Genomic DNA, 72,089 nt, shown 5'->3' with positions numbered 1-72,089 from the left:
AGAATTAGTCTATATCGGAGAAGGGGAATTTGAATACACAAAAAAATGAACATTTTTATTAATCAGAAGGTTGTCCCCAGTGACCTTCATTTTGTTCTAGCTCGTCTTGTCTTTTGTCACAGCTTAGGACATCTCCCCAATGTGCCAGGGGCTTATCGAAGAGTCACTGTAGATTATGGCTTGGGTCAAATGCCGCATGCAAATGAGGCACAACAACAACCAGGCGAACCGAACAAAAATGCAGAGGAAAGCAGGGCGCTGGGCGCAGGTTAATTCCTGGGATGAAAGAACAGCTAAATGACTTTACGGTTTGGTATTGTGTTCTCCTCCTGCTATCTGGAATAACAAAGCAATAGTTTCACTTTTTTTGGCAATGTAAATGTATTGTGTTTTTTAATTTCCTATTATGTATAAAATCACAGTGTGTGGTAGCAAAGGTATTTGTATGTTTGGGAAATATGTAGTCATACGGTAAGATGACAAAACCTACAAGTGCCATCTTTCTGTAACTAGGAGGGCCTTCAGGATAGGCTTGGACTGGGGGCTGCAGTGAATCAGAGCTCTGATGTGGCCGATGCTTTATATTCCTATCTGTCAGAGAGGCTCAGGGCCCTGCCCATTCACAATCCCCAAGTCAATGGATGGTTGAGTAGGACCAGGAAGGGCAGGCAGGGCCACAGCAGGCAGTCTCCCCAGACCAAGCCCCCTCTCCAGGGGCAGATCAGCGCCAGCCCAAGCCTCTCCTAGAGCTACGCAGGAGCCAAGACTCTAATTCAGGAGCACACTGGAAACTGCAGGATAACTGGACCCACTCCAAAGTGGGGAATGGGAAGCCAAGACAATGTTTATATTTGTATTTATTAAGGATCCCTATTATCTGTTGCCAGAGCAGCAGCTACTCTTCCTGGGGTCCAAGCTAGGCAAAAATACAATCAAATAAAACAGTACATATAACATTATTACACCACTACATATTTCAAATACAACACTTTTAATACCACCATAGATACGTGTGTGTAGAGTGTGTGTGCTGGTGCGTGTGTGTGTGTGTGTATGCATGGGTGTGTTCCTGTGTCTATGTGTTTCCTCACAGTCCACATTGTTCCATAAGGTGTAGTATCAGTTTTTTTAAATCTTTACTGCTTGCATCAGTTACTTGATGTGGAATAGAGTTCCATGTAGGCATGGCTCTGTATAGCACTGTGAGTTCATTCTGGACTTGGGGACTGTGAAGAGACCACTGGTGGCATGTCTTGTAGGGTATGCACAGGTGACTGAGCTGTGTTAGTCATTTAAACAGACAGCTCGTTACATGTCGTCAATAGCTCTCAAAAAGACTAGTTATGATACAGTCAATCTCCCCTCTACTTTGAGCCAGGAGACATTGCCATACGTGTCATTGATGTTAGATCTTTTGTTTTTTGTTTTATTTACGACTAGCTTATTACTTGCCACCCATTCTGAACTGACTGCAGCTCTTTGTTAAGTGTTGCAGTGATTTCACTTGCTGTAGTAGCTGATGTGTATAACGTTGTGTCATCAGCATACAGAGATGCATAGGCTGAACTCAATGCCAGTGGCAGGTCATTAGTAAAGATTGAAAAAAGTAACAGGCATAGACAGCTGCCCTGGGGAATGCCCGACTCTACCTGGATTATGTTGGAGAGGCTTTATGTGTGCTGGCACTAAAACACACCCTCTGGTCACACTCGATCCACGCTATAGCAGGGAATGTAAAGCCATAACACATGAGTTTTTCCAGCAGCAGATTATCATTGATAATGTCATCAGCTGTACTGAAGTCTAACAAAACAGCTCCAACTATCTTCTTATTATCAATTTATTTAAGACAATTATCAGTCATTTGTGTAACTGCCGTACATGTTGAGTGCCCTTCCCTATACGCGTGCTGAAAGCCTGTTGATCATTTGTTTACTGTGAAGTAGCATTACATCTGGTCAAACACCATTTTTCCCAAAATTTTACTCAGGGTTGGTAGCAGGCTGATTGGTCGGCTGTTTTAGACAGTAAAGAGTGCATTGTGCCCTCAACCGGCCTTCGCCGGACGTCGGTGAAGACGCTTCTGCTACCTCCGGCCTGCTATCTTTATGTATGCCGTGTCTCCCGCTTGCTAGCGTAGTAACGACTACCTAACGGCTTCCCTGTTTCATGTATTGTTGTTCAACAGACCCTATGATCACCTGGCTACATAGCTGATGCCTGCTGGACTGTTCATTTATCACGGTACTCCATTTTGTTTATTTTGTTTATCTGTCGGCCCCAGCCTCGAACTCAGGCACTGTGTGTAGTTAACTGACCCTCTCTGCACATTCATCGCTATTTTACCTGTTGATGTTGTCTTAGCTGATTAGCTGTTGTTGTCTTACCCCGTTGTTGTCTTAGCTAGCTCTCCCAATCAACATCTGTGATTGCTTTATGCATCGCTTTATGTCTCTCTCTATTGTCAATATGCCTTTTATACTGTTGTTTAGGGTAGTTATCATTGTTTTATTTTACTGCGGAGCCCCTAGCCCCACTCAACATGCCTCAGATACCTCTTTTGTCCCACCTCCCACACATGCGGTGACCTCACCTAGCATAACTAGTGCCTCCAGAGATGCAACCTCTCTCATCATCACTCAATGCCTGGGCTTACCTCCACTGTACCCGCACCCTACCATATCCCTGTCTGTACATTATGCCCTGAATCTATTCTACCACGCCCAGAAATCTGCTCCTTTTATTCTCTGTCCCCAAGCACTAGATGACCAGTTTTGATAGCCTTTAGCCGTACCCTCATCCTACTCCTCCTCTGTTCCTCGGGTGATGTGGAGGTTAACCCTGGCCTTGTGTGTCCCCAGGCACTCTCATTTGTTGACTTTACTGTAACCGTAAAAGCCTTGGTTTCATGCATGTTAACATCAGAAGCCTCCTCCCTAAGTTTGTTTTACTCACTGCATTAGCACACTCCGTCAACCCTGATGTCCTTGCCGTGTCTGAATCCTGGTTTAGGAAGGCCACCAACAATTTGGAGATTTCCATCCCCAACTGCAACATTTTCCATCACAATAGAACTGCCAAAAGAGGAGGAGTTGCAATCTACTGCAGAGATAGCCTGCAAAGTTCTGTCATACTTTCCAGGTCTATGCCCAAACAGTTCGAGCTTCTAATTTGAAAAATTAATCTCTCCAGAAATAAGTCTCTCACTGTTGCCGCCTGTTATAGACCCCTCTCAGCTCCCAGCTGTGCCCTGGACACCATATGTGAATTGATTGCCCCCCATCTATCTTCTGCTAGGTGACCTAAACTGGGATATGCTTAACACCCCAGCCGTCCTACAATCTAAGCTAGATGCCCTCAATCTCACACAAATTATCAAGGAACCAACCAGGTACAACCCTAAATCCGTAAACATGGGCACCATCATAGATATTATCCTGACCAACTTGCCCTCCAAATACACCTCTGCTGTTCAATCAGGATCTCAGAGATCACTGCCTCATTGCCTGCATCCGTTATGGGTCCGCAGTCAAACAACCACCCCTCTTCACTGTCAAACGTTCCCTAAAACACTTCTGCGAACAGGCCTTTCTAATCAACCTGGCCCGGGTATCCTGGAAGGATTTTGACCTCATCCTGTCAGTAGAGGAGGCATGGTTGTTCTTTAAAAGTGATTTCCTCACCATCTTAAATAAGCAGGCCCCTTTCAAAAAATGTAGAACTAAGAACAGATATAGCCCTTGGTTCACTCCAGACCTGACTGCCCTCCACCAGCACAAAAAGACATCCTGTGGCGGACTGCACTAGCATCGAATAGTCCCAGCGATATGCAACTTTTCAGGGAAATCAGGAACCAATACACCCAGTCAGTTAGGAAAGCAAAGGCTAGCTTTTTCAAACAGAAATTTGCATCCTGCAGCTCTAACTCCAAAACGTTCTGGGACACTGTAAAGTCCATGGAGAATAAGAGCACCTCCTCCCAGCTGCCCACTGCACTGAGGCGAGGAAACACTGTCACCACCAATAAATGTGTCACATCTGTTCCTGCCACACCTCCTAGTGGACATCCGGTGTGTCCTTGACCTGCAGCTGTTGTGTGTCCTTGACCTGCAGCTCTCTCTCTCTCTCTCTCTCTCTCTCTCTCTCTCTCTCTCTCTCTCTCTCTCTCTCTCTCTCTCTCTCTCTCTCTCTCTCTCTCTCTGTGATTGTGTGGTTGGATACAGGTGTACTGGAGTCAGAGCAGTTCCCCACCAGCTGCAACCCGTTCCATAATCAAGACGTCTACAAATACTCAGTCCTGCCACTTCCACTCTGCCAGATCGTAATCTCTGTTCAGTCAGTGATGCTTCTAGCTATTTATTATTATTTAAGATCCTGTATCCTGCTGTGCCTGTTTCCTTGCCTGACGCTGTTTCTCTTCTCACTGCAGTTTTGCCACTCTGAGTCTGGCTCCTGTCTCCTGTTCCACCAACCTGCTACCCTGTTCTGGGTTCAACTCAACACCCCTCCCTTGAATTCCCCTCCGGACCTGTTTACCCTGTCCCAACCCAGCCCACTCCAACCTCAGCCTACAACTCATCCGAGCTTCCCTGGATCTCCCCTTCATCTCTCCCTGTGTTAGAATACATATCTTGGTTCATTCATCCCTGTTTCCTGTCCCCTGTTCTGCTCCGCCTAACAAAATCCATGTTAATCGATCATTTCAATAAGCATTTCTCTATGGCCGGCCATGCTTTCCTCGTGGCTACCCCAACCCTGGCCAACATCTCCGCATCCATGCAGCTACTTGTCCAAGCCAGCCCCAGCTTCTCCTTCACCCAAATCCAGATAGCAGATGTTCTGATAGAGCTGCAAAACCTGGACCCGTACAAATCAGCTGTGCTAGACAATCTGGACCCTCTATTTCTAAAATGATCCCCCATAATTGTTGCAACCCCTGTCACTAGTCTGTTCAACCTCTCTTTCGTATCGACCGAGATTCCTAAAGATTGGAAAGCTGCCGCGGTCATCCCCCTCTTCAAAGGGGGTGACACTCTCGACCAAAACTGTTACAGCCCTATATCCATCCTGCCCTGCGTTGCCTTTCCAAAGTCTTCGAAAGCCAAGTTTCGAAGACCGTACCTTCTCCGCTGTGCAATCCAGTTTCCGAGCTGGTCACGGGTGCACCTCAGCCACGCTCAAGGTCCTAAACGATATCAAAACCGCCATCGATAAAAGACAGTACTGTGCAGCCATCTTAATCGACCTGGCCAAGGCTTTCGACTCTGTCAATCACTGTATTCTTATCAACAGACTCAACAGCCTTGGTTTCTCAAATTAGTGCCTTGCCTGGTTCACCAACTACTTCTCAGATAGTGTTCAGTGTGCCAAATCGGAGGGTCTGTTGTCCAGACCTCTGGCAGTCTCTATGGAGGTACAACAGGGTTCAATTATAAGGCAACCCTTTTCTCTGTATATATCAATGATGTCGCTCTTGTTGCAGGTGATTTCTTGATCCACTTCTACGCAAACGACACCATTCTGTATACATCTGGCCCTTCTTTGGACACTGTGTTAACAAACCTCCAAACGAGCTTCAATGCCATACAACACTCCTTCCGTGGCCAACAAATGCTCTTAATAGCTAGAAAAACTAAATGCATGCTCTTCAACCGATTGCTGCCCGTACGTTCTCGCTCGACTAGCACCACTACTCTGGACGGTTCTGACTCAGAATATGTGGACAACTACAAATACCTAGGTGTGTAGACTGTAAACTCTCCTTCCAGACTCATATTAAGCATCTCCAATCTAAAATGACATCTAGAATCGGCTTCCTATTTCGTAACAAAGCCTCCTTCACTCACGCTGCCAAACATACCCTCGTAAAAATGACTATTCTACCGATCCTCAACTTCGGGGATGTCATTGACAAAATAGCCTCCAACTCTCACTCAGCAAACTGGATGCAGTCTATCACAGTCCCATCCGTTTTGTCACCAAAGCCCCATATACCACCCACCACTGTGACCTGTATACTCTTGTCGGCTGGCCTTCGCTACATATTCGTCACCTGACCCACTGGCTCCAGGTCATCTATAAGTCTTTGCTAGGTAAAGCTCCGCCTTATCTCAGCTCACTGGTCATCATAACAACACCCACCCATAGCATGCGCTCCAGCAGGTATACAGTATCTCACTGGTCATCCCCAAAGCCAACACCTCTATGGCCGCCTTTCCTTCCAGTTCACTTTGCTACTATGGCCTATTTATTGTCTTACATCCTTACTCAACTGGCCTACCTGGTTAAATAAAGCTGCAATAAAACAAATATTTAAAAGCATGTCTGTAAACACTCCAGCCAGCTGGTATGCGCTCTGAGGAAGTTTAAATGTTTTACTCACGTTGGCCATGGAGATGGAAAGCCCACAGGCTTTAGTAGCGGGCCGTTTCAGTGGCACTGTATTGTCCTCAAAGCGAGCAAAAAAAATATTTAATTTATCTGGGAGCAAGACGTCGATGTCCGCGACGGGGCTAGTTTTCTTTTTGTAATCCGTAATTGACTGTAGGCCCTGCCACATATGTCTCATGTTTGAGCCATTGAATTGCGACTCTACTTTCTCTCTATTACTGATGCTTTGCTTGTTTGATTGCCTTGCGGAGGCAATAGCTGCACTGATTGTATTTGGTCATGTTTCCAGTCGCCTTGCCATGATTACAATCGGTGGTTCGTACTTTCAGTTTTGTGCGAATGCTGCCATCAATCCACAGTTTCTGGTTAGGGAAGGTTTTAATAGTCACAGTGGGTACGACATCTCCTACACACTTGCTAATAAACTCGCTTACCGAATCAGCGCACACATCAATGTTATTGTCTGAGGCTATCCAGAACATATCCCAGCAATCTTGAAGAGTGGAATCCGATTGGTCAGACCAGCGTTGTACAGACCTGAGCACAGGCGCTTCCTGTTTTAGTTTCTGTCTATAGGCTGGGAGCAACAAAATGGAGTCATGGTCAGATTTGTCAAAGGCAAGGCTTTGTATGCATCGCAGAAGTTAGAGTAACAATGGTCCAGAATGCTTCCAGCTATGTTGCACATTTGATTTGCTAATAGAGTTTAGGAACTCTTGTTCTCAGGTTAGCTTTGTTAAAATCCCCAGCTACAATAAATGTAGCCTCAGGATGTATGGTTTCCGGTTTACATAGAGTCCAGTGAAGTTCTTTCAGGGCCGACGAGGTATCTGCTTGGGGGGGATATACACGGCTGTGACTATAATCAAAGATAATTCTCTTCTCTAATGCGGTCGGCATTTGATTGTAAGGAATTCAAGGTCAGGTGAACAAAAGCACTTGAGTTCCTGTATGTTGTTGTGATTACACCAAAAGTCGTTAATCATAAGGCATACACCCCCGTCCTTCTTCTTACCAAAGAGATGTTTGTTTCTGTCGGCGCGATGCGTGGAGAAACCTGGTGGCTGTACTGACTCTGATAACGTATCCTGAGTGAGCCATGTTTCCGTGAAACAGAATGTTACAATCTCTGATGTCTCTCTGGAAGTCAACTCGTGCCCTAATTTTGTTCACCTTGTTATCTAGAGATTGAACATTGTCGAGTAATATGGTCGGAAGCGGTGGATGGTGTGCTCGCCTTCTGATTCTAACCAGTAGGCTGCTCCGTCTGCCTCTCCTGCGGCGACCGCGTTGTTTTGGGTCGGCCTCTGGGATAAGATCACATGTCCAGGGTTGCGGTCCAAACAAAGGATCTGCTTCAGGAAAGACGTATTCCTGGTCGTAATGTTGGTTAGTTGAAATCGCTTTTATATCCAAAAGTTCTTCCCAGCTGTATTTAATAACACTTGAGATTTTCTGGGCTATCAGTGTAAGAAACTAGTAACTGCATAGTTTTCTAAGGACCTGAAGCGAGGCGACCATCTCTGTCGTGCCATTTTAAAAAATATATATATAATAAATAAATAAAATATTTTTTGTTTTTAAGTCTCAGACACCGTTGCGGTCTGAGGGGGGAGCTAAGGAAGATCTGAACCTGAGGATCCCCCTTTGTTGGAAAGGTAGAGGACTACGGCATGGCAAAATTTGATTTTATAACACTCTTCCGTAATAGTGTAATGCCCCAAAGTATACAAAAAGTATTGCAAAATACAGACAGACGTTAATTGATTGTTTGTAAACAAGGATGGTGTTTCATAAAAATATATAAAGTGTAAACTAAAAAAAAAGTTAAAAAATATATATTAAAGCCACTCCGACAGTACGTAGAGTCAGGTCCAAAACAGACGGTATATTCTACAAATACTGAGCTGCAGTGCAATCAGAAAGTATTCACACCCGGTCACTTTTTCCACATTTAGTTGTGTTACAATCTGAATTTTAAATGGATTAAATAGAGGTGTTGTTGTCACTGGTCTACACACAGTACCCCATAATCTCAAAGTGGAATTTTGTTTGTATAAATTTTTTTTTATTAAAAGCTGAAATCTCTTGAGTCAGTAAGTATTCAACCCCTTTATTATGGCCGGACTAAATAAGTTCAGAAATAGAAATGTGCTTTAAAAAAATTGCACAATAAATTGCATGGACTCATTCCATGTTCAATAAAAATGGTTAACATTATTTTTTTTATGACTACCCCAAGGTCCCTGAAGCTAAAGTCCCTCAATCGAGTAGTGAATTTCAAGTACAGATTCAACCACAAAGCAGTAATCACCACCAAAGGTGCTTCTACAAAGTATTCACTCGGGGGGTGAAATTACTTATGGAAATGAGATATTTCTCTATTTAATTTTCAATAAATATGACATTTTTTCAAAAAACATGTTTTCACTTTGTCATTATGGGGTATTAATCCATTTTTAATTTAAGCTGTAACACAACAAAATGTGCAATAAGTCAAGGGGTGTGAATATTTCTGAATTCACTGTATATCATATACAAAAAAGGGGGAATTATATTATTTTATACTAACACAATTGTTCAGACAAAGATTATATATTTTTTATTATTCTCAAAAAGATAGGGGGGAAAATATTGGCACCCCTGTTTTCAATATCTCACCTTGCGAGGATAACTGAGCCTTTTACTAAAATGTTTTATGAAATTGGAGAAGACATTGGGAGGGTTCTTAGACCATTCCTTCCTGATCCTTGACATCCTTTGTCTGTGCTTATGGACAGGCCGAATTCAAACTACAGTCCAGAAACTAAAATGTCCATTTTAAAATATTGCTTTTGAGGTCAATTAACCATTTCTCTGTGCATTTTGATGTGTGCTTGAGTCAAGTTTCAGTCTCCTGGCAGAGACAACAAGGTTTTTGGCTAACATGTCCTGTTTTTTGGGGTAAAGTTCATGATGCCGTTAACCTTAACAAAGGGCTCAGTACAAGTGGAATATAAATAGCCCCATAACCATATTTTACAGTAGGTATTGGGTTATTTTCTTCTTATGCATCCTTATATAGATACCAAACCCACCACTGATGTGAGTGGCCAAAGTGCTCTATTTTCATGTCATTTGACCATAGCACCGGTTCTAATCCAGGTGCCAATGTCATTTAGCAAACTCCAGGTGTTTACATTTGAAGGATGACATGAAAATAGAGCTCTTTAGCCACGCACACCAGTGTTAGGTTTGGAGTCAAACTAAGGACGCATAAGCAGAAAATAACAGTGTTGTCCATAAGCACAGATGAAGGATATTAAGGATCTGGAAAGATTCTGTATGGAGGAATGGTCTCCCAATGTCTTTTCCAATCTCATAAAACATTCCGTGCCATTGTCCTCACAAGGTGAGGTATTGAAAGGTATTGAAAACAGAGGTGGCAATCATTTTGACCCCTATCTTTTTGAGAAAAAAACATATTATTTGTTAAACAAAATAATACAATTTTCACATTTTTTGGAGCATACAATACTCAGTATTTGTATTATTTATTTTATACAGTCTTTTTTGCTCATCTGTACAAATAATTTTGTACCTAAGTGTACATCTCCCTGTGCGGTGGAAGCAGGGCCGTCAAGTTCCTGTGGGCTGTCAAACACATCCCCTCTGCGGGCGTAATGCGGAGTGTGACACGTCAGACCCTATCACTCTGCCTTGCCACTGACCAGCCACTTATGTATGCTGTGTGCACCACTGGATGCCAAAACAGACACTGTGAGGTGGGATAACAGCTCCAGCTCTGAAACCCTGCCCTCCCCCATTTCCCCACAACCGGTTTGATGCTGCTGCACATCCCACGGACCACAATGCACCACTTCGAGTGCCGGGTCCTGAAAAAACTTTTCCTGGTTCACCTGTAGGTACACTGAGGAACAGCCCCCCTTGTTGAGGCCCATGCTTTACTCCATTCAACTGGACCATTTCCGCCCCATTAGAGGAGAGTCTCTACCTCCACATGGGGGTTTTAGGAGAGATTAGAACTGCTACGATACCACTGTTCTGTGGAGGGGATCAAATACCTTTCCTCTCCTTATCGCATATGCAAGGTTCACGGTTGGGGATACTGGAGCACACCAATTTTAAGATGAATGCATACTGTGCAGTATGTCATTAAAAAAACGACTACCCAAAGGTTAATCGTTGACTGTATATGCAGCTTATTTTAATATTTTTTATTTAACCTTTATTTAACTAGGCAAGTAAGAAAAACTTCTTAGGGTTGCAATCCCATTAACGTGTTTTCTATCCAATACTAATATTTATATGCATATATTAGCAACTGGGACTGAGGAGCAGGCAGTTTACTCTGGGCACCTCTGGGCACCTTTCATCCAAGCTACTCAATACTGCCCCTGCAGCCATAAGACGTTTTAAGGACAAATACTTATTTGCTATGACGGCCTAACAAAAGGTAAAAGGCCTCCTGCGGGGATGGGCGCTGGGACAGAAAAAAAAGAAAAGAGAGAGATACCACAACACTACATAAAGAGAGACCTAAGACAACAATATAGCATGACAGCAACACATGACAACACAGCATGGTAGCAACACAATAAAATAACAACATGGTAGCAACACAACATGGCAACAGCACAAAACAAAGTACAAACATTATTAGGCACAGACAACAGTACAAATGGCAAGAAGGTAGAGACAACAATACATCACGCAAAGCAACCTTCAACTGTTAGTAAGAGTGTCCATGATTGAGTCTTTCAATGAGGAGATAGAGATAAAACTGTCCAGTTCGAGTGTTTTTTTGCAGCTCGTTCCAGTCGCTAGCTGCAGCGAACTGAAAAGAGGAGCAACCCAGGGATGTGTGTGCTTTGGGGACCTTTAACAGAATGAGATGGGTATACAGAGATTCCCAGTTTACAGAGAAGTATAGAGTGCAGTGATGTGTCCTATAAGGAGCATTGGTGGCAAATCTGATGGCTGAATTGTAAAGAACATCTAGCAGCTTGAGAGCACCCTTACCTGCCGATCTATAAATTACGTCTCCGTAATCTAGCATGGGAAGCATGGTCATCTGATACAGGGGCAGTTAGGCAGCTGGGGTGAAAGAGGAGTGATTACGATAGAGGAAACCAAGTCTAGATTTAACCTTAGCCTGCAGCTTTGATATGTGCTGAGAGAAGCACAGTGTACCATCTAGCCAAGTACTTGTATGAGGTGACTGCCTCAAGCTCAAACCCTCAGAGGTAGTAATCACACCTGTGGGGAGAGGGGCATTATTTTTACCAAACAACATGACCTTTATTTTGGAGGTGTTTAGAACAATGTTAATTGGTTTAACTGAATGTAACGGTCCTGTAATGCCCTGTATGTTTCCTGTATAAGTATTCCGCTCCATTCCAGAGGACCTGCTCCCTGGAGTGGAATTATAATTTTTTGATTCTATGTCCTCTGGCGTCCTCCATGCCCCCTGGTCCCAAATATGTGCTGCCTACATTTGCCATTGGGGGTAATATTCCCTTGCACATTATCATTATTTCAATCCTCATGAGCCTGCGGACAGGCACAGCCTCCCTGGACAGGCACAGCCTCCCTGGACAGGCACAGCCTCACTGGACAGGCACAGCCTCCCTGACAGCGTTTGATGCTGTTTCTCTCTATCTCTCTCTCTTCTCTCTCTCTTCTATCTCTCCTCGCTCTCTTCTCTCTCTCCTCTCTCTCTCTCTCTCTCTCTCTCTCTCTCTCTCTCTCTCTCTCTCTCTCTCTCTCCTCTCTCTCTCCTCGCTCTCTCTCTTCTCTCTCTTCTCTCTCTCTCTCTCTCTCTCTCTCTCTATCTCTTCTCGCTCTCTTCGATATCGCTTTTCTCTCTCTTCTATCTCTCTTCTCTCTTCTCTCTCTTCTCTCTCTTCTCTCTCTCTCTCTTCTCTCTCTCTTCTCTCTCTTCTCTCTCTCCTCTCTCTTCTCTCTCCTCTCTCTCTCCTCGCTCTCTCTCTTCTATCTCTCTTCTCTCTTCTCTCTCTCTTCTCTCTCTTCTCTATCTCTTCTCGCTCTCTTCGATATCGCTTTTCTCTCTCTTCTATCTCTCATCTCTTCTTCTTTCTCCCTCTCTTTTATGTTTTTCCCCATCCCTTTCTCTCCTCTCTCTCTATTTTTCTTTATTTCTCTCTCCTTCATTCCCTCTCTTTTTCTCCCCTCCCCTCCCCTCTCCTCTGTTCTCTTGATCATAAAAACCTGTAGAAATAGCCAGGGGGGGGGGAATAGAGCAGTAGCAAAAAAGGCTTTTGTTGTGCATCAAAACTAAACTGTATGTCTCTCTTGGCTCATACACACTGTCCCCTTTTGGAGAAAATGTCAGACCTGTTTATTTAGGTAGGTAAGAGTGTTTGCACGTTGAGTCACACAAGGTATCTCCTCTACAATCTCCAGAGACCATCCCTTCATTTGAACATACAGTATAAGTACATGTAAATCAATGGGAGAAAAAGACCACATGAGGAGGTTTAAGATCTCAGCCTCCTAGGCCTCTTTATTACATCTCATCCTGTCCATCACGTCTCAACCTGGCTGGCTGTTTGCAATAGTCAACCTCTGATCGTTTCCCTTTTGTTCTGTTTGGTTTGCAACATGAAGGGGAATGATAGAGCATATACTGGAGCAGCCTACTGTATCGTCTCAGGATTCTGGAGTCTGATAAAACAATGTAGCCCTGGAAGAGGAGAGGAAAGGAAGAAATGGGGAAGAGAGCGATGTTCTGTGGCAGATTGTTCTCTTTGATCTGGAGTGCAGTGAAAGGAGGTCATTATGTAACCGTCTTCAGCACACACATGGCTGAGTGTGTGACTGCCAAACAGAGAGAGAGAGAGTGAGAGAGAGAAAGAGAAATAGAGAGAGAAATAGTGAGATAGATGGAAAGACAGAGAGACCGACAGTGAGGCAGAGGAAGATGGAAGACATGAGAGGAGCAACATTTCTGCTCATATTGGCGTTGGGTCACTTTCCTTATTAAGGTTGTTTAGTGGAGCAGCTGTAACATGGCCCCTAATGAGCCTGATAATGAGACATCAGAATGCCCCTTAGTGATGGTTCAACGTTAAGTTCCACTGTCTCAATACAGCATCCCTTTCTGTGGCAGTCTTTACCAAATAATACAAGATCGTAGAATTACAGGGGAGTGCTGATCTTGCAAGATATTACAAATATATGGTTTCTGGCTAATAACAAAAACATACTGACTGATCATGATGATTTATTCATCTTAATTTGGGACAATTCATTATCTTGGAGAGAGGGGGGCAAACGGTAAACGCCAAATCTTGCTATTGTATAGCAGATGGGTTTCGTAATCAATCATTCAATAATAATGAATCATTCTAAATCTGAAAATTGTGTGTCACTTTTATCCTTTGGAAATGGCCTTTCCCAAACACCATATTGTCCATAAACCTCTATCAATACAGGTTGCTAATTGTCTTGTCTAATGTACACCACAAAGGAGGACAGAGATGTACAGTACACAAGTGCTGAACTGAACCAAGCTGACACAGTAAGACTTTACATTAAGCTTATTCTCTCGGGTTGGAAATGACAAAGGTATTAATAGATCCTGACAAATCAATGTTACACTCTCACCATACAGAGAGGATAACAAAGGGAAGCTGTCTTCATTGATGGAGGAATGAAATGAGGGAGGGAAGGAGCGATTGGCAGAGTGTGGTGGTGGTGGTGTATGGTGATGTACAGTGGTGGTATATGGTTGGGGTGGTGTACGGTGGAGGTGGTGGTGTACGATGGGGGTGTATGGTGGTGTACGGTGGTGGTATATGGTTGGGGTGGTGTATGGTGGTGTACGGTGGTGGTATATGGTTGGGGTGGTGTATGGTGGTGTACAGTGGAGGTGGTGGTGTATGCTGTATGGTAGTGTACGGTGGGGGTGGTGGTGTACGGTGGTGGTATATGGTTGGGGTGGTGTATGCTGGTGTACAGTGGGGGTGGTGGTGTATGGAGGTGTACGGTGGTGGTATATGGTTGGGGTGGTGTATGGTGGTGTACAGTGGAGGTGGTGGTGTATGCTGTATGGTAGTGGTGTACGGTGTATGGTGGTGTGGTGGTGGTATATGGTTGAGGTGGTGGTGGTATATGGTTGGGTGGTGTATGGTGGTGTACAGTGGGCGTGGTGGTGTATGGAGGTGTACGGTGGTGGTATATGGTTGGGGTGGTGTATGGTGGTGTACAGTGGGGGTGGTGGTGTATGGAGGTGTACGGTGGTGGTATATGGTTGGGGTGGTGTATGGTGGTGTACAGTGGGGGTGGTGGTGTATGGAGGTGTACGGTGGTGGTATATGGTTGGGGTGGTGTATGGTGGTGTACAGTGGGGTCTGTGGTGGTGTATGGAGATGTACGGTGGTGGTATATGGTTGGGGTGGTGTATGGTGGTGTACAGTGGGGGTGGTGGTGTATGGAGGTGTACGGTGGTGGTATATGGTTGGGGTGGTGTATGGTGGTGTACGGTGGTGGTATATGGTTGGGGTGGTGTATGATGGTGTACAGTGGGGGTGGTGGTGCATGGAGGTGTACGGTGGTGGTGTATGCTGTATGGTGGTGTACGGTGGTGTATGGTGGTGTACGGTGGTGGTATATGGTTGGGGTGGTGTATGGTGGTGTACAGTGGGGATGGTGGTGTATGGAGGTGTACAGTGGTTGTGTATGCTGTATGGTGGTGTATGCTGTATGGTGGTGTACGGTGGGGGTGGTGGTGTACGGTGGTGTACGGTGGTGGTGTATGGTGTATGGTGTATGGTGGTGTACGGTGGTGTACGGTGGTGGTGTATGGTGTATGGTGTATGGTGTATGGTGGTGTACGGTGGGGGTGGTGGTGTACGGTGGTGTATGGTAGTGTATGGTGAGGGTGGTGGTGTATAGTGGTGTACGGTTGGGGTGGTGGTAAATGGTGGTGTACAGTGGTGGTGTATGGTGGTGTCCGGTGGTGGTGTACGTGGTGGTGTATGGTGGTGTCCGGTGGTGTATGGTGGTGTATGGTGAGGTGGTGGTGTATGGTGGTGTATGGTGGTGTATGGTGGTGTACGGTGGTGGTGGTGAATGGTGGTGTACGGTTGGGGTGACGGTGTACGGTGGTGTACGGTGGGGGTGGTTGTGTATGGTGGTGTACGGTGGTGGTGGTGAATGGTGGTGTACGGTTGGGGTGACGGTGTACGGTGGTGGTGTGGTGGTGACGTGGTGGTGTATGGTGGTGTACAGTGGTGTACGGTGGGGGTGCGGGTGTACGGTGTGTTATGGTGGTTTATGGTGGTGGTGAATGGTGATGTACGGTTGGGGTGACGGTGTACGGTGGTGTACGGTGGGGGTAGTGGTGTACAGTGGTGTTGTATGGTTGTGGTGTGCGGCGGTGTTTGGTGGTGTATGGCGGTGGTGTACGGTGGTGGTGTATGGTTGTGGTGTGAGGTGGTGTGCGGCCCACCGACACTGAGACAGCCTGACAGGTTCTGTTTCTGCTCATTGGAGGACTGTTATCCGGAGTGACCGTGTTGTCTTCCTTCCCCTCCACCGAGGTTATGCTATTGCCAGCAGTCCACATGACACAATGAATGAGTCTCCTACATGGTTGGCTGGGGACAGGCAGAGGCACAGAGAGACCCTCATCAGGTCAGCCTACTGAAGGTAATTCACAAGTCCTCTCAACCCCCCTGTACTGGACCTATACACACATCACTCATCACACATCCCAGTCACGTGGAGTTGGGATGGCGGTAAATCACAGGGTTAGATCTCCATATATTTCCCCATTGATTTGTGACCCATAGGGACCGCTTCTGTGGCCACTGCGTTTGGAAGATGACATGCCTTGTAATCGGGTGTGTTGGGCTGTCAGCTCAGGGTGCATGATCTTGCCAGCATGACTCAAGTCTGCCCGTGAGCCGCTTCCTGCGCTTGTGCATCTACTTCAGTTGCTTGTATGATCTATTTTAGATTCTCTAGCCCAAGGATGTGTGTGCATCCTAACAGCAGATAGCCAAAGAAAAAAGAGGGGTAGGGGGGGTAGATAATGTTCAAATCATCTACAGGCAATCATGCAAATTCTCCGTCTGTGGTGCACTCAGGGATGTAGATAGCAGAGCAGCCCTACTTCCTCATCAGCCACAGCAAATGTTTAATTATGCAAACGAGCGAGATCTCTATCAGCCCTTTGCACACGCCAACATGGAGGCTACACATATGCCAACGAGTCATTTTAACCTTTAGAATTTCAACTGATGTATGTCTTGACCATGTCTGAGAACGGGAGTCCATGGTGGTGCAACGATAGTAGGAGACAGGGTCAGAGGACCAGTCCTCTTTGTCTCTACTGCAGATGTCACACACTATGCAGCCTTCGCACACTGAGGCAGCCAGGCCTGGGTTTGGCTTGACCCTGAAGTGTCGTTCTGATTTAGACCCTGTTCTCTGTGTCTGCTACCAATGTGGCCTGATGGCTGTGCCACCATGCAGGGGATTCGCCATACTCTGTGTGTCTGCCATTTGGGTTTTTACATAGAGGAGAAATGTGGATCTTCCTCTTCTTCCTCTCCTCTTGTCGCAGTAATCCCTGGGGAGCGGGCTTCCTTGGAAGGCTTGGTGTAGTGGGAGCACTGCGGTGACATTGTGTTGTTTCTATGGTTGGGTCTAATCTCGTGGAGGCAGGGGTCTATTTTTTTTTATTGTTTGAGGGGCTTTAGAGCAGCTTTGAGCCTGAGGGGCGAGAGCACAGAAATCCCAGGGATCTTCTCCCAGTAAGAAGATGTGGGTTACAACGAGGGGTGTTGGGCGAATTCAAAATTGCCATAACTAGAGGGGCTTTGGTTTCTAGGCGACATAGAACTGTCTAAATCCATTGCCCCCCAAAAAACGAGGCCATCAGAAAGATGCCGCTTAAATTATAAAATCGAACAATAAATGTGTTAATCCTATACATTTTCCCACTGCACGCTTGCATCGTTGTTTGACAAAAACATCAGCTACGATAAAGAGCCAAATGAAACTATCTCTCCAGCAGCAGCAGTATCAAACACAACCCCAGAGCTGGGAGAATGACACCTTCAGTACTCTACCTACCTTTCATGCAATTATGCTTTGTCACCTGCATTTGTTTCAGTGGAAACCACACGTAAGAATAAATAATATGAGAGATGAGAGATGTTTCATTCAAATCAGCCTTCCCAGAGTGATGTACATTTTCTTTGTTTAGTCTCTGGGGAGTGGAAGGAGTTTCATGGTGACGTCCGTATCGTGGTTAATTACTGCCATCTGGTGGGGGAAGATAGAATGTGTGTTTGCTCAAATCAACACCATTTATATTATTGAGTCAGGAATAAAGAAAGATATCATCATTTAGAAGCAGTCATGGAAACCCTATAAAACAGTTTTACTACGACTGCCACCCGAGTCAGCGACCTCACAGGGAAAACTTATGAGCCAATTTGACCCTTTTTACTGGGAAAAATCCCCCAGAGTAGCTTCTCCAAACAATTGCAAAAGAACCATTAAAAGGGAGGGTGTAACCCCACCAACAGTACGAGGATAATACAAACCAGATGTTGTGGTTGTGTGACACGCTGTTTTGGCCTTTCAGCCAAAGCCTACAGTTATACATAACACTGCTGAGATGTAAAATGTAGTCTATTTCATGACATATGTCTCTGTGATCCCTACTAGCATTTGAAAACAGGTTAGTTACACACCACAAATACTGTAATTACACAAATATAATATAGTTCATTACATTATGATATAAAACCTCAAATAAATATTCAACAACAATTTGGTTTACCAGGCAGAGTAAATGAACTTCAATTCAAATCAGTTTGCCAAAAGAGGACACAATTCTATTCTTGCAGTTTGAATAATATATTCTCCTGAAAAAACCCATCCCTCTTAGAGGACAGTGTTTGTTGAGCTCCCTCATACTCTGGCTTCCTCTGTGGCCTTTGACTTTCCACTGACTGACCACAGCTCCCCCAACGCAGTTCTCCTCTGACATTTCTAAATAAGCAGCAGCATTATGACGTTTGCCAACAGCCTGATGGTCAAATGACAGGGTTGTGATTGGACCAGCATCAGCCTCCAGACTTCACCATGGGCTGATTCTACTCGTTAATACTGTTGCGGACCAAACAGGCCTAAAACACCCTAGAAACTCCTGCCTTCAACTGCCCCATCCCACTGGCCCAATTATTCATGTGCATTAGATACATTTCTCTTCTTCTTGATGTTCAGACAAGGGACTTGCTTTGGAGATTTATGTTCAACTTCCTAACATTATTTCACTGAAGAGGCTTTTAAATGATGGGGGTCTCTTGTTTAGACAGAGATAGTGTTTAAGACAGAATGATCATCCCTCTCTGACAGCACTGAGAAACAACAATCACACAGCACAGCTGTAACTAGTTACTGTATGTTACCACCACACCCATGAGGCCAAATACAACTTTATTTATAAAAAGTAAACCCAGAGCTCCCTCTGTGGCTGGTTTCATGGCAATGGGCTGGGTCCTGTGCAAGATGTATAAATGGCCTCAAGTCTGAATCACATTGTTGGACAAGGTTTGGTGACCCAAAACAAACAACATTCACATACTGGACTGTGATAGAGCATTTAAAGTTTATTTAGGACAAATCAAGTTTTTTTTAAAACAGTGGTATATTCTTCTGGAGAAATAAGACCAAAAATGAACAAAATACAGATTAACAAACCGTCTAAGGCAATGCAGTTTCCCATGTTAAGAGACAAGTGGAGGAGTTAGTTCCTGCAACTTGTTTAGAGGCACAAGCAGTCAAATACCAATTAAATAACATTGGAACATTAAACCCCAACATACCACTGAGATTCAACTTGTGATAAACCCTTACAGTTGCACTGCGGTACAGAAACAAGCAGAGAACCTGCAGCAGTAATGTCACCCTGACATCACGCCAAGAGAGCCTTATTCTTAGAACGACTGGTGTTCCTGCACTTATCAAACCTCAGACAACTCTGGAAAAAGATCAACTTTTTTGATAGATACAAATTCATGGTTAGAGGATCATGAATATCCAATGGCTACATATCATGAGTACATTGTTCTGTTAAAAAAATTCTCTAGGATCATTACGCACGGCGCAATGATAGTCTTTCGATATCAAAGTAAAAAATAAAACGGGAATATGAGTTTATATAGTCATTTTCAAAACAGTGTAGAATATAGGATGCAAGTAAATATAATATAATTTTTTTCACAAAGAGCTGACTAAAACAATCTCAATGCACTATACAAATTTTCTATCAGTGTTAACTCATATGTTTACTAAAGGAAAACACTACAGAAAGGTCATTCATCCTCAAACTGCCTCTATAAAGTACTTTAGATGTTCTTCTACTCCCCTTGATTCTGTTCATGTTTTTTAAAGTCCCATACAGTTTACACTATAGAAACACCACACATGTAGGAGAACCTATCCCTCTTTCCTCAAAGCTTACTCTTACCAGATCTTATTGTAGACAACAACAAAAATATTAAGCTGGGTAGTGATGGTGGAATGTTCATGCCAAGGCTTTCATTCAAGGCCAGCCATGATACATGTGGGTAAAGTCATCAGCATTTTCATTTAGGGGAAATAAACATTACACTTTCCAAAGTGAAGAATGTCAAGTTAGACATGCTCATTGAGAGTCAATTTAACAAAAGAAAAGTTAGTCAAAATGTATTCAACAGTATTCAACTAAACATCAGATTGGAATAAATAAAACCACAACTAACGGCATTATGGTGAAGATAGTCAACTCTAAAACAGGACTGGTCTACATGTTAAATGTTGACTATTCAGTCATGCGTCTATGCCAAAGCATCCCGTACCAACCACATAATAACAACGTAGCCTATTATACTGCATTCAGACAGCCTTGCCAGAGGCTGCGATTTGTAGATGGATGCTAGTGTATACATATTCTAATGAAAATCACATACAAAAAATATATATTGAGTACGACTGTACCAGCAGTAAGTATTTCTAAAATGGTTACTGACAAAAATAAATTCTGAGGGTAAATAGAATAGAATAACAAGGCTTATTATAATAGATACCAGCTATTTGAAACATGCACCTATGTAAGCAGAATACTATAATTATTACTAACTGTATCTACGAAATAAACTAGTGAGTACTAGAAGAACAAAAAGATAAAAACAAAAAATGTAAAGTTCACAAAAGAGAAAGTTAGTCCAGTTCTGAATAGTTGGAGAAAAAGAGAAACATTGTGACCAGAGGGAGACGAGAGCTTTGATGGCATTACAACTGTTAGTATTGTTTAAACAAACAAAAACGCACTCTTACAAATGTACTGTATGCTCCAAATGAAACAGATATGCTGTTACCACTACCTCAATCTAACACATAATAGTGCAATCAGAGCCGGCCTTCCTTTCCAACTAAAAACACAAACACAGGGTCACGTGGAGAGTTAACGGAGATGGCAGGAGGATGAAAACAGAAGAGAAGCAAAGCAGATAATGGCTTTTTGTTTGAAGCAGCAGGCAAGTTCTTTGGTTAATAAGAAAGGCATGAGGGAGTTAAGACCGAACAGTATGCCTTCTCAAAAGGCCAAATTAATTGGTCATTTTGGGAATCTCCGTCAGGGTAAGTGTTAAAAATATATAAAATGATACACCTCAAATAAAAACAAGCTGACATCAAGGCTGCCAATACGGGTCCTAGAGAGCTCCTCAAATGGATATTTCTGCTTTCAAAATGAAGAATTTGAACACTTTGACTCAAACCAAAACTACCCTATCTGAACAAATGTATCAAATCCCCCCAGATCGGAGTGTCAGTCAAACAATAAGAGCAGGGAGAACCCCCCAAGGTCTGTAAAAGGCCAGCTTTGGTGTATAATACAGTATTAAAACTGGAAATTCATTGTCTTGTCTAGCGTTGTTCTGAGCTCAGGGAAGTCAGGCTTGACAATGAATGGTATAGGGAGGTCAATCGGTGCACTTGTCTGATGCCACAGACAAAGAAATGGTTGTGGTTCACCATTCAACAGTGAGGGAGATCCGGCCAGTGTTTCAGGAGTTGGCCTCTGGACTGTGGGGGTGTCCCCCCGGCCCCTTGGACTTGATCTGGAGCCAGGTCTTCCCCAGGGCCTTGGCAAAGTGGTCGTCCACCGAGCCTGTGATGGACACAGAGTTGGAGACGGGCTCGGGCTCCTTGTAGTTCTTCCCCAGGCTGCGGCGGAAGTGCTCCTCGATCACAGGGTCGACCGCAGTGTTATCTGGGATTACAGAGGAACGGAGAATAAATCAACATGTTAAAGTGGTAACAAAGATAAAAATGATCAAATGTATGCACAGATTTATCACGTTAGTAAGGTAATGTGGTGATAAACATTTACCATCAGCCTTCCTCTGATCCATGGGTGGGCTGGGGCTGTGAGACTTGTGGCAGTGAGACAGGTTGCAATTGCGATTGCTTGCAGGAGCACAGGTGATCACAGAGGGGCGATTCTATAAGATATAAACAAACACGTTAGCGACACACAATACGAGACTGTATGTAAGGCGCAACTGACCAATGCGTGAATGTATTTCCGAATTGTCAGACTTACCTGTGGTCTGTCCACAGGGCCGGGCATGGCAGGCCTCTCTGTGCCACCCAATCCAGAGTCTATGCTGTTTTTAGTCAGAGCCAGAGGCTGGTCCATCGCATAGGAGGGGATGGAGGCATACAAGTGGTTGCCATGGAGGCCGTTGGAGGAGGAAGTGATGCACTCCACGGGGCTGTGGCCGAGGATCCAAGGGTCGTTGCGGTTGTCTCCGCCGGCAGGCTGTCCCCTTGTTAAAGAGAGGACAAGTGGCAGATTACCCCCGACAGCCAGACACAGACCACCAACTGCTCCAGTTATTCATAGGCCACTTTAAATCAACCCCACCTTAAAGTCAGGAGATTGGGCCTTACAGACTGTCACTTAATGAGGGTGCAGGGATTCATTGCAAGGAATTTTTAAAGAGCAGTACAGTGTTTACTTACGACACGCTTGTCTCTTCGGTACATGTAACTACGCTGAACAAGAAATATAAAAGGGAACATGTAACGTGTTGGTCCCATGTTTCATGAACTGAAATAAAAGATCCCAGACATTTTCCAGACGCACAAAAAGCTTATTCCTCTCAAATTGTACACACATTTGTTTACATCCCTGTTAATGAGCCTTTCTCCTTTGCCAAGATAATCCATCCACCTGACAGGTGTGGCATATCAAGCTGTTTTAACAGCATGATCATTACAAAGGTGCACCTTGTACTGGAGACAATAAAAGGCCACTCTAAAATGTGCACTTTTGTCACACAACACAATGCCACAGATGTCTCAACTTTTGAGGGAGCATGCAATTGGCATGCTGACTGCAGGAATGTCCACCAGAGCTGTTGCCAGATAAATAAATGTTCATTTCGCTACCATAAGAACGCCAAATTAGGGAACTTGGCTGTACGTCCACCCAGCCTCACAACCACAGATCACGTGTATAGTGTTGTATGTGCGAGCCGTTTGCTGATGTCAACGTTGTGAACAGAGTGCCGCATGGTGGCGGTGGGGTTATGTTATGAGCGGCAGGCATAAGCTACGGACAACGAACGCAATTGCATTTTATCGATGGCAATTTGAATGCACAGAGATACCGTGACGAGATCCTGAGGCCCATTGACATGCCATTCATCCGCAGCCATCATCTCATGTTTCAGCATGAGCTGAAGCTGAAAATGTCCCAGTTCTTCCATGGCCTGCATACTCATCAGACGTGTCAACCATTGAGCACGTTTGGGATGCTCTGGACTGTCGTGTAAGACAGCATGTTCGAGTTCCCACCAATATCCAGCAACTTCGTACAGCCATTGAAGAGGAGTGGGACAACATTCCACAGGTCACAATCAACAGCCTGATCAACTCTATGTGAAGGAGATGTCGCGCTGCATGAGGCAAATGGTGGCCACACCAGATACTGACTGGTTTTCTGATCCACGCCCCTACAGATGCATATCTGTACTCCCAGTCATGTGGATTCCATAGATCAGGGCCTAATGAATTTCAATTGACTGATTTCCTTATATGAACTGTAACTCGGTAAAATCTTTCAAATTGCTGCATGTTGTGTTTCTATTTTTGTCCAGTATACATGCACACTCCTCGTGTGTACAATATTTATTTGATTTTCATGCCAGCAAATGTTTGGATGCCTTTGACATTAAAATATTGTAATGTAAAAAAAAATATTTCAAAGTACGTAACGATAGATTAAGACAGACATGTTTATACTTACAGTTGAGCAGCAAACAGTCGACTCATTTTGGTCATGTGGTTGTTGTCACAGTCAACGCAGTCGTCTACTTGCTCCTCGCCATACTTCCTTTTGCTGGGGCAGATGGGGGGAGGACCGGTCCTCATGTTGGTCATTGGAGAGGGCAGCGACGGCATCCTGGACTCACCTGTGAGAGAAGATTCAGCTGTAGAGAACACTCTGTTTATACTTTGCATGCAAACCAAGGTGGTCATGTCTCAATAATGTAGAACTACCGAGTATTCAGAACATTTTCAAACACTAAATCAGTAATACTAGGAGTTTGCCATGCTCCCCCACGTGATCTAGTTACCTGCTGTGACCATTACCTGAGAAATGGGGACTACAAAAGGTTTAGTCGATTAAACTCAAATCCACGATTTACGGGAGTTGAGAGGAAACTAGTGTGGGGGGACTGGAGCTCCGACGTTTTATCAGAAACGACTGGAGCTCCGACGTTTTATCAGAAACGACTGATTTACGCACCCAAAGAATAGCCCACAATTACACACATTGTTCTGTGTAATCGCGGGATATTCTTTGGGTGCTGAAATCAGTAGCTAGTTTTTGATAAAAATCTTAAATAAATGTGACATTGGAGCTCCAGTCCACCCACAGTAGTCGCCACTCAAATCCATTGTAAATCGTGAAATTGAGTTTAGTCGGCTAGACAAGGTTTAGCTTTATCTTGTCTGTCAAGCCTTGTAGTCACACTAGCGAGGTTTCCATCCAATTGGTGACAAATTCATGCAAATATTCTAAAAAATGGATTAATAAAATATGCAAATTCTCCTACCAGAGATGTGTTTCCATCAAAATGACTTGTTGCGGATGACGTGATGACATAGTGCACGTAAATATGTTCTGAGCTTAAATTGCTATTTACCGAATACAAGTTAAATGGGTTTCCATCTCATTTAAAAATATCTATATATTTTACCCCCAATTTCGTGGTATCCAATTGTTAGTAGTTATTATCTTGTCTCATCGCTACAACTCCCGTAACGGGCTCGGGAGATACGAAGGTCAAAAGTCATGCGTCTTCCAAAACACAAACAAGCCGCACTGCTTCTTAACACAGAGTGCGTCCAACCCGGAAGCAAGCCGCACCAATGTGTCGGAGGAAACACCGTGCACCTTGCGACCTTGGTTAGCGTGCACTGCGCCTGGCCCGCCATAGGAGTCGCTGGTGCGCAATGAGACAAGGATATCCATACCGGCCAAACCCTCCCTACCTAACACAGACGTCGCTAGGCCAATTGTGCGTCGCCCCACAGACCTCCCGTTTGCGGCCGGCTGCGAACCCAGAGTCTCTGGTGGCACAGCTAGCGCTGCGATGCAGTGCACTAGACCACTGCACCACCCGGGAGGCCCTGGGTTTCCATCTCATTTTAAACTGGTTTTGTCACAAAAGAAATGTGCGTTATACACTGAGTATAACAAACATTAGGAACACCTTCCTAATATTGAGTTGCACCCCTACCTTTTGCCCTCAAAACCTCCATTCGCTGGGGTATGGACTCAACAACGTGTCAAAAGTGTTCCACGGGGATGCTGGCCCATGTTGACTCCAATGCTTACTACAGTTGGATCAAGTTTGTTGGATTCCTTTGGGTTTTGGACAATTCTTGATACACACAGGAAACTGTTGAGCATGAAAAACCCAGCAGCGTCGCAGTTCTTGACAAACCGGTGACGCCTGGCACCTACTACCATACCCTGCACTTAAATCTATTGCCTTGCTCGCTCTGAAATGACATACATACACAATCCGTCTCAAGGCTTAAAAATCCTGCTTTAACCTGTCTCCTCCCCTTCATCTACACTGATTAAAGAGGATTTAACAAGTGACATCAATAAGGGATCATGGCTATGTCATGGAAACCAGCAAGTGTTCTTAATGTTTTGTATACTCAGTGTATATCAAATGTGCCCACTCTAGTATTGGCTCTAGCCAACAGCTTGCAGATATGGAACGCTGAGTGGGTCTTCGCTTGTCAAAGAATATATACACGTCAAATTATACTATTTGACGCGTTAAATAAGCTTTTAATTTGACCCGTGAAATAACACGATTCTATTAGAGAATGATGTGTGTGCTGAATTTGCACGTGCAAGCCAAGCACCACTACTACTATCAGTAGCACTGTCAAAGATGTACATAAGAAGTCTGTAAACGAACACACACCATACACGAACGATGTGTTTACAATACCACGTTGGTAATAAGGCATTTGTTCGACCGCTTTAGCTTGGTACCCATGTAGCACCAGCACAACTAGCATGAAAACAATGAGCAGTAGAAACCGCAGTCATTTTCATTAATCTTAGAAATTATTTAGGCATCCTTGTGAGTCAGTAATAGCTAGGTAGCCACTTGTTGTTCACCTACTGAAACTGAACTCCCTTTTCAGGACCCTGTCTTTCAAAGAGAATTCATTAAAATCAAAATAACTTCACAGATCTTCATTGTAAAGGGTTTAAACACTGTTTCCCATGCTTGTTCAATGAACCATAAACAATTAATGAACATGGACCTGTGGAACGGTCGTTAAGACACTAACAGCTTACAGATGGTAGGCAATTAAGGTCACAGTTATGAAAACTTAGGACACTAAAGAGGCCTTTCTGCTGACTTTGAAAAAGAAAGATGCCCCGGGTCCCAGCTCATCTGCGTGAACGTTCCTTAGGCATGCTGCAAGGAGGCATGAGGACTGCAGATGTGGCCAGGGCAATAAATTGCAATGTCCGTACTGTGAGACGCCCAAGACAGCCATACAGGGATACAGGAAGGACAGCTGATTGTCCTCACAGTGGCAGACCACGTGTTAACACCTGCACAGGATCGGTAGATCCGAACATCACACCTGCAGGACAGGTACAGGATGGCAACAACAACTGCCCGAGTTAAACCAGGAATGCACAATCCCTCCATCAGTGCTCAGACTGTCTGCAATAGGCTGAGAGTGGCTGGACTGAGGGTTTGGCTTGTAGGCCTGTTGTAAGGCAGGTCCTCACCAGACATCATCGGCAACAACGTCGCCTATGGGCACAAACCCACCGTCGCTGGACCAGACAGGACTGGCAAAATGTGCTCCTCACTGACGAGTCGCGGTTTTGTCTCACCAGGGGTGATGGTCAGATTCGCGTTTATCGTCAAAGGAATGAGCGTTACACCAAAGCCTGCACTCTGGATCGATTTGGAGGTCCGTCATGGTCTGGGGCGGTGTGTCACAGCATCATCGAACTGAGCTTGTGTCATTACAGGCCATCTCAACGCTGTGCGTTACAGGGAAGACATCCTCCTCCCTCTTGTGGTAGCCTTCCTGCAGGCTCATCCTGACATGAACCTCCAGCATGACAATGCCACCAGCCATACTGCTCGTTCTGTGCGTGATTTCCTGCAAGACAGGAATGTCAGTGTTCTGTCATGGCCAGTGAAGAGCCCGGATCTCAATCCCATTGAGCACGTCTGGGACCTGATGGAAAGGAAAGGGTGAGGCTAGGGCCATTCCCCCAAGAAATGTCTGGGAACTTGCAGGTGCCTTGGTGGAAGAGTGGGGTAACACCTCACAGCAAGAACTGGCAAATCTGGTGCAGTCCATGAGGAGGAGATGCATTGCAGTACTTAACCTCTAGTGACACCCCATCCTGTGAACGGGACCGTTGTCATCATCTGACACCAATTAGCATAACGCAACCGACATAAATATTACTAGAAAATATTCCTATTCATGAAAATCACAAGTGAAATATATTGAGACACAGCTTAGCCTTTTGTTAATCACCCTGTCATCTCAGATTTTCAAAATATGCTTTACAGCCTAGACAAGCATTTGTGTTAAGTTTATCGATAGCCTAGCATAGCATTTTGTCCAGCTAGCAGCAGGTAAACTTGGTCACGGAAATCAGAAAAGCAATCAAATTAAATAGTTTACCTTTGATGAGCTTCGGATGTTTTCACTCACGAGACTCCCAGTTAGATAGCAAATGTTCCTTTTTTCCAAAAATATTATTTTTGTAGGCGAAATAGCTCTTCTTGTTCTTTGTTCTTGGCTGAGAAATCGCCTGGAAATTGCAGTCACGAAAACGGCTAAAAATATTCCAAATTAGCTCCAGAAACATGGCAAACATTGTTTATAATCAATCCTCAAGGTGTTTTTCAAATATCTATTCGATAATATATCCATCGGGACAATTAGTTTTTCAGTAGGACCGATTGGAGTAATGGCTACCTCTATATTTTACGTGAGAATCTCTCTGGGAGCATCAGGTAACCACTTGCGCAGTGTAGCCGCCTACGGGTATTCTTCAACATAAATGCGTAAAACTACGTCACAATACTGTAGACACCTTCGGGAATACGGAGAAAGAGTAATCTGGTTGATAGCCCATTCACTGCTCAATAGGGTCACATTGGAACGCAGCGCTTTCAAAACATGAGGCACTTCCGGATTGGATTTTTTGCAACATCAGTTCTGTTATACTCACAGACAATATTTCTAAAGTTTTGGAAACTTTAGAGTGTTTTCTATCCTAAACTGTCAATTATATGCATATTCTAGCATCTTGTCCTGACAAAATATCCCTTTTACTACGGGAACGTTTTTTCCCCAAAAATGAAAATACTGCCCCCTAGTCAAAAAAGGTTAATGCAACTGGTTGCCACACCAGATGCTGACTGTTGCTTTTGATTTTGAACGCCCTTTTGTTCAGGGACACATTACTCAATTTCTGTTAGTCACATGTCTGTGGAACTTGTTCAGCTTATGTCTCAGTTGTTGAATCTTGTTATGTTCAAACAAGCACTCACACATTAAGTTTGTTGAAAATAAACACAGTTGACAGTGAGAGAACGTTTCTTTTTTTGCTAAATTTAGCTAGCCAGCTACTTAACCCGGTTGCCCAAAGCTAACGTCATAAGCAGCCAGCTAGCTTCATCTGGCTAGTGAGGCTCGACCAGACCGGGTTGTGGTGTGAAGCTAGCCACAATAAGGATTAGGCACAAAAGTGGAATTTGAGGTTTACCTTCAAAATAAAAGTAGCTCTTTGAAAGTGACACAGAAGGTTACAATTGGTGGAATCGTGACATATTTAGACTAGATAATGTTAAACAAGGTTGGAATGTAAAGCAATGAAATGGGGTATCAGTCTACTCGGTGACACCCACAGAACACAACTGTGAAGAGTTTATGCAAATATTAGCTTTGTAGCTCTAATCGTGGGACTGTGACTGTGTGAAATCACCTCCCCAGTCAGCCTATTGTGTGTATTGACATTCATTTTGCACTGTACAGCTTTACACAAGATATTTTTTCCCAAGGTCCTCCTCAGAGTTATCAGACTCCAAAATGCAGTATTATGTTTCCTCATGAATAGTGTTCAATGCACATAGTAGGTTGACAATAAATGTGGTTCAAATCACAAATCTTCAGATTCCCGCAATAAGAGCCAAGACGCTAATGCTATCTGGGTGTCAGAGTAGACTGATACCCCATGTCATTGATCCACAATCCATAGGTAAGGCTGTACAGTGAAATAAGTATGCCCCCCAATGAAATGCTCAAGTCTAATACATCCAGTGTGATTTCAGCAGATTTGTCAAATTTAAAAAATGTTATTTTACTGATTTTATATAACAACATTCCAACCTCGTTTAGCACGATCTATTCAATTATGTCATAATTCTACTATTTTGAATTCATTTGCATCACTGTAAATGACATACTTTTATTTTGAAGGCTAACCGCAAAGTCCACTATTGTCGCTAATCCTTATTATGGCTAGCTTCACACAGATGGGTCCAACCACCATTAATCAAACCAAAACTGTCTTGTAAATTGTGGTTATTTTAAATGATGACAACTAGCTATATCGTTAGCTAGCTAACTATTGCTACTGAAACAGATGATGTCGTGTTGCTATGTGTTTGGGGAAGAACATTGTTTTCACCCATTAGCTAGCTAGCTTTTTTTAAATGACCAGCACTGTAGGTGTGCGAGACAACTTTACCAGCGTCATAGCATAGGTATTGATGTATCCTTGTGACATGTGAAATACGAGTCAGTGTAATCAATGTGTAATAACTACGTAAAAAATGTATGAAATTATTATGTGACGTGCAGTCATATTCAGATCCTGATTGGTCAATAAGCTTATCTGGCACGTCAAATATTGTTGTTTGAAACGTATCTTTTTTGACACGCAAAGATCCAAACGGCGTTCCATACACTGATACAGTGCGGGTATAGCCTACGTGAGATTATTATGGACAAAAGAAAGACATTATTTTAATTTGTCAAATGGCTGCCAAGCATCGATCATGTTCACCACAATAAGACCCGGTCCTTTATTGGAAAGGAGAATAAAGATTATCACCTTACACTTTCACCACCCATTGAAGTTGAGAATTTGTTGTTAACTGACTTGCCTAGTTAAATAAAAGGTTAAATAAATGTTTTTACATAAAAGTTCATCAGAATTGATTTGATCTGTATCCTAATAAACTGCATGTGTTCCCGAGTTGTAGGACCACACAACATGCCATCGCGTGACTCCAAGTTTACTTCGATATGATGGTTATTATATCAACATTTTCACCGCCATTTCTCACATAATTAATTTTACAGACAATAAGATCCCACATTGTCATGCGTATTTTGTTTTACCGACACATTTACTGTTTCAATCATCAGGCCTGTCTTTACATGTTTTATCCGACATGTACTTTACTCGAATAAGAAGGTTGGATGGAAACCTGGTTAGAATTGTTTAGTGGTTACCAAACTAATCCAACACATTCAATTGTGCTTTTAATGCTAGTTAACTAAACACACGGTATGGTGATAATGGATTGATCAACAAATAATGGGGGAAGCCATAGCATAGATAGCTGGCTAACGTTAGCTAGCAGTGGTGTAAAGTAGCCTACTTAATTAAGTAATAAATACTTTAAAGTACTAAGTTACTTAAGTCGTTTTTTGGGATATCTGTACTATTATTACATTATTTTCACACATTTTACTTCATTACATTCCTGAAGAAAATAATGTACTTTTTAGGTAACTTTTTAACATTTTCCTGACATCCAAAAGCACTCGTTACATTTTGAATGCTTAACAGGACAGGAGAACACCCCTACTGCCCCTGGTCTGGCGGACTCACTAAACACAAATGCTTCCTTTGTAAATAATGTCTGGGTGTTCGAGTGTGCCCCGGCTATCAGTAAATTTAAAAAGACATTAAAAGAGTGCCGTCTGGGATGCTTAATATACGGATCGTTGGCTACTGTAGTTAGTTTATTGGCCTATTTATTGCATTATACCTCCTTACTACATTTGCACACACTGTATAGATTTTTCTATTGTGTTATTGACTACGATTGTTCATCCCATGTGTAACTGTTGTTTTTTCGCATTGCTTTGCTTTGGCCAGGTCGCAGTTGTATATGAGAACTTGTTCTCAACTGGCCTACCTGGTTAAATAAAGGTGAAATAATAGAATAAAATGAACGTTAGTGACTAACCATCAGCTATGATTAGGCCGATAACAGATTTAGCAAGCTATTGAAAATTAGTATCTTACCTTCGTAGTGTAGTCTCCCGATATTGTTGTTCATTTTGTCCAGGAACTGATAGTTCAACAGGTCCATTCTCGTGAAAACCATTTACTCGTACTGGCTACTTGCTAACATCAAAGTTAGCAGCCAGCTAGCCAGCTAGCCAGTAAGTGTCCGTCCTAGAATAGAAGATAAAATATTAGCTAGTAGCTAGCTAAGGTTAACCAACTAGCTAGCTAGGTAAAGATAACGTTCGATTACACGCGTTGTACCAAATACACAACATTGGCCAGCTAACGTTATAGCTAATAGTTTAGCAACCTCTATGAACTAGCTAGTCAATGCATCCATGTCAAATGGCCCTCTTCGCCTGTAAACATTGGATAACTGGCTAGGCTAGCTAGCTAACTACGTGGTAGTAAGCTACTAAGAAACTAAACTAGTACAAGCAGCTAAAGTTAGCTAAGAAGCTAACTCACTTTTTCAAAGTTGGTAAAAACCAAAAAATACAAACTTACAATGTGTTCGAGGTCCAGATCAGATGACCGATAGTCAAAACGAACTGTAGATAGATGTTCTGAAAATCAGTTGGCTGGCTCCATCGGTATTATATATTTTTTCCGCAAACAGTTTTCAGACAAAAGGGACGTTGCGCCACATCTCAGACTCAGCCTAGCTACACAGTGAAGCTGCTAACCAAGCTAGTTAGCTAGCCAACTACCCCTGGTGACTATCTTCTCTCCCACGACCCCATTCAATTTACTGCAAGGTTCTGTGCGTCAGGCCGGACTGAACCAAGGGGCCACACAAAGGGAGGACTTTGACAAGCAAGAGAGATGTACAATCTTCGGTAACGCTTCACTTAAAGCAAATAGAATATTTTTTCACTTGAAGCAAATATTTTTTTCTCCTGAGAGATGATTGTTTTTTGTATTTAGATTAGTGATAAACCTAGTGATTGTTGAGTTTCGACTTCTGGGGGGGAGCTGTTTTAAAACATTGTGTAATTTTCTATGTTGAGTGTTTACAGTGAATATTGAGCACACATTTTACTCTTAAAAATGTAATTTCTGATATAGGGAGTTCCCATAATTTTTTGGTGTTTCAAACATTTCGTCCCGCAATGGAAAATGTTAACCTCTGCTTTAACCTTTATTTTTTTTGTTTAAAATCATCTTTATTAAAGCTATTTTTAACATTTTACAAACATAATAGGTTCAACCATATAATTACAAATCTGTTTTCACATCAATACATGGGTTCATTATTAGGCTACTTAACATGATTTACATATTTAATATGGTCCATGTACGTTTTTTGTAGGTCAACTGTTTTTTTTGGACAGTAACCCGGCCTAGACTCCCCAAGCACATAGGAAGGATCATATTCTCTGGAAGGATAGCACCTTGAGAGGAACCAGACTCAGAGGGGTCTGCACTATGGATGGTATGCAAAAGCATTATCTAAACCCATTATAATCCTATGGGAATGGGATCCTCGCTACAAAATAAACGGCAGGTGAAATATGATACCATAGGCCTATGGATCATTAGGCCTAATGATAGTGTATGTTTAACTAGAGATGTTGCATAAAGATGACTGGTTTATGTCTTAATGAGCGTGTTTATAATGAAGACATTAATTTAGAGACAAAACCTAGCGACCTTGTCAACAGGTTCGGACCTCTTGGTGTAATTGTTGACAGTCGCTGGACCTGGTTTTGAGTCCCGTTTAGGGCTACCCCACAAATTCGCTGTTGGTGTCAGAGGTGGGATAGTGCCTGTGAGGCCATCGGAGAGGCGTGTTCACGTGAGGGAATTGGTATGGAGACACTTTGGGACATGCAGTTCTGAAGGAAAGGGGTAATGTAGCAACTTTGTCATGAGGTTCGTAACCTCTTTGCATAACTGTTAAGGTTTTGGCTTGACAGTCACTGGACGCGGGTTCAAGTCCTGGTCGGGGCTACCCCCTGAATTTGCTAAAATATATTGTATAATGTTTGTAGGCTATGTGTTTATTGGGCTGGGATGATCATAATCATTTACTAGTGTTGTTTGTAGAAGTCTCTACCCTCACATCAACCACTGTGTTCCTCCTACTCATTAAGACATGTGTCCTTCCTTTCTGGATAAATTAGGTCTGACCACAATCTCTACAATTATCACCCTACCTGAGAGAATAGCAGATTTCTAATGCCAGTTTCCATGGAGATACATTTTCTGCAACTTGTTACAATGCGTTCTACACTTGGTGCAGCGTATAGCTTAGAGCTGTGGAGGAGCAGCATGACATTTAATGACATTGCCTGAGGGAAAGAGCACCTCTGAGGCCAATGTGTTAGGTGTGAGAACAAGATTCATGCCCTACTATAATAGTGACGTAAAATACAGTACAGCGTCATCATTAGTCTAGTGGTTTCCTTCGTATTTCACAGTACATCATTTGTCTGACAATGGCTTTTAAGGACGTTATCAAACACTCAAGACAGAGCAGGGAATTTATTATGATATCTCAAGTGAACAAGAAGCCTACATACAAATTAACACCGCAATATGTACAATTGATAAAATGGGTTACCAGCTAATACAGCAGTACCATACACATTTTTTATTGGAATCTAAGTCTTTTTAATTTGTGTATGCGAACCATTTGTATTTTTTATTAACTTTTGTCAAATAGTATTACAAATACAAATTAACACCGCAATATGTACAATTGATAAAATGGGTTACCAGCTAATACAGCAGTACCATACACATTTTTTATTGGAATCTAAGTCTTTTTAATTTGTGTATGCGAACCATTTGTATTTTTTATTAACTTTTGTCAAATAGTATTACAAATACAAATTAACACCGCAATATGTACAATTTGACTATACTAATTCATATTCTTTTACACCATCAAAGCCATAGAAAAGACTGATGATCAGTAGCCTATCTGTAAAAAATAATTAGAGAGCATGGTATTATGCGAATTAATCTAATGGAAGCAAGCGCAAAGCTCCGGCAATCATACATTGTGCAGACCTCTACACACCCACATTAAAAACCATGCTCGTCATGTGCAATAGTAAAGATAGGTAAATATTTCCAAAAATACTGTGTTTAAAACACCTCTAGTGGGAAATCCACATGGATGAATCAGAATGGCTGCATGGGATCTTTCCTCAGCTAAATTAGCTGCTTAACGGGGATGGGGAGGAATCCATCACATGGCAACGTGAAGGAGGGGGTTAACACTACAGCATGCGCTGGTGTCCCAGAGGACTGCTGCTGCCACTTGCCTGCCTCTCCTTCTGCAAGCCACACTGAGAGCAGACCAAACAGCCATTTTCTCTCTCCATTCTCATAACTTGTATTAGGCAAAGGCAACTGCGGACACAGAGATAACATAAGAAGAGAGAGGGTCAGGCTGTGTTGGAGGTTTCCTCTATATTACTACCTCGTGCATTTCCTTTAGAAACCTCTCTTCCCCTTTTTTTGCAGTGGTATGAAAAGACGTGATGCCTGTGAGGCAGTACATAATGGGGGAGGGGTATAGGAGGCAGACACGACACAATACGAATGAGTGGGAGTAGGGTGGAGAGAAGAGGGAGGGAGAGAGTGAGCATTTCTTGCAGTCGTTCAGGCCAGCAGAGAGGCATGCGATTGGCTGAGGGGGAGAATAGCGTCACGGCCACAGTGAGGGGAGCTCTGAGGATGCACGGCTGAGCTGGGAGGAAACATTACATTCACTGGGAGTTTGCATGGAGAAGAGCTGAGCCTTCAACCAGCTGCACCCTGGGAAGTGGCGCCTTCTGCAAATTAATCAGTCCCTCAGGTGACATCATTTGGCTTCTACCATTCCCCTAAGGACTCTTCACATCCAGCCCTCATTGATTCGTCTGTTCTGTCTGCTCTAACAGCCCTCCATCTTCTCCAGCCATGAACTACCTGCGCCGACGCCTCTCTGACAGCACCTTCATCTCCAACCTGCCCAATGGCTACATGACAGACCTCCAGAGGCCTGACCCTGCTCAGCCTCCACCCCCAGCTGCAGCAGGCCCAGCCAAGTCTCCCACGGCCGGGACTACGCCGCCCGCCATCTCCCCTACCCCCTCCCCTGCCCCAGAGAGGAAACCCCAGCAGTCCCAGTCCAGTGGGGCAGGCTTCTTCAGCTCCATCACCAACGTAGTCAAGCAGACTGCGGCCTCGGCAGGATTGGTGGAGCAGACCACGGTCACGACACCCAAGAAGTTTAAGATCCTCCTGGTCATCGACGAACCACAACAGGAGTGGTGAGGCAACATGCTGTGTCTTGCTGTAAAATGATGTAATGTAATTATGTGAATTATTGTGTTGATGTATGTGTTGTTTGTGTTCTGTAACATTGGAGCGGCTCTTGGCCAGGTCACTGGTGTGAAACTGATCATCTGCTCAGGTTCCTTCTTGAAAAGAGGAGCTCTCAGATGGTCCTGGCTTGTGGTAAAGAAAAGGTTCAAAAAACCTGTCAGCCAACCAGTATGGCGTCCAACTCCGCTTATAAGATTTGAACAGGTTACTGCTGTGGATGGTCTGATGCCAGTGCAGGTCGCTCTAATAACAAAACACAGATGCAGCTACTCAGGAGGAGACGAGGAAACAAAGTCCACTGACTCACCATGTTAATGACATTACAGCATCAGGGAGTCTTTTTATGGCTTGCCTCATCCAAATACGGTGGTTTCCTGCAGTAATTGACAGGCATTCAGGGGTTTATGCCCTTTTTGACATGATTGAAATTTCAAAATGACAGATTGGCCTTGCAGCAAGAGGAGAATTTTATATGTTTTGAGGATGTTTGACTTGGTATTCCAAGAAACCCATGTGAATTCTGCTGCTATTTTTAATATTAGGTCAGTTTCTTGCAACCACCTGTGAGCATGCGCCAGACTTAAACCCATTTAATTGATGAGTCTGATCAACCCAATGTACTCTAACATGGCTTTGCATCATTGTTGAGAAAGGCAATTTCATGATATTCAACAGCCAGTGAGAGCATGGGAAAATGCATGTGTGTTTTCTCTATTGAGTAAAGACTGCAGTGCTTTCCAGTCATCAGTGAGGTTTCCTTTCCCTTCCTGCTCAATGATAGGATCCCTGGTCACATGACCACCTGTCCACAATTACAGAGAGTCAATCCACAGAATTTATCTTTGGCCAATCATGCAAAGACAACACATGGCATCATTGGTGATACATAGACTAGTAGTAGCAATAGAAATGGAGCTAAAAGGGATGGTATGTGTGTGCTCTGTGTTACAATGCTAGTTCAGACGGACACCTCTCTTTAATGCTGTGTGTTGAGGAGGCAGGCAGGAGAGAAGGCAGATCATGACATGAATCCAAAGAGCTGATAGCATATATTAAAGGCCTAATGCAGCTGATTTTTGTGTCAATATCAAATCATTTCTGGACAACAATTAAGTACCTTGCTGTAATAGTTTTGCATTAAAATGGTCAAAAAGAAACAGAAATAGCTTCTTAGCAAAAATAATTGTTTCTCAAGTAAGAATTTTGCTAGAATGGTCTGGGATTGGTCTGAGTAAGGAGGGGGAGTGATATGTAATCAGAAAACTAGCTGTTATTGGCAGAGAGTTATGGAGCTCTCTTTGTTATTGGTCTATATAAACTTATACTGCCTGGTGATGTCACCAGTCAGGCCAAAACTCCACCCATGCAAACCCTGCAGATTTAGAAGTATGTTTCATCAGCTGTTGTACAATATGATACATAACACAGGAACACTGAATTCTGCACTGGGCCTTTAAAGGGATGGCACAGCAGCACTGACAGGTAGCTATTGCCTCACCTAAGAGCTACTTTACATCAAGCCTCTTTTTCCAATGTTCAGTAAAATGTATAGCAACTGCAGTGTTGTGAGTGAGAGGGTTTACTTATTATATACTATATGGTGGGAAGGCGGATTTATGCAGTAAGGAATTCTACAGAACCTTTCAGTGACAGACACAAACTTACATAACTGTCTGCACAGCATCCCACGCCAGACATCCTTCTTCATATCGCATATCCTGCTTTGAAGAGGTAATTGCGAGATATATTGTAGATAGTGGGCCTACATTATCACATAGCAGAGTCCTGAAGAAGGTAGCATGAAGATGTTTTTAGATTTTGTGATTCTTGCTATGTGTTTTGTCTTTCAAATTAACTAGATATATTTGCATCAGCTGATTTTCTTCAGACATGTGCAGCTATATACAGTGGTCTATATACAGTGGTCTGTATACAGTAGGCTATGTGCAGTAGGCTATATACAGTGGTCTATATACAGTGGTCTGTATACAGTAGGCTATGTGCAGTAGGCTATATACAGTGGTCTATATACAGTGGTCTGTATACAGTAGGCTATGTGCAGTAGGCTATATACAGTGGTCTATATACAGTGGTATATGTGCAGTAGGCTATATACAGTGTTCTATATACAATGGTCTATATGCAGATGGAAACTGTAGCCTGAGGGACACATCTGCATTTGGATGACATGTTGCTTTCTGGAGAGTGGCTATTCCAGGAGTCCTGTGTGTATGTATGATTAATCTCACCATGCAAAATGGCTGCTATCACAATAACAAAGGCAGAGTGGACAGATTCTGTTTATTGGCATATGGCATACTGCAGATGCATTTATGATGTTGATGTGTATGTTGAATCATTGCAAGCTCCTTTTAACAATAATGATCGCTATGCTTGCACTGCGGATATAGCCTAAGTAATGCTAGATATTTGAATACATCACGTCTGAGGGTGCCCATTAAGGTAATAGAAACCCAGATAAATCCTAGTAAGATCATACTCATGTCATTTTAAATGATGCCATGTCTTTTGGCTCCACATAACAGCAGACAGTCAACAACCTGAGAAGAAATGTAATCATTGTTTTCTTATGGGATATGGGAATGCATCTATAATCATTACATGTAATCATTGTTTTCTTATGGGATATGGGAATGCATCTATAATCATTAAATGTAATCATTGTTTTCTTATGGGATATGGGAATGCATCTATAATCATTAAATGTAATCATTGTTTTCTTATGGGATATGGGAATGCATCTATAATCATTAAATGTAATCATTGTTTTCTTATGGGATATGGGAATGCATCTATAATCATTACATGTAATCATTGTTTTCTTATGGGATATGGGAATGCATCTATAATCATTAAATGTAATCATTGTTTTCTTATGGGATATGGGAATGCACCTATAATCATTAAATGTAATCATTGTTTTCTTATGGGATATGGGAATGCATCTATAATCATTAAATGTAATCATTGTTTTCTTATGGGATATGGGAATGCATCTATAATCATTAAATGTAATCATTGTTTTCTTATGGGATATGGGAATGCACCTATAATCATTAAATGTAATCATTGTTTTCTTATGGGATATGGGAATGCATCTATAATCATTAAATGTAATCATTGTTTTCTTATGGGATATGGGAATGCATCTATAATCATTAAATGTACCTGGATTGTTTTTGGTCTAATACCACATACAGTAATGCGAATCATGACCGGACTATCTGCACTGACTCCATTTTGCACTGACTCTATGCACACTCACATGACTATCCACACACTCACACATACTTACACTAACATACACTTACATACACACACACACACATAACCCACACACATATACACATGCATTCAGATGCCACACACACGCACACACGCACACACGCACACACGCGCACGCACGCACGCACGCACGCACGCACACACACACACACACACACACACACACACACTTTCACACATGTACACATTCACTCATTATATACACCGCTGCTAATATGTTTTTTAAATATTATTATAATTGTTATTATTATTATCTATCCTGATGCCTAGTCACTTTACCCCTGCATTCATATACAGTACCTACCTCAAACACCTCATACCCTGACACATTGGTATGGCATTGGTACTCCCTGTATATAGCACCATTCTTGCATGTTTTTATTTCTCTTGTGTCTTTACTCAATTATTTTGAACACTGCATCGTTGGGAAAGAGCTTGTAATGAAACATTTCCCTGTAAGGTCTACACCTGTTGTATTCACCGCATGTGACAAATAGCATTTGATTTGACATCAAAAGACTGGAATTTATCAAAAGGTCAACAGTTATGGAAACATTGAAGACAGCTGAGTAAATTATGTTACCTTTCACAAATCATCTGTAGAGCCATCAGCTGAACGATCTCTCCAGCTAGGCATTTCATTGTTAGTCTACACTTGTTATTTATTAAGCGTGTGACGAATAATACAATTTGATTTGATTGATTTTGATTTGATTTGAAGCCTCACCTGGCATCGTTGGCTGTTTCCCTGTTTCATGTTTCCGCCACTAGAGAGACCTGCTACTAGCTCCCAATGCCTGCCTCAGGCTCAGCATCACGGCTACATTACATGTGTCTACAATAACAGTGAGTCAGTTCTGAGGCCCTCTGAACTTTTATACTCTTTGGGATTGGTGACAACAGCGATGTGTTCAACAATAAGAGAGCTAGCTAGGGAACGTTTGTCTCTGTCTGATTGCTCCATTGATTGTGTAATTTCTCTTTACACTTTGGCCTTTTAGCTTGCGGTTGTATTTCATAAGGATGAGCTGTTTCTGACTGTAGGGTTTTACATTTGTGTCGACATTAGCTTGTCTTTCAGCGCCCAATAAAATATATGTATTAGCATGTCTGGTGGTGATTCATTGTTCATTTAGTTTACTGATGTCACCATGAAGAGCATAGGCCCAATTACAGATATGGATGTGATGAATACGTAATCACGTAATTGTCTTTGAGTCTAGAATTCTGGAATACAGGATATTCTGTTTGAACAAGAATAGTATTTAACCCATAAAATGATCAGATATCTACGTCAGACAATATATTACAACTTTAGTGTTTCCAGCATCTCCTCTGTTTTCAGATCTGATCGTTTTTAGTCTGTAGGCCAACCTCATGTGATATCAACTCTGAACTCTTGGCTAAAGGGGGTTTGAGGGTTGTGTTTCAGTGTGGGATGGGCTGTTTCTGGGTCAGAAATGTTGTGCCCTGTGCAAGAGGTAAAGACAGAGGCTGACAAGCCGCAGTATAGTAGCCTTAGGACAGAGACTGAAATGGAATCTGACAGGAATACTTCAGACTCACACAACAGAAGGCTAAGCTAGGCTATGACCACTGGTTTCAGGCCTCAACACAAACCTGCTGCTGATTATTATGGTAGCAATGCGCTAACATCTTTCACAGTTTATCTCCTTATTATTATAGTTATGAATGTTGTTGCTGACAGTCCTTGTTTCTTGGCATTATCACTTCGGGGATTTAAGAAACCTTTTCTCCTACTCAACTATCTTAATAAGACTGTTGATTAGTTGTTGCTATGGAGAGCTAGACAAATTAACTTGCTAGAAACCAAACAGAGATGAAAACAGAATGTTCTGAAAATGTGATAAACTGGAGAATAGCACACTAGTATAATAACCAAAGCTTGCCTCAGTGACAGTGATTGTGCCAAATCATCCCTCCATTAGTGTGATTATATATTTAGCTAATCTAATGAAAATTGATTTAGAAGTAATTGCTCTAAGAATGGGTAAAATAATTCACAGTGTCAAGTTCTCTGTGAAAATGCCATTTGTCTTTCTGGGGCATAGCAACTGTGATATTCTAGCTTTTTTGTGAATACATCCTGGCTCCTGTAGTCATATGAAAAAAGGGCATTTTCTTCAGCATGATGACACTCTCCCACTGTGTACCACATATATTATGCTGTCCTTGTAGGAGAGATCATGGCTCTAGGACTGACCCCAGGCCTGTATATCAGATTGACCGTCTGACACTGCTGCCTTCAAATGCCTCTTATGCTAGCTTTACTTTTACATGAACTCCTCTTTCCATGTACGCCATGAAGTGTACAATTCCCTTGTCCAATTATGTATATCTGCATCTGCCTTCTATACATTTAACATGACGCCGTGAACGACTGTGTATGAAGGCAGTACCGTGGTGTCAGAGGTTGTCGAGCTGGAGTTGATCTGTCTAAGATGCACTTCAGCCAAGGGCCCAGGACAACACATTATCTGTTATTAAAGTGTTATCTAGGGAACAGTCTTCCTTTGTGAAACCCTGACAGAAATGGGACAGCACTCACTCACAGAATGGCTGCTCAGTGCAATATCATCCTGCCTCAGAAGGAAACATCAAACAAAGCAGCACTTCTATTCCCTAGCTGCTCTTTGCCTGCTACCTGTTGGAAGTGGCATGGCAATTTCCCCTCGACTGACAGACTTTCAAATAGCTTTAAGATTGCATACTCACTAGTGGTTCTATATTGACTTTGTGTGTTGTAGGAATGAAGCATGTAGGCGAGATCACCATTACCATTATGCTGGAAGTATCACAAATATGGCATGCTGAAGACGCCTCTTCAGATCTTATTGATATACTAGCATGGTGAGATGAGTTGGACTACTGCTTGAGCTTCTCTGTTTCTTAGGTTTGGAGATAACGTGGAATAAAAGTAATTTCCTGAAGTCAGAAATAAACACCGATATATAGGAGATTATAAACTGGGTTGTTCGAGCCCTGAATGCTGATTAGCTGAAAGCCGGGATATATCAGACTGTTTACCATGGGTATTATAAAACACATTTTTACTGGTCTAATTACGTTGGTAACAAGTTTATAATAGCAATATGGCAACTCAGGGGTTTAAAGTATATGGTCAATATACCACGGCTAAGTGCTGTATCTAGGCACTCGGCGTTGGGTCGTCCATAAGATCAGCCCTTATCTGTGGTATATTTGCCATATACCACACTCACTCAGACCTTATTGCTCAATTAGAGTGGCAATCAGGAATAGAAGCTTCCCCTAACCTTTGATAAAGGATCAGATGGTTACAGTTAGGATTGGGTCTGTTTTGTGACAGGAATGCTGTGCTATACATCACAAGGTGGACAAGGACAGATGGAACTGTCTCACTTATCAGACAAGTGTCAGAGGTTTGCTCTTGCCTCTTACAGTAGAGAGGCTACATTACTCATTCACTCAGTGTCGTAAAGTGGAGGTCACATACTGACTAGGAAAATTAAGACAAAATAGGCCTGTTAGTCAGAGTTTGCCTTTGTTTGACATATTCATCTAAAACAACTAATCAACAAAGGCAGTTAGTCCCAGCCGCTCTGTCGTCCTGCCCAGCCCTCTCTCTCTCTCTCTCTCTCTCTCTCACACTCATAATCGTTAAAAGTCTATCTAATTAACATAACACAAAAATCCCCATAAAAATCTGTCAATTTAAGACAGAGATGTTTTTTTGCATGGGCTGCGTCTCAATCCACTGTATGCGCCTGTGTCGGCCTTCCGCATTTGGGGTGGAACGTGGCAGAGCTACAGCGCTGTTTGTAAGACCAGGAGACGTCCCGGAAATGGGTCTTTTCACGAAAACATCTGTAGCGTCCGAACTCATATGACGACTCAATGAAAAGACGATACTTTTACGAACGCGATGGTGCTTCTCCGTTTTGCTCTACGACCCCCACAAGCTCAACAGGACCCGTCTGAAGCCGGTACCACAGATCTGTGTATGGAGGTAGTTTGTACCAACAAAAAATGGGATAAATATGTGTCCAAAAAAGATAACATATCCTGAGCTTTCCTATACTGTAGATATAGGAAAGAGACTTTAAAACCTTATTCCTTATGATTTATTTTTTGACTGTCTATTTTGCCATTTCTGAATGTGTTATTCAATGTGTGTCTATGGGCCTTAGTAGTAAAGGCCACATTCAATATTTAATCAAATCAATATTGATTTTTTATATAACTACAGGGGTCCTAAAATTCTACATCAAATAGCTAAATGATCCTGTCATGTTTTGTTATATATTGTCATGTCTTGTCCTTGTGCTTCCCCTTCTGTTCGTTTCCCCCTGCTGGTCTTATTAGGTTCTTTCCCTCTTTCTATCCCTCTCTCTCCCCCTCCCTCTCTCCCTCTCTCTCTCTCTCTATCGTTCCGTTCCTGCTCCCAGCTGTTCCTCATTCTCCTAACTACCTCATTTACTCTTTCACACCTGTCCCCTATTTTGCCCTCTGATTAGAGTCCCTATTTCTCCCTCTGTTTTCCGCTTCTGTCCTTGTCGGATCATTGTTTGATGTTTGCTGTGCTGTGTTCTTGTTCCGTCGTGTTTTTGCCTTCTTCAGATGCTGCGTGTGAGCAGGTGTCTATGTCAGCTACGGCCTGTGCCTTCCCGAAGCGACCTGCAGTCTGTGGTCGCGTCTCCAGTCGTTCCTCTCTACTGACGAGAGGATTTCAGTTTTCCTGTTTGTATTTTCCTGAGATAATTTCCAGGATTATCGTTTTTGTTAAAGACTGGAATAAAGACTCTGTTTCTGTTAAGTCGCTTTTGGGTCCTCATTCACCAGCATAACAGATCCATGGTATGACCATCTTAAAATAATTCCATATGTTAGCTTCGTAGCTGCTACCCCTCCACTCACTCACTCACTCAGTCTTTTCTGTCCCGTCTTGGACTTGGGCATAGATCATTTGAGTATTATAGCTATTACAGGACATTGGTATGCACCATTTGTTTTTTATTGTCCTTACGAATGCTTCTTCACATAATACGTTCCTTAATACTTAAAGGGTAGATGGTAATTATACATTCATAGGACTATAATGGATGGCTGGATAAAAGCTCTCACAGACAGGAGGCATTACTTGAGCTGTGCTCCTCTAACTGGAGTGAACTAATACTCGTCAGTAGCTGCATCAGACTGTCCTCTTCTAGAGGACAAAGCTCAACCTTCATCACAATATCATCCTCCTTCCTCTATCTAGATCTCTAACTACTCATCACTATGGGAACCACACTGATTTATAAATAATGTAAAAATGTCTCTACCTACAGAGCTGAGCACAGATCATTTTCCAGACATTTTACATGGATCACTGTGAAATATCTAGCCACTGTATTGCTGTTATTGATAGAGACATTATGCTCCTACACAAGTGGCATGTACTTCATTCAATGCAGGAAGGTGTTATTCGCATGTGCAGTGGTCAGGGTGGTCAGGGTGGTCAGGGTGGTCAGGGTTTAATCATCTCTGCGTCAATGCATAGGCCCATGTAAAGTAACCAGCTGCTGTTGGAACCTGGGCCTCCTGGTCGCAATAAAACGGTGTTAACTTGCTGCGCTAAATCCAAAGCATTAGCTAGGGAAACCAATGCAGGTATTCAGGAGTCAGCAATGGTTATTCATCATCTGAGTGTGATTCTGAACCCCCTCCGCTATCCACATACATTCAGTACATCCTCCACAAGTAGGAACTGAATCAGGGAGACAGTCGTGACACCGATTCCTTACACCAACACTGACCTATCTAAAATGTCAGACATTGTCATTGTGGTTCTGTCTCTGAGTCGTGTCTTTGGCTGCACCACATATATCCATGTATCCTAACACAGATCAACGACAGGCTTTTCATTCCCCGTGTCTCTGCTGCTGTGACTCGTATTCAGATGATTGTTTTCCTCCACAGCCTCAGATAAATCCCCGACTCAAATTAGATCAGCAATAAATTATTCAGCCAGTCCTCACTAGGGTGTGTTGGACATACGGTACTGACGTGAAACAAACAAGTAGCAGATATATCAAATCATTATTCCCATTGTATTTTTCTTCTGCTAGTAGACTTTGCTGCACACTGCTATGTGTCATTTCAATAGTAAGTGGAAATATGCTGCTCATTGAAACCTTGTATGGCTCTACTTTAGGCCTAATTGCATCACATTTAGGTTACTTTGGCCATTGAACTATACCGCAACATTTTAGAGAAGGTTTGTCATAAGACTATTTAGGTTTTTAGACCTCCATAGAGAATAGCCATTTTGTAACCTTTAGTGGAGGAATATCCCATTGAAATCTGTACACTACTCTACAGCACGGTTCCAGTTGAGGTTTTGGCCGTTGAAAAGCTTGACATAGTTCATTGGCTAGGAGCAACACCGTGGCAACATTGAGGAGAGGAGAGGCAATGCTTTCAACAGTCCCCTGACACTTAGTTTGTTCCAGGTCACTAAGATTGTCTCCATTGATGAACCTCCCTTCTCGTCGCTCATCACTTTAAGAGCACGGCGAAGGTCTCCTCTCTTTGTCTGTGGGGCGGCAGGGTAGCCTAGTGGCGTTGGACTAGTAACCGGAAGGTTGCAAGTTCAAACCCCCGAGCTGACAATGTACAAATCTGTCGTTCTGCCCCTGAACAGGCAGTAAACCACTGTTCCACTGTTCCTAGGCCATCATTGAAAATAAGAATTTGTTCTTAACTGACTTAAATAAATAAATCAATAAGAAAATCTATAAATGCACTGTGTGTGGGTTCAATAATGGCCAGCCTGCCTGTCTGCAGGGAATGAGTGCCAGTACCTCTGTATAGACATAGCTCGATGCTAAGCGGATATTAACATGCACTCAGTAGACTAAGATCCACCAGACTAAGATCCACCAAACAAACACTTTTTTCATCCATTTTATGGAATTATAAAATGTATCTCGTTCCGAGGGCTTTTGACTACAATGCACCATTCAGTAACGATCCACTAGATGGAAGCAAACGCTGCAACACGGGGGACTACTTACATTTCAGAAAGGACAAAAACAAATCAGAACATAAAGTGATTAGTAGTGAATATGTCACTACCTTGACTTTATCACTTTAACAATTCTCCATGACATGTTTATCTGAGGGGAATATGTCACAAGACAGAATGTTTGGGTAATGGTGTGGTGTGTATTTAAAGTCTTTGCTCCATAAAATCCATATTGATGCATTTTAAAGTCAATGAAGTGTCTTATTCAATATTTGTGATTGTAAATTGATGGTAGGCGTTCACAGAGGAACGTGATCACAAGGACTCAATAGCAGAAGGATCTATCAGTGTTATCTCATCATGTCCTCTAAAGGTTCATCAATTCTCTTCCCTGTTGCCTAGGGCCAAACTCTTCAGAGGGAAGAAAGTACACAGAGATTATGACATCAAAGTCGAACAGGTAAGCCTCATTTGGCAAATTGCATCGATTTACTTTTGGCACCTGTCTCAGATAGAGTTGTCTACATAGACACTTTTATTCCATTGCAGCCAATACATATATAGCTCCACCCACCAGCCTCCTCTGATCTGTGCTGTATTCATAACTATTGATATACGTTCAGTTAATCAGATGGATCTGTATGTTTTTCTACCATGCAGGCTGAGTTCAGTGAGATCAACGTCATAGCTCACTCCAACGGGTCCTGTAATGTGGACATGCAGGTTCTGAGGAACGGTACCAGGGTGGCCAGGTGAGACACGTGCAGATGCGCACACACACACACACACACACACACACACACACACACACACACACACACACACACACACACACACACACACACACACACACACACACACACACACACACACACACACACACACACACACACACACACACACACACACACACACACACACACACACACACACACACACACACCACAAAATCATTAGCACTTCACCAGTGCCCTTATAGACAATTTTCCATAAGCAACACACTCAATACTCCAACATGGAATCTGAAAATGTGCCATGGTTCACTTTACATGTGAAGGTCAACCCAGTTTTAATTTCTCTCTGAAGCATCTGTGTATTTATGTTTTACAGGTCATTCAAGCCTGACTTTGTCCTCATCCGCCAACACGCCTTCAGTATGACCCAGAACGAGGACTTCCGTAACATGATCATTGGTCTGCAGTATGGGGGCATCCCCAGTATCAACTCCCTGGAGTCCATCTACAACCTGTGTGACAAGCCCTGGGCGGTAGGCAGACAGAAGGCTGGCTGCGTGCAATGCGTGAGACTTGTTTATTTGTGTCTTAAGTCAGTGGCATAACTTCACTAATGGATGTCTGTTTGTCTCTAGTTTGCACAGCTAATAAGCACCTACAGGAAGCTTGGTGCAGAGAAGTTCCCTCTGATCGAACAGACCTTCTATCCCAACTACAAGGAGATGGTAAGAACGTAATCATGTCTTCTGAAATGTAGCCTTTAATGTGGACTTGTTTTTCTTCATTGTATCATGAAACCAGGCATAAAACAATCATGTCTGACGGTTTATCACTCAGGTTACCATGCCAACGTTTCCTGTAGTTGTGAAAATTGGACACGCTCACTCGGGAGTAGGAAAGGTAATAATGTTATTAAGGCTTGATGTTGTTATTCTGTAGACTGTGGGGCTGCTAGTGGAAGGTGGTGTGTGTTGTGTCCAGGTGAAGGTGGATAACCACAGTAAGTTCCAGGACATAGTCAGTGTGGTGGCTCTCACCCAGACCTACACCACCACAGAGCCCCTCATCGACTCCAAGTACGACATCAGAATTCAGAAGATTGGCAATGACTACAAGGCTTACATGTACGTACTATTCCCCATTTTGTATTCATGATTATTCCTCTGTTGTAAGCAAATGTAAACATCTGGGAACCTTTAAATGTTCCACATTTAGCATAAGGATCTGACTTTTTTTCCAATAATCCAGAAGTGTAATCGAATTAATCCAAGACTATTGAATTTGTGAATCCTTGAATTAACAATCATCAGGGACTTTAATATGTTTACCATTTGTATAATGTCTCATACGTTATAGGAGGACCTCAATCTCTGGCAACTGGAAGAGCAACACAGGCTCAGCCATGTTGGAACAAGTGGCCATGACTGACAGGTATGAGTCCTTAACAGCATCACTGACAATGCTTCCGTTCTAAAAGGACAAGACAAGGGAATCTCAGACAATGGCCTGTCTCATTACCAAAGTCAATTATCATTCATGTAGCTCATTATGCAACAATGTAAATGGCTGTATTGATACAAGTTAGCACTCTGTACTGTGTTCTCTCTGAATGATACAAAATTGATAAGCAATTTGAGTAATTATACTCCTACATGCAAATTATCTCTATTAAATAGCATCACACTTCTCCTTGACTGTGACACTATGTAAGACCACTTAGTGTCAGATCTGTACTCCTTGGCCTGTGTTCAGGTACAAGCTGTGGGTTGACACCTGCTCAGAGATCTTCGGAGGGTTGGATATCTGTGCTGTCAAAGCCATTCATGGAAAGGATGCGAAAGATTACATCACTGAGGTAGGTGTTCCCTAGTAAGTGTAACATTCACAGCTCCTGAAATATTGCAGGAATTTTTATGATTAATTATTTAATTATTCAGCTGCTCTCAACATCCTGAGGCAGTTCTCTTATTAAATATTTTGAAATATTCAACATCTTCGTTAACCAATGTATTGATGTATTCCATATCCTTGTTAGGTCGCTATCTGGTTGTTATGGGAACAGCAGCCTAGAAATGTTTCACAGATGGCACAACTGTTGAGAACATGGGATGGTATCCAAACATAGTTCCGAACCATTCAGTTAAACCTTCACTTTAACCAAATGTGATTCACCATCTACTGTCCTTCCTCCATAACCTACTCCACGTCCATCTTCTTTTCCTCTGGTAGTATTACCATCTTCCGTGTGTGTCAGGTGGTGGGGTCGTCCATGTCGCTGGTAGGAGAGCATCAGGCAGAGGACAGGCAGCTCATCACTGACATGGTGATAGCCAAGATGAACCAGGCAGTAGGACGGACACCCGCGGGGTCCTCTAACAGACCAACCACCATGCAGCCATCACAGGTATGGTGCAGTTGGCTACGTACACCACTGTATGGGAATATGATCAGTCATGGTCTCACAGGCTTTTAGGAAATCCTGTTTGAGAGCCTTCACCTGTATTACAGTTCAGTGTATAACATCCATATTACTGTGTCTTAGTAACTACTGTATAGCTACATTTGTTTATAGCCTTTGTGTATTGTCAGATTTGTATAAAACCAACATTGGATCCATATTCTTGTTTGAAAAGTACATTGTTTAAAGCAGTATGAAAACAGAACTGTGTCATAAGGACATTTAACTGTAGTGTCTCTGGGAGTATCACTTAGTTTTATGTGTTTGCAGAGTGGTGGCCAGAAGGACCTGGTGGTTGATCCCAAGACTGGCGCTACACGCCCGCCTCAAGGTTGTCTGCAGTACATTCTCGACTGTAATGGCGTTGCAGTGGGGCCAAAACCCGTCCAGGCCAACTAATTAGCCCGCCAGAGAGGAAGTCTATGTAATATTGAAATGATGATGACGTACATTAGCTGAACACAAAGCAGAGAGGAGGGGAGGGGGTTGGGGAGAGACGGTAGACGGACTGAGATGTGGCTGGTGTTAGTTTGGTCCAGAATGTACTGCTGGCATGGACAGTGTTTCTCCTCTATGCAGTGTCAAGATGTACTGTCCACGTGTTTCCCTGTTGATTTAGTGTGCTTGTAACGGTCGCCTCTGTTTCTCTGTAGCCGTGGTTTTCTTTGGGGCTGTTGTTGACAGTGTAATAAGCAGATTGTGCCTACACTGAGTCCAGTGCTGCTGTGTGTGCCCAATGTTTCATTCAGTCCTCATTCATAATCTGACCTCCCTCTAAACCCCCCTGTTTATTTCTCCATTTTGGTGTGTACTTTTAGATATTGTCAAACTGGTTTATCGTGCAGTTTGACGTTTGTGTATATGTCAATATGTAAATGTGTGTGCGTATGACTGTATTGGTGATTATTTTCATACATGTACTAATATAATAGGTATTTCTTTTTGGTTTTGCATGAATGATACGAAGGAAGGTAACAGTATGTTTTTAAATGTCAGATGATCAATCAGGATGTTTCTTTAGTGACATCACTGGTATAGTTCCAAACTACTGTCCCTGTGATTTATGCATTGTGAATGTGTCATAATATGGAATACATATTGTATAAGTTCTACATAAACAACCAAGTGTTAGTGCTAAGGAAGCTGATGAGCACACCAATACATACAGCCAGATCACATCTAAGTAGACCTTCATTGATCAAAGGGAGGTTCGAGACATGAAACGTAGTTGCTGTTCCTTTATCCATTATTAGCAGATAGACTACCCATACTATGCTCAGTGAAGGTTGCTATTCAACCGACTCCTAGCAAGACAGTTCTTTGACAGTTTTATAAACTGTCTCTATGCACAGAACACAGCCATAGATGTCTTCATGTGTATGAGGACAAACATATTAGATAACTTACAAAATTACAATAGACTACTCTAGCTTTTGAGAGAAAATAAATATTTGACTTTTGTTATCACTCAGCACTTCTAATCACAGTCCCCCACTGTAAATATATGGGATTGGTTTGTGGCAGCTGCAGTTGGATCAGGAAAGAGGAGAGCTTGTGGTAGAGTTAGAGAGTAACTGTGATAGTAGAATGCTCTCATTAAGATTTATTAACAGAATGACTCTAGAGGTGTGTCCATTATCTAATAAGATTACAGTAATAACCATTTCCTCTTAGGCCTATGATGCATGTGTTTGTGATATTTCAGGAAGTGAAGTAATCCAATTAGTCCTGTCACTTTCAATTATGTTGTCAAGTAGAAAAACTCAATTGTGCTTCAGTAAAATAGTCAAGGTTTTACATAATATATTTAAATGCCTAGGTATAAGGTTTCTGATATCACCATACACATACCGTCCAGGCTTAATATCAATGACCGTAGTGGCGTTGCCATGATGATGGTGATGCTGCTGTGTATTGCAGTGATGATATGCGTGGAGTTATGCTTATGTTACTGCCATTTAAAGATTCTTTGACATATTTGCCTTATCATACTCATACTGAGTTAATGGAGAGTGCAATATATATATATGTTTTTAACTTTATATTCTTTATATTTTTAGTACCAGATCTTCTACCATAATCTATTCATAGAGCTATATTCACAAGTGGGATGCAAACATTTTCCCAAAGCTAACACGGTTGTAAGTGAAAAACACTTGCATTAAGTAGTAATATAATAATAATAATAATAATAATAATAATAATAATAATAGTTATTAGAAGCCATGCATGTGTCCTATTTGGTGAAACTAAGAATACATCTACATCAAGATAATTGTAAATGTGTGTCCCATTCTAAAACACTTTGTTACTAACAGAATTGTACAAACAAACTATGTTTGGCAAGCTCAGTGTGCAAGTTCTTTTTCCTAGGTGTATGAAATAACATTGTGTCTGTGCAGATAGCCTAACCCAGTGAGTAACCCTGTAAAAGCCTTGCCTGTGGCTTTATGGTTTTGTGTTTTGATTTGTGGAGTAAAATGCCATGACGCTCTATCCATCTACAAAAGTGAGGATGGAGCGGCGCCACCAAGGTCCTTAATAGTTGCATAGTGACATAGTTGTTGTGTAATTGATTGATTTAAAGGAGTTATTGTCGGGGGAAATTCAAAATCAGCCTTCCTGCCCAGGTGAAAATCCTTTACTAGTTGAGATTTTCATACCTGCAGGGTTGCATCTATTTGGGACCAGGGTTGCTACTACCTGTTAAGTGTGCACTCTTGGAACTAGTGTTGAACTGTTTGAAAAAGTCCAGTACAGATAACAATATATTATAGATACATACCACACGTTGATATTTTCCCCTTGTCATTGGCAATAAAGCTTCCTTTGCAATATATGTTCAGTCTGTTTTGCCGCATTTGTTATGGTTGTATAAACAAAACTAGGCCTATATCAACGAGCAAATCAGCCTATATTGTGTCACTATGTACAGTATATATATTGGAAAGGGAGACTCCTTTAAAATATCAGTTTATAGAAAGATATGTGGAGCAAGAAGACCAACAAACACAGGCGAAGAAAGGCCTACTAATGGTAGTCAAAGTATGTATTTATCATATTATTAATGTTTGGAAAACCAAATAAATGAGCAAACATATGGTTTTGTCAAAACCCCTCCATCTATACCCTCATGAAGCATGTGCACCCCACATTGCATTGCTTCTAATGCATGACAGATATCTGCATTATTGTAATATCATATCCTCCCTGCTTTGTGTTTCTTTATCTTGTAACTTTTACCTCCTCCATTGACAAGTGTTCATTTTAGACTGTCTACTGTTATTGTCACATGGTTTTAGGGACAAAATGACCAATACAAATGTGAAAAGGGTACAGACTAAAGTTCAAAGCCTTTGGTACATGATTCAATATACTCTCTCCACTGCAAAAGTGTGATCATATCATTAAGTATTTCTTGTACTAAAATTAGAGGGCTGTCTGGAACCCCAAGGATCCCTATTACAAAGTCCCAGGCCTGCTCCAAAGTAATCGCCTAAAGCTTCTGCTAAAGACTCAAGCCAGAGGCCTACCTCAACCACACAGCAGCCCCATCCCCAGTCAGCGAGTCAGGCCAAGCCCAGACCAGGAGGACTGGATGCTCAACAACCACTACCACCTCCAGCACAGCCTGCACAACCAAGACAGCTCAACTCAGCACCTCAGGTCCAACCCGAGTCCCAGGCTCCTCCACAGGCCTCAGTCCAACCCCAGCCTGAGCCACAGGCCCAACCCCAAAATGAATCACCGACTCAGGCACAAGTGAAGGCCACCAGTCCTGAGAAGAACCAGCCTTCAGTGGTAGAACAGCCAACAGTAGAGGAAAAGGCACTGGCACATCCACCACTGAAGTAAGAGCACATTGGCAGCAACACTTTGAATATACCTAGTTTTGACGTAATTACAAGGTTAAACCAAACATAATAGCCTGTATCTAATAACTATAATACTCTACAGTCAATTGGTGATGTTGTTTGGCCTTTGGCTTACTACTTCTTCTGATTATAATCACTATTTAAAAAAGATAAGTCAATCTCACTCCCTGACCAATGCCTTTGGCCTGAAGGAAACATCCTTCTTTCGCACAGCCAGTGAAGACGTGGCCAAGGCTAAGACCATGCACAACTTGAGGAAGTCTTTTGCAGGTCTGGCTCTCTGACTAGACACAGTGCAGGTTGACTAACCCTGAAACAGAGGGAATGAAAAGTGGTGTAACGAAACCAGTCTCTGTTTCATTGACCTCTGTATCACAAAGTGTTACAATAACCTTCTTCCTGATTATCTAGATACATATATGCTATTTCATTATAGGAATATTGAGTGTGCTCAGAGGTCAGGTTAAACAACATAGCGATGCAGGCTAAGGTTACAATCAATGACATGATTTAAGGGGTGCTAATATTTGTCCTGAGATGTACACTACCGTTCAAAAGTTTGGGGTCACTTAGAAATGTCCTTGTTTTTGAAAGACAAGCACATTTCTTGTCCATTAAAATAACATCAAATTGATCAGAAATACAGTGTAGACATTGTTAATGTTGTAAATGACTATTGTAGCTGGAAACAGCTGATTTGTTATGGCCTACAGAAGCCTACAGAGGCCCAGTATCAGCAACCATCACTCCTGTGTTCCAATGGCACCTTGTGTTAGCTAATCCAAGTTTATCATTTTAAAAGGCTAATTGATCATTAGAAAACCCTTTTGCCATTATGTTAGCACAGGTGAAAACTGTTGTCTCGATTTAAAGAAGCAATAAAACTTGCCTTCTTTAGACTAGTTGAGTATCTGGAGCATCAGAATTTGTGTGTTTGATTACAGGCTCAAAATGGCCAGAAACAAATAACTTTCTTCTAAAACTCGTCAGTCTACTCTTGTTCTAAGAAATGAAGGCTATTCCATGTGATACATTGCCAAGAAACTGAAGATCTGGTACAACACTGTGTACTACTTCCTTCACAGAACAGTGCAAACTGTCTCTAACCAGAATAGAGAGAGAAGTGGAATTCCCTGGTGCACAACTGAGCAAGAGGACAAGTACATTAGAGTGTCTAGTTTGAGAAACAGATGCCTCACAAGTCTTCAACTGGCAGCTTCATTAAATAGTACCCGCAAAACACCAGTCTCAACGTCAACAATGAAGAGGCAACTGAAATTGCATTGCAACGGTGTGCTTTAGGACCATGCAGATGCATCCAAGCGGTCAGGTAGACTGTTTGGAGTGTTTATCTGACTGAAAAATAAAATAAATGAATAAATAAGTAAATGATGTCCCCCCCCACTTCTAAAACCAAAGTTGTGCCCCTGATATTTATATACTATAGTATTCACTGTAGTGTTTTAGCAGACTTTACTGTAGTATTTACTGTAGTGTTTGTGCGGACATGACTGTAGTATTTCCTGTAGTGTTTTTGCAGACATTACTGTAGTATACTGTAGTATTTACAATAGTGTTTTTGTTTTATTATCTTTGACATAGAAGTGGCTGCTTTCTCCTTGAGGAAACCTACTGGACAAACACTAAAATAGCAAATGTTCTATGACCTGTAGGTAAATAGGACTGGAGTCTAGTTCAGTGCTTCTGCTCTTTTCTATGACCTGTAGGTAGATAGGACTGGAGTCTAGTTCAGTGCTTCTGCTCTTTTCTATAACCTGTAGGTAGATAGGACTGGAGTCTAGTTCAGTGCTTCTGCTCTTTTCTATAACCTGTAGGTAGATAGGACTGGAGTCTGCTTCTGTTCAGTGCTTCTGTTCTCTTTTCTATAACCTGTAGGTAGATAGGACTGGAGTCTAGTTCAGTGCTTCTGCTCTTTTCTATGACCTGTAGGTAGATAGGACTGGAGTCTAGTTCAGTGCTTCTGCTCTTTTCTATAACCTGTAGGTAGATAGGACTGGAGTCTAGTTCAGTGCTTCTGCTCTTTTCTATAACCTGTAGGTAGATAGGACTGGAGTCTAGTTCAGTGCTTCTGCTCTTTTCTATAACCTGTAGGTAGATAGGACTGGAGTCTAGTTCAGTGCTTCTGCTCTTTTCTATAACCTGTAGGTAGATAGGACTGGAGTCTAGTTCAGTGCTTCTGCTCTTTTCTATAACCTGTAGGTAGATAGGACTGGAGTCTAGTTCAGTGCTTCTGCTCTTTTCTATAACCTGTAGGTAGATAGGACTGGAGTCTAGTTCAGTGCTTCTGCTCTTTTCTATAACCTGTAGGTAGATAGGACTGGAGTCTAGTTCAGTGCTTCTGCTCTTTTCTATGACCTGTAGGTAGATAGGACTGGAGTCTAGTTCAGTGCTTCTGCTCTTTTCTATAACCTGTAGGTAGATAGGACTGGAGTCTAGTTCAGTGCTTCTGCTCTTTTCTATAACCTGTAGGTAGATAGGACTGGAGTCTAGTTCAGTGCTTCTGCTCTTTTCTATAACCTGTAGGTAGATAGGACTGGAGTCTAGTTCAGTGCTTCTGCTCTTTTCTATAACCTGTAGGTAGATAGGACTGGAGTCTAGTTCAGTGCTTCTGCTCTTTTCTATGACCTGTAGGTAGATAGGACTGGAGTCTAGTTCAGTGCTTCTGCTCTTTTATGACTGTAGGTAGATAGGACTGACTAGTTCTGTGCTTCTGCTCTTTTCTATGGTAGGTAGATAGGACTGGAGTCTAGTTCAGTGCTTCTGCTCTTTTCTATAACCTGTAGGTAGATAGGACTGGAGTCTAGTTCAGTGCTTCTGCTCTTTTCTATAACCTGTAGGTAGATAGGACTGGAGTCTAGTTCAGTGCTTCTGCTCTTTTCTATAACCTGTAGGTAGATAGGACTGGAGTCTAGTTCAGTGCTTCTGCTCTTTTCTATAACCTGTAGGTAGATAGGACTGGAGTCTAGTTCAGTGCTTCTGCTCTTTTCTATAACCTGTAGGTAGATAGGACTGGAGTCTAGTTCAGTGCTTCTGCTCTTTTCTATAACCTGTAGGTAGATAGGACTGGAGTCTAGTTCAGTGCTTCTGCTCTTTTCTATGACCTGTAGGTAGATAGGACTGGAGTCTAGTTCAGTGCTTCTGCTCTTTTCTATAACCTGTAGGTAGATAGGACTGGAGTCTAGTTCAGTGCTTCTGCTCTTTTCTATAACCTGTAGGTAGATAGGACTGGAGTCTAGTTCAGTGCTTCTGCTCTTTTCTATAACCTGTAGGTAGATAGGACTGGAGTCTAGTTCAGTGCTTCTGCTCTTTTCTATAACCTGTAGGTAAATAGGACTGGAGTCTAGTTCAGTGTTTCTGCTCTTTTCTATGACCTGTAGGTAGATAGGACTGGAGTCTAGTTCAGTGCTTCTGCTCTTTTCTATGACCTGTAGGTAGATAGGACTGGAGTCTAGTTCAGTGCTTCTGCTCTTTTCTATGACCTGTAGGTAAATAGGACCTGAGTCTAGTTCAGTGCTTCTGCTCTTTTCTATAACCTGTAGGTAGATAGGACTGGAGTCTAGTTCAGTGCTTCTGCTCTTTTCTATAACCTGTAGGTAGATAGGACTGGAGTCTAGTTCAGTGCTTCTGCTCTTTTCTATGACCTGTAGGTAGATAGGACTGGAGTCTAGTTCAGTGCTTCTGCTCTTTTCTATAACCTGTAGGTAGATAGGACTGGAGTCTAGTTCAGTGCTTCTGCTCTTTTCTATGACCTGTAGGTAGATAGGACTGTCTAGTTCAGTGCTTCTGCTCTTTTCTATGACCTGTAGGTAGATAGGACTGGAGTCTAGTTCAGTGCTTCTGCTCTTTTCTATAACCTGTAGGTAGATAGGACTGGAGTCTAGTTCAGTGCTTCTGCTCTTTTCTATGACCTGTAGGTAGATAGGACTGGAGTCTAGTTCAGTGCTTCTGCTCTTTTCTATGACCTGTAGGTAGATAGGACTGGAGTCTAGTTCAGTGCTTCTGCTCTTTTCTATGACCTGTAGGTAGATAGGACTGGAGTCTAGTTCAGTGCTTCTGCTCTTTTCTATGACCTGTAGGTAGATAGGACTGGAGTCTAGTTCAGTGCTTCTGCTCTTTTCTATAACCTGTAGGTAGATAGGACTGAGTCTAGTTCAGTGCTTCTGCTCTTTTCTATAACCTGTAGGTAGATAGGACTGGAGTCTAGTTCAGTGCTTCTGCTCTTTTCTATAACCTGTAGGTAGATAGGACTGGAGTCTAGTTCAGTGCTTCTGCTCTTTTCTATAACCTGTAGGTAGATAGGACTGGAGTCTAGTTCAGTGCTTCTGCTCTTTTCTATGACCTGTAGGTAGATAGGACTGGAGTCTAGTTCAGTGCTTCTGCTCTTTTCTATAACCTGTAGGTAGATAGGACTGGAGTCTAGTTCAGTGCTTCTGCTCTTTTCTATAACCTGTAGGTAGATAGGACTGGAGTCTAGTTCAGTGCTTCTGCTCTTTTCTATAACCTGTAGGTAGATAGGACTGGAGTCTAGTTCAGTGCTTCTGCTCTTTTCTATAACCTGTAGGTAGATAGGACTGGAGTCTAGTTCAGTGCTTCTGCTCTTTTCTATAACCTGTAGGTAGATAGGACTGGAGTCTAGTTCAGTGCTTCTGCTCTTTTCTATAACCTGTAGGTAGATAGGACTGGAGTCTTCAGTTTCTGCATAACCTGTGGTAGATAGGACTTCTAGTTCAGTGCTTCTGCTCTTTTCTATGACCTGTAGGTAGATAGGACTGGAGTCTAGTTCAGTGTAGGTTCTGCTCAGTGCTTTCTATAACCTGTAGGTAGATAGGACTGGAGTCTAGTTCAGTGCTTCTGCTCTTTTCTATAACCTGTAGGTAGATAGGACTGGAGTCTAGTTCAGTGCTTCTGCTCTTTTCTATAACCTGTAGGTAGATAGGACTGGAGTCTAGTTCAGTGCTTCTGCTCTTTTCTATAACCTGTAGGTAAATAGGACTGGAGTCTAGTTCAGTGCTTCTGCTCTTTTCTATAACCTGTAGGTAGATAGGACTGGAGTCTAGTTCAGTGCTTCTGCTCTTTTCTATGACCTGTAGGTAGATAGGACTGGAGTCTAGTTCAGTGCTTCTGCTCTTTTCTATGACCTGTAGGTAGATAGGACTGGAGTCTAGTTCAGTGCTTCTGCTCTTTTCTATAACCTGTAGGTAGATAGGACTGGAGTCTAGTTCAGTGCTTCTGCTCTTTTCTATGACCTGTAGGTAGATAGGACTGGAGTCTAGTTCAGTGCTTCTGCTCTTTTCTATAACCTGTAGGTAGATAGGACTGGAGTCTAGTTCAGTGCTTCTGCTCTTTTCTATGACCTGTAGGTAGATAGGACTGGAGTCTAGTTCAGTGCTTCTGCTCTTTTCTATAACCTGTAGGTAGATAGGACTGGAGTCTAGTTCAGTGCTTCTGCTCTTTTCTATGACCTGTAGGTAGATAGGACTGGAGTCTAGTTCAGTGCTTCTGCTCTTTTCTATAACCTGTAGGTAGATAGGACTGGAGTCTAGTTCAGTGCTTCTGCTCTTTTCTATGACCTGTAGGTAGATAGGACTGGAGTCTAGTTCAGTGCTTCTGCTCTTTTCTATGACCTGTAGGTAGATAGGACTGGAGTCTAGTTCAGTGCTTCTGCTCTTTTCTATAACCTGTAGGTAGATAGGACTGGTAGGTAGATAGGACTGGAGTCTAGTTCAGTTCAGTGCTTCTGCTCTTTCTATAACCTGTAGGTAGATAGGACTGGAGTCTAGTTCAGTGCTTCTGCTCTTTTCTATAACCTGTAGGGACTGGAGTCTAGTTCTGCTCTTTCTAGGACCTGTAGGTAGATAGGACTGGAGTCTAGTTCAGTGCTTCTGCTCTTTTCTATGACCTGTAGGTAGATAGGACTGGAGTCTAGTTCAGTGCTTCTGCTCTTTTCTATGACCTTAGGTAGATAGGACTGGAGTCTAGTTCAGTGTTTCTGCTCTTTTCTATAACCTGTAGGTAGATAGGACTGGAGTCTAGTTCAGTGCTTCTGCTCTTTTCTATAACCTGTAGGTAGATAGGACTGGAGTCTAGTTCAGTGCTTCTGCTCTTTTCTATAACCTGTAGGTAGATAGGACTGGAGTCTAGTTCAGTGCTTCTGCTCTTTTCTATAACCTGTAGGTAGATAGGACTGGAGTCTAGTTCAGTGCTTCTGCTCTTTTCTATAACCTGTAGGTAGATAGGACTGGAGTCTAGTTCAGTGCTTCTGCTCTTTTCTATAACCTGTAGGTAGATAGGACTGGAGTCTAGTTCAGTGCTTCTGCTCTTTTCTATAACCTGTAGGTAGATAGGACTGGAGTCTAGTTCAGTGCTTCTGCTGCCTGTAGGTAGATAGGACTTTTCTATGACCTGTAGGTAGATAGGACTGGAGTCTAGTTCAGTGCTTCTGCTCTTTTCTATGACCTGTAGGTAGATAGGACTGGAGTCTAGTTCAGTGCTTCTGCTCTTTTCTATAACCTGTAGGTAGATAGGACTGGAGTCTAGTTCAGTGCTTCTGCTCTTTTCTATAACCTGTAGGTAGATAGGACTGGAGTCTAGTTCAGTGCTTCTGCTCTTTTCTATGACCTGTAGGTAGATAGGACTGGAGTCTAGTTCAGTGCTTCTGCTCTTTTCTAGTGCTTGGAGTCTAGTTCAGTGCTTCTTTTTTCTATAACCTGTAGGTAGATAGGACTGGAGTCTAGTTCAGTGCTTCTGCTCTTTTCTATAACCTGTAGGTAGATAGGACTGGAGTCTAGTTCAGTGCTTCTGCTCTTTTCTATAACCTGTAGGTAGATAGGACTGGAGTCTAGTTCAGTGCTTCTGCTCTTTTCTATAACCTGTAGGTAGATAGGACTGGAGTCTAGTTCAGTGCTTCTGCTCTTTTCTATACCTGTAGGTAGATAGGACTGGAGTCTAGTTCAGTGCTTCTGCTCTTTTCTATAACCTGTAGGTAGATAGGACTGGAGTCTAGTTCAGTGCTTCTGCTCTTTTCTATAACCTGTAGGTAGATAGGACTGGAGTCTAGTTCAGTGCTTCTGCTCTTTTCTATAACCTGTAGGTAGATAGGACTGGAGTCTAGTTCAGTGCTTCTGCTCTTTTCTATGACCTGTAGGTAGATAGGACTGGTGTCTAGTTCAGTGCTTCTGCTCTTTTCTATGACCTGTAGGTAGATAGGACTGGAGTCTAGTTCAGTGCTTCTGCTCTTTTCTATGACCTGTAGGGAACACAATACATGGTCTATACTTCGCATGTAGGTTTATCACTCATGGGTGGCACCCAAGTGACCGGACGCCTAAGGCAATTGTTTCATGAACGGCTCGCAATGGATATTAACCCCTTTGTACCCGCTCCCATAGTCTATAATTCTATATAACCTTGTAACACGTGTACAGGTAGACCAGAGAGGCCATCCCTGATTGACAAAGGATCAATTACCCTGATTAGAAGCACCTGGACTGTGCTCACCTGTGTTTCCTACAAATGTTGTTCTGATTGTAAAGCTTTGAATCTGTACACTGAAGAAGGCAAAAGCAGAAACCTTTGTGTATGTTACTCTCCTGATACAATAAAATGATAAAAATGAAGAAGTAAGCTTTACACAACACATCTTTTGTAAAAAATGGTATCCATGAGTTCATCCGGCTCTGGGGAAGTAGATTAAATCCCGAAGTGTCCCTTTAAGCACTACATGATGTGGAGCATATTATTCTCGAGTATAATACAAAATTCTGTAGTAAGCACTAGACAATAGTAGTAAGCACTACACAATATATATTACAGGGTGTAGCATAGTATTCTACAGTATATTATATAGTAAGTACACATGATCAATGGATACTATCAATCATACAGAATATTAAATATAGGCTATTTTAGTGGAATAGTAATAAACATTTGTCTTTCAGGCTCCCGAGTGGCACAGCGGTCTAATTCACTGCATCTCAGTGCCAGAGGCGTCACTACAAACCCTGGCTCGATTCCAGACTGTTTCACAACCGGCCGTGATTGGGAGTGCCATCGGGCGGCGCCAGATTGGCCCAGCGTTGTCCGGGTTAGCCTGGGGTAGGACGTCATTGTAAATAAGAAATTGTTCTTAACTGACTTGCCTAGTTAAATAAAGGTTCAATAAATTGTAAACCGTATTGTTTGCATGATTAAATCCACTGATTTGTTTCTACAGTCCTCCAGATTTTAATAAAGTTGCCATGTATTAATAAGCAAAGTGACTCTAGAGGCCTATGGTCTCTGCATTAAAAATGCAGAAGCAACCTATAGAATTCCATGTAAAGTGCTGTTTCTTGTGAGTTTAAAATTAATAGATTATACATGTAGCTACATTCGGACAGTTTAATAGGTACACCCATCAAGTACAAGGTCGGACCCCCCTTTTCCTCCAGAACAGCATTCTACAAGTTGTTCGGAAACGTTCAACAGGGATGTTGGTCGATGCTGACGCGATGGCATCACTTCCATCTCATCCCAAAGATGCTCTATTGGGTTGAGGTCTGGCCACTGTGCAGGCCACTCAAGTAAACTGAACTCGCTGTCATGTTCCAGGCAATGTTTTCTCCACTCCTCCATTGTCCAGTGTTGGTGATCACGTGCCCACTGGGGCCGCTTTTTCTTGCTTTTAGCTGATAGGAGTGGAACCCGGAGTGGTCGCCTTCTGCACACCACATTTGTGGCCGGCCTTTTAGCTTGTATGATTCTTGTCATTCTCCTTCAACCTCTCTCATCCGCTGACTGGATGTTTTTGGTTTGTTACACCATTTAGGGTAATCCCTAGACACTGTCGTGCCTGGCACCGACTATCATATCACGTTCAAAGTTGCTTAGGTCTCTAGTTTTTCCCATTCAATCAAACATAATCATATCAAATCAAATGTTATTTGTCACGTGCGGCGAATACAACAGGTGTCGACCTTACAGTGAAATGCTTCATTACAAGCCCTTATTAACCAACAATGCAGTTTTAAGAAAAAATACCTAAAAAAAAAGAAAATAAATAAAAGTAACAAATAATTAAGGAGCAGCAGTAAAATAAGAAGCGAGGCTTTATACAGGGGGTATCGTTACAGAGTCAATGTGGAGGCTATATACAGGTGGTATCGTTACAGAGTCAATGTGGAGGCTATATACAGGGGGTATCGTTACAGAGTCAGTGTGGAGGCTATATACAGGGGGTATCGTTACAGAGTCAATGTGGAGGCTATATACAGGGGGTATCGTTACAGAGTCAATGTGGAGGCTATATACAGGGGGTATCGTTACAGAGTCAATGTGGAGGCTATATACAGAGGGTATCGTTACAGAGTCAATGTGGAGGCTATATACAGGGGGTATCGTTACAGAGTCAATGTGGAGGCTATATACAGGGGGTATCGTTAGAGTCAATGTGGAGGCTATATACAGAGGGTATCGTTACAGAGTCAATGTGGAGGCTATATACAGGGGGTATCGTTACAGAGTCAATGTGGAGGCTATATACAGGTGGTATCGTTACAGAGTCAATGTGGAGGCTATATACAGGGGGTATCGTTACAGAGTCAGTGTGGAGGCTATATACAGGGGTATCGTTACAGAGTCAATGTGGAGGCTATATACAGGGGTATCGTTACAGAGTCAATGTGGAGGCTATATACAGGGGGGAGAGTCAATGTGGAGGCTATATACAGGGGTATCGTTACAGAGTCAATGTGGAGGCTATATACAGAGGGTATCGTTACAGAGTCAATGTGGAGGCTATATACAGGGGGTATCGTTACAGAGTCAATGTGGAGGCTATATACAGGGGGTATCGTTACAGAGTCAATGTGGAGGCTATATACAGGGGGTATCGTTAAGAGTCAATGTGGAGGCTATATACAGGGGTATCGTTACAGAGTCAATGTGGAGGCTATATACAGGGGGTATCGTTACAGAGTCAATGTGGAGGCTATATACAGGGGGTATCGTTACAGAGTCAATGTGGAGGCTATATACAGGGGGTATCGTTACAGAGTCAGTGTGGAGGCTATATACAGGGGGTATCGTTACAGAGTCAATGTGGAGGCTATATACAGGGGGTATCGTTACAGAGTCAATGTGGAGGCTATATACAGGGGGTATCGTTACAGAGTCAATGTGGAGGCTATATACAGGGGGTATCGGTACAGAGTCAATGTGGAGGCTATATACAGAGGGTATCGTTACAGAGTCAATGTGGAGGCTATATACAGGGGGTATCGTTACAGAGTCAATGTGGAGGCTATATACAGGGGGTATCGTTACAGAGTCAATGTGGAGGCTATATACAGGGGGTATCGTTACAGAGTCAATGTGGAGGCTATATACAGAGGGTACCGGTACAGAGTCAATGTGGAGGCTATATACAGGGGGTATCGTTACAGAGTCAATGTGGAGGCTATATACAGGGGGTATCGTTACAGAGTCAATGTGGAGGCTATATACAGGGGGTATCGTTAGAGTCAATGTGGAGGCTATATACAGAGGGTATCGTTACAGAGTCAATGTGGAGGCTATATACAGGGGGTATCGTTACAGAGTCAATGTGGAGGCTATATACAGGGGGTATCGTTACAGAGTCAATGTGGAGGCTATATACAGGGGGTATCGTTACAGAGTCAGTGTGGAGGCTATATACAGGGGGTATCGTTACAGAGTCAATGTGGAGGCTATATACAGGGGGTATCGTTACAGAGTCAATGTGGAGGCTATATACAGGGGGTATCGTTACAGAGTCAATGTGGAGGCTATATACAGAGGGTACCGGTACAGAGTCAATGTGGAGGCTATATACAGGGGGTATCGTTACAGAGTCAATGTGTGGGGGCACCGGTTAGTCAAGGTGATTGAGGTAATATGTACATGTAGGTAGAGTTATTGAAATGACTATGCATAGATAATAACAGAGAGTAGCAGCAGCGTAAAGGGGGGTGCAATGCAAACAGTCTGTGTAGCCTTTTGATTAGATGTTCAGGAGTCTTGTGGCTTGGGGGTAGAAGCTGTTTAGAAGTGTCATGTTTGTCATTTATTATCATGTCTTGTCCCTGTGCTCCCCATGCTATTCGTTTCCCTCTGCTGGTCTTATTTGGTTCTTTCCCTCCTTCTATCCCTCTCTCTCCCCCTCCCTCTCTCACTCTCTCGCTCTCTCTTCTCTCTATCGTTCCGTTCCTGCTCCCAGCTGTTCCTATTCCCCTAATCATCATTTAGTCTTCCCACACCTGTTCCCGATCCTTTCCCTGATTTGAGTCCCTATTTATTCCTTTGTGATCCGTTCCTGTCCCGTCGGTTCCTTGTTTTGTATTCACCATGCTGTGATTGTGTTTCGCCCTGTCCTGTCGTGTTTTTGCCTTCATCAGATGCTGCGTGTGAGCAGGTGGCTCTATCAACTACGGCCTGCGCCTACAGAGTGCAGTCTGTGGAGGCTTCTCTATTATTCCCCTCTACAGACTAGAGGATTTTTGTTATTCCCTGTTTGGATTTAAATAAACTCTGTTTCAATGTTTTGGGTCCTCTTTCACCTGCATGACAGAAGGAACCGACCAAGGAATGGACCCAGCGACTTCAGAGCTCACACTGTCGAGATCCATGGCAGACACGAGCAGGAATTGTCTGCTGCTCGCCATGCTAGAACCTGGCCGCTCAGGTTTCCGACCTCTCTGGACAGTTCCAGAGTCTATGTGCCACCTGTTACTTCCTGGCCTGCCGAGCCTCCAGAACCTAGGGTTAATAACCCACCTTGCTACTCCGGGCAGCCCACTGAGTGCCGCTCCTTTCTCACGCAGTGTGAGATTGTGTTCTCTCTCCAACCCAACACATACTCTAGAGAGAGATCTCGGGTTGCTTACGTCATTTCACTCCTTACTGGCCGGGCTCGAGAATGGGGCACAGCTATCTGGGAGGCAATGGCTGATTGCTCTAACAAATTCCAGAACTTTAAAGAGGAGATGATTCGGGTTTTTGACCGTTCAGTTTTTGGTGGGGAGGCTTCTAGGGCCCTGGCTTCCTTATGCCAAGGTGAACGGTCCATAACGGATTATTCCATTGAGTTTCGCACTCTTGCTGCCTCTAGTGAGTGGAACGTTACAGAGTCAAGTTTTCTGGAGGGACTCCACGCAGTGGTTAAGGATGAGATTCTCTCCCGGGAGGTTCCTTCAGATGTGGACTCTTTGATTGCTATATCCGCAGAACGGGGTAGATCTTCGTCACCGGCCTCGTGGAAGAGAGCTCGCATCACGGTGTTTCCCTGCTCCGCATAACCATCTCCCTCCTCTGGCTTTGAGACTGAGCCCATGCAGCTGGGAGGGATTCGCATCTCGAATAAGGAGAGGGAACGGAGGATCACCAACCGAGTCAATGTGGGAGTTGCTGGACATTTTGTTAATTCATGTCCAGTAAAGCCAGAGCTCATCTGTAAGCGGAGGGCTACAGGTGAGCGCAACTACTCAAGTCTCTCCATCAAGGTCCTGTACTACTTTGTCGGTCCACCTACGCTGGACCGGTTCGGGTGCTACATGTAGTGCCTTGATAGACTCTGGGGCTGAGGGTTGTTTCATGGACGAAGCATGGGTTCGGAAACATGACATTCCTTTCAGAGAGTTAGATAAGCCTATATGTTCGCAGATGGTAGTCATCTTCCCAGTATCAGATTTGAGACACTACCTTTAACCCTCACAGTATCTGGTAACCACAGTGAGACTATTTCTTTTTTGATTTTCCGTTCACCGTTTACACCTGTTGTTTTGGGTCATCCCTGGCTAGTATGTCATAATCCTTCTATTAATTGGTCTAGTAATTCTATCCTATCCTGGAGTTTCTTGTCATGTGAAGTGTTTAATGTCTGCCATCCCTCCCGTTTCTTCTGTCCCTACTTCTCAGGAGGAACCTGGCGATTTGACAGGAGTGCCGGAGGAATATCATGATCTGCGCACGGTCTTCAGTCGGTCCCGACCAACTCCCTTCCTCCTCACCGGTCGTATGATTGTAGTATTGATCTCCTTCCGGGGACCAGAGTCTATACTGTCGGCTCCCGAGTAAGGCTCTCGAGGATTATTTGTCTGTGTCTCTTGACGCCGGTACCATAGTGCCTTCTTCTTCTCCGGCCGGGGCGGGGTTCTTTTTGTTAAGAAGAAGGACGGTACTCTGCGCCCCTGCGTGGATTATTGAGGCTGAATGACATAACGGTTAAGAATCGTATCCGTTCCCCCTTATGTCATCAGCCTTCGAGATTCTGCAGGGAGCCAGGTGCTTTACTAAGTTGGACCTTCGTAACGCTTACCATCTCGTGGCATCAGAGAGGGGGACGAGTGGAAAGAGTTTAACACTCCGTTAGGGCATTTTGATACCGGGTTCTGCCGTTCGGTCTCGCCAATGCGCCAGCTGTTTTTCAGGCATTAGTTAATGATGTTCTGAAGACATGCTGGAGGCTATCTTGACAGGGGGTGATTTTTTCTCCGTCACTCGAGATTCATGTTCAGCACGTTCGAGTTCTACAGCGCCTCAGAATTGTCTCTACGTAAAGGCTGAGAGGCTCTTTTCAGAGTCTCCTCCGTTACTTTTCTCGAGTTCAATTATTTCCGGAAGGCATTCAGATGGATTCCGCTAGGTCCAAGCTGTCAGTGATTGGCCCGTTCCAAGGTCACGTGTCGAGTTGCAGCGCTTTTGTGGAGGTTTCGCTAATTTCTATCGGGGGTATTGCTGCCCCTCTCACAGCTCTTAGTCAAGACGTGTTTTAATGGTCCGGTTCCGCCCAGGCTTTTGATCTTCTAAAAGAACGTTTTACGGCTCCTATCCTCGTTACTCTGACGTTACAGAGTCAATGTGGAGGCGTATTCTATCCCAGCGCTTCCAGTCTGACGTAAGGTTCATCCTTGCGCTTATTTTTCATCGCCTGTCGCCATCTGAGCGCAACTATGATGTGGGTAACCGGAACTATCCGCTTAGCCCTAGGCAGGCGACAGTGGTGGAGGGGGCGACCGTTCCTTTTGTCGTTTGGACAGACCATAAGAACCTTGAGTACATCCGTTCTGCCAGACTTAATGCCCGTCAAGCTCGTTGGGCGTTGTTTTTCGCTCGTTTCGAGTTTGTGATTTCTTACCGTCCGGGTAGGAACACCAAGCCTGATGCCTTATCCCGTCTGTTTAGTTCTTCTGTGGCTTCAACTGATCCCGAGGGGATTCTTCCTATGGGCGTGTTGTCGGGTTAACAGTCTGGGGAATTGAAAGACAGGTTAAGAGTCAATGTGGAGGCTATATAACCTCCTTTTCGTTCCTGTTTCCAGTCTGGCTGTTCTTCAGGGGCTATCTGCCAAGTTAGCTGATCCCGTCAACTCTTGCGGAGCGCTATATACTCAGGAGCGTGACACGCGCCGTTTCGTGGCTGCTTGTTCGGACTGCGCGCAGAGTCAACTCTCCTCCTGCCGGTGTCTCAGACCGCTATTCCTTCTCGACCATGGTCTCACATTGCCTTAGACTTCATTACCGGTCTGCCTTGTCTGCGGGGAAGACTGTGATTCTGACGGTTGTCGATAGGTTCTCTAAGGCGGCACATTTCATTCAGAGCTAAACTTCCTTCCGCTAATGTGGAGGCTAAATCATTATTGAGAATGTATTCAGAATTCATGGCCTCCCGTTAGACGCCGTTTCAGACAGAGGCCCGCAATTCACGTCACAGTTTTGGAGGAGTTCTGTCGTTTGATTGGTGCGTCCGTCAGTCTCTCTTCCGGGTTTCATCCCCAGTCAACGTCAAGCAGAGAGGCCAATCATATACACGGCCTTTCTTTCAGAAACCCTGCGTCTTGGGCAGAACAGCTCCCCTGGGCAGAATACGCTCACAGAGTCCTTCGTCTGAGGGTTATATCCGTTTCAGGGTAGTCTGGGTTACAGAGTCAATGTTCTCATCCCAGCTTGCCGAGTCCAGCGTTCCCTCCGCTCAAGCGTTTGTCCAACGTTGGAGCGCACCTGGAGGAGGGTGAGGTCTGCACTTTGCCGTTACAGGGCACAGACGGTGAGAGCCGCCAATAAACGCAGGATTAAGAGTCCAAGGTATTGTTGCGGCCAGAGTGTGGCTTTCCACTGCAACCTTCCTCTTACGACAGCTTCTCGTAGGACTATTCATTGGTCCGTTCCGTGTCTCCCAGGTCAGAGTCAATCCTGTGCTGTGGCTATATTCCGCGACATCTTCGTCGCGTCCATCCTGTCTTCCATGTCTCCTGTGTTAAGCCCTTTCTTCGCACCCCCGTTCGTCTTCCCTCCCCCTCCCGTCCTTGTCGAGAGCGCACCTATTTACAAGGTACATAAGATCATGGACATGCGTTCTCGGGGACAGGGTCACCAATACCTAGTGGATTGGGAGGGTTATCCTGAGGAGAGGAGTTGGGTTCCGTCTCGGGATGCTGGACCGTTCACTCATCGATGATTTCCTCCGTTGCCGCCAGGATTCCTCCTCGAGTGCGCCAGGAGGCGCTCGGTGAGTGGGGGGTACTGTCATGTTTGTCATTTATTATCATGTCTTGTCCCTGTGCTCCCCATGCTATTCGTTTCCCTCTGCTGGTCTTATTTGGTTCTTTCCCTCCTTCTATCCCTCTCTCTCCCCCTCTCTCTCACTCTCTCGCTCTCTCTTCTCTCTATCGTTCCGTTCCTGCTCCCAGCTGTTCCTATTCCCCTAATCATCATTTAGTCTTCCCATGTTCCCGATCCTTTCCCCTGATTTGAGTCCCTATTTATTCCTTTGTGATCCGTTCCTGTCCCGTCGGTTCCTTGTTTTGTATTCACCATGCTGTGATTGTGTTTCGCCCTGTCCTGTCGTGTTTTTGCCTTCATCAGATGCTGCGTGTGAGCAGGTGGCTCTATCAACTACGGCCTGCGCCTACCCGGCGACCTGCAGTCTGTGGCCGCTTCTCTAGTTATTCCCCTCTACAGACTAGAGGATTTTTGTTATTCCCTGTTTGGATTTAAATAAACTCTGTTTCTGTTAAGTCGCTTTTGGGTCCTCTTTCACCTGCATGACAAGAAGCCTCTTGGACCTAGACTTGGCGCTCCGGTACCGCTTGCCGTGCAGTAGCCCCAGTGATGTACTGGGCCGTACACACTACCCTCTTTAGAGCCTTGTGGTCGGATACCAAGCAGTTGCCATACCAGGCAGTGATGCAACCCGTCAGGATGCTCTCGATGGTGCAGCTATAGAACCTTTTGAGGATCTGAGGACCCATGCCAAATCTTTTCAGTCTCCTGAGGGGAATAGGTTTGATTGTGTCCTCTTGGTGTGCTTGGACCATGTTCGCTTGTTGGTGAGGTGGACACAAAGGGTCTTGAAGCTCTCAACCTGCTCCACTACAGCCCCGTCAATGAGAATGGGGGCGTGCTCAGTCCTCCTTTTCCTGAATGCCTCGATGCCTGCTTTATATAGCAAGCCACGACCATGTGACTCACTGTCTGGAGTGATCCATTTTTGTGAACCGGATGTTGTACCTAAAAAAACTGGCCTGTGAGTTTATGTCTACGGTAAACCTATGGATTTATATGTACTGCTGCTCTGAATAGCCATTTACTTCAATATTCATATGAGAATTATACAATCTCATAAACTAGTCTACATCATTCTACTATTCCAGTCTACCTATGAAATCAGATAATCCCTCAGTGCAACAGGTTTGTGCCCAGTGTTCAGTGAAGAATTACTCCAAAGTCCAACCCCAACTGAATAGTGAAGAACGAGTTGATGTTTTGTGTTGCAGATCAAGACAGGTCAACTGAACTACATCAGTCTTGAATAATTCTGATTGCGTGAGAATGTAAAATGTGCTCCGACAATCTCATTTCGAAAGGTGAACAAGTACAACTGTCTGTCAAGGCTATTCATGAACACAGTCTACAGTCTACATCTCATAAACTAGTCTACAGTAGTCTACATCATTCTACTATTCCATTCTACTATCTATGAAATCAGTGCAACAGGTTTGTGCCCAATGTTCAGTGAATAATTACTCCAAAGTCCAGCCCGTAAATGGAGGCGGGACAGAAAATGGGAAGCCATGCAGTTCACGAAGGGAATTATTCAAACACTGGTTGCATGACCCACATGTAACCTGTCCTATTATTAAGCAACCCCGTGATCAAGAAAAAGGAACGCATATTGCTGAATATGTGAATTAAGCTTCGTAAATGAATAATGAAGAACGAGTTGATATTTTGTGTTGCAGATCAAGACAGGTAGGCTAAGCTACATCTTCCTTTAATAATTCTGATTGCGTGAGACTGTAGACTGCTATCTAGTTTCAAAAGGTGAACACGTGCAACTGTCTGTCAAGGCTATTCATGAACACTACTGATAGCGGTTTTAAATCCATCAAAGGCTTTATTTTGTTTCATTTGACAATTTATCTTGACCTATTTGCATGGACATACAAAACCTTTTTGGATTATAATAAGGATTTATTTTGTCAATTTATATGCTAGTTTGTCTGTAATTCGAATATATGCTACTGTCAACTTTTGACAGTTTGATAAATGTTTAATTTATGTTTAATTTATTATAAATTTATTATAAAGTAACTGCCTAACTTAATTTATTATAAAGTAACTGCCTAACTCATTAAATAATTTGTGTAGTGGTTACTCAAACAGCCAGTAGAACTCAAATCATAAAAGTGATACTAACTCATATGTCATTTTTGAGTACTGTTAACAATTATTAGGTTATTGCGTAAATACATCTTTATTTATTTGTGTTCTGATCATCTCGTTATTGAGTTTTACAAGTTATGATTGTTTAATATTTTAAAGTCAATCTAACATGTATTAAATAAGTTGTTCATACCTGATTCTATTATGTTTTACGTCTTTACTTAAAATGATAAGACATTGATATTTACGTACAAAAACACTTGATTATCTGTGTTGTGCTGATATAGAATTATTACGCTTTTACAAGTTATTAATTCATAATAGTGGCACGTGGCTCTTTTTTAAAGAATTGTGGGTATTTCAAAATGTTTAGACTTCATGGTACTTTCACACAATGTCGTATTAATGTTTGAAGAAATAAAATTATACTTCTAAAATAGTATTAAGCAGTTTGTTGTGCTATGAGGCGTAGTTGATCACGATGAACGGATATCAAATTGCCGTTCAATAATGAGACAAGCCATTCCCACCATCAACTCGGTAATGTTCACCAGTCTTAATGACAGAGGATAATGCTGCATCCTGTAACGTTTACAGTTCTACCTCCAGTTACTGCTAGAGGAATGATCACTGTGCCCAACAATGCCTGCTAAGGGGGGTTAAAATTACAAATGGTCAAATACGTAAAACAATGTTAAACACTAAGACATGACCACTGAATATGACTAATCAGAAATACTTTCTACTTGAGATTTTTTTTTAAATGAAGGTTAACAATTTAAGTAGAAGAGACCCTACATTTGTATGTTCATTACAACAAATTTTCCTCTTCAAGTAACTTAAATCATACATAATTTAATTTAGTCGCAAAAAGCTCATAAAACACATAACAATGAAGTATTTACAACTTTAGAAGAGAATCATATGGATGGATATGTCACTGTATTACGAGAAAGTATTGAATACTGAAATACTTTGAGTTAGGTTACTTGAATGGTTCCAAGGAACGGGTTTCCACGACAAAGACTTTTTACAATGTAGTATCCAGACCTCAATATGATCAACGTAATTCTCCGGTGTTCCATGTTTACCAACTTCTAACACACAAACCTTTTCAATCATACCACTTAGGTAACAAGACTGTTCCACAGGACTTTGTCAGTCTTCTGTTAAGGTATGTGTAGATAATTTGTCAGCACTCATCATTAGGGTTGCAAAGGAAGGGTATATTACTGGAAACGTTTCAAGTTTACCAATAAACTACTAGAATTGTTGAATTTTACAAGGATTTTTTGTAATCTATCAGAAGACATCTAGTGGCCCCTTTGGGTACTTAAACATTTTACTGGTGTCTGTAATTAGCTCTGGCCTTCTGTGTATCCTGATCA

The 72,089-nt window shown here is 42.9% G+C and overlaps 3 protein-coding genes across 7 annotated transcripts in view; 2 read left to right on the top strand and 1 right to left on the bottom strand.

Moving 5' to 3' along the window:
• Positions 1–19,023: 19,023 nt before the first annotated feature.
• Positions 19,024–32,107, bottom strand: LOC124045682 (transcription cofactor vestigial-like protein 4). Of its 2 annotated transcripts, none has more exons than XM_046365197.1 (6): positions 31,826–32,107; positions 31,334–31,486; positions 23,732–23,915; positions 22,022–22,247; positions 21,809–21,920; positions 19,024–21,688 (listed from the first exon to the last, which is right to left on the bottom strand). In XM_046365197.1, the coding sequence occupies exons 2-6, from the start codon at positions 31,413–31,415 to the stop codon at positions 21,483–21,485; spliced, it is 810 nt and encodes a 269-aa protein (XP_046221153.1). In that variant the 5' UTR covers positions 31,416–31,486; positions 31,826–32,107; the 3' UTR covers positions 19,024–21,482. The 2 variants fall into 2 exon arrangements, with proteins under 2 accessions (XP_046221153.1, XP_046221154.1); XM_046365198.1 differs by having other exon boundaries at positions 23,732–23,897; positions 31,826–32,105.
• A 2,513-nt stretch (positions 32,108–34,620) lies between these two features.
• LOC124045681 (synapsin-2-like) lies at positions 34,621–51,987 on the top strand. Its single transcript, XM_046365196.1, has 11 exons — positions 34,621–35,586; positions 46,359–46,416; positions 46,617–46,708; positions 47,067–47,223; positions 47,326–47,415; positions 47,528–47,590; positions 47,672–47,814; positions 48,047–48,121; positions 48,443–48,545; positions 48,945–49,094; positions 49,419–51,987. Exons 1-11 carry the CDS (start codon positions 35,234–35,236, stop codon positions 49,545–49,547), a joined length of 1,413 nt encoding a protein of 470 aa, XP_046221152.1. The 5' UTR covers positions 34,621–35,233; the 3' UTR covers positions 49,548–51,987.
• A 17,823-nt stretch (positions 51,988–69,810) lies between these two features.
• Positions 69,811–72,089, top strand: part of LOC124045680 (peroxisome proliferator-activated receptor gamma-like) — a 23,610-nt gene continuing 21,331 nt past the window's right edge. For 2 of the 4 annotated variants that reach the window (XM_046365191.1, XM_046365195.1), the window contains exons 1-2: positions 70,124–70,287; positions 71,833–71,875. The gene's annotated coding sequence lies outside the window, so the exon portion shown is untranslated. Of the gene's footprint in view, positions 69,823–70,123; positions 70,288–71,832; positions 71,876–72,089 lie in introns of those variants that run through there. The other 2 variants (XM_046365194.1, XM_046365193.1) reach the window with 2 other exon arrangements.

The sequence above is a fragment of the Oncorhynchus gorbuscha genome, linkage group LG10, assembly GCF_021184085.1.
Source record: "Oncorhynchus gorbuscha isolate QuinsamMale2020 ecotype Even-year linkage group LG10, OgorEven_v1.0, whole genome shotgun sequence".
Lineage (NCBI taxonomy): Eukaryota > Metazoa > Chordata > Actinopteri > Salmoniformes > Salmonidae > Oncorhynchus > Oncorhynchus gorbuscha.
This window is presented reverse-complemented; position numbering and strand designations above follow the sequence as displayed.

Excerpts from the sequence above, each read along its gene's own strand:
- LOC124045682 (XM_046365197.1), bottom strand. The coding sequence starts at position 31,415 with ATGGTTTTCACGAGAATGGACCTGTTGAACTATCAGTTCCTGGACAAA. Across the intron at positions 22,248-23,731 it reads CGACTGTTTGCTGCTCAACT|GGGACAGCCTGCCGGCGGAG; the intron begins GTAAGTATAAAC and ends CTCTTTAACAAG. Across the intron at positions 21,921-22,021 it reads GCCCTGTGGACAGACCACAG|AATCGCCCCTCTGTGATCAC; the intron begins GTAAGTCTGACA and ends TATATCTTATAG.
- LOC124045681 (XM_046365196.1), top strand. The coding sequence starts at position 35,234 with ATGAACTACCTGCGCCGACGCCTCTCTGACAGCACCTTCATCTCCAAC. Across the intron at positions 46,417-46,616 it reads ATGACATCAAAGTCGAACAG|GCTGAGTTCAGTGAGATCAA; the intron begins GTAAGCCTCATT and ends TCTACCATGCAG. Across the intron at positions 47,815-48,046 it reads AATGACTACAAGGCTTACAT|GAGGACCTCAATCTCTGGCA; the intron begins GTACGTACTATT and ends CATACGTTATAG.